General features: G+C 39.8%; 3 protein-coding genes across 4 annotated transcripts in view; 2 read left to right on the top strand and 1 right to left on the bottom strand.

The window, feature by feature from the left end:
• LOC148350297 (uncharacterized) overlaps positions 1 to 14,972 on the bottom strand; it is a 93,817-nt gene extending 78,845 nt beyond the window's left edge. Inside the window, exons 1-2 of the mRNA XM_088320115.1 lie at positions 14,765 to 14,972; positions 747 to 776 (exon numbers count right to left, since the gene is read on the bottom strand). Of these exons, the coding sequence (XP_088176241.1) occupies positions 747 to 776; positions 14,765 to 14,786 (52 nt within the window). The 5' untranslated portion in view covers positions 14,787 to 14,972. The remainder of the gene's footprint in view (positions 1 to 746; positions 777 to 14,764) is intronic.
• A 514-nt stretch (positions 14,973 to 15,486) lies between these two features.
• stoml2 (stomatin (EPB72)-like 2) lies at positions 15,487 to 28,109 on the top strand. Its single transcript, XM_088356005.1, has 10 exons — positions 15,487 to 15,655; positions 19,090 to 19,245; positions 20,310 to 20,409; positions 20,478 to 20,536; positions 21,801 to 21,902; positions 21,981 to 22,115; positions 23,761 to 23,905; positions 23,983 to 24,062; positions 25,867 to 25,995; positions 27,663 to 28,109. Exons 1-10 carry the CDS (start codon positions 15,611 to 15,613, stop codon positions 27,747 to 27,749), a joined length of 1,038 nt encoding a protein of 345 aa, XP_088212131.1. The 5' UTR covers positions 15,487 to 15,610; the 3' UTR covers positions 27,750 to 28,109.
• A 1,450-nt stretch (positions 28,110 to 29,559) lies between these two features.
• On the top strand, positions 29,560 to 50,892 carry pigo (phosphatidylinositol glycan anchor biosynthesis, class O). 2 transcript variants are annotated; one of them, XM_088319821.1, is made up of 11 exons: positions 29,560 to 29,718; positions 31,421 to 31,899; positions 33,287 to 33,430; positions 34,362 to 34,485; positions 34,554 to 34,713; positions 36,219 to 36,401; positions 37,560 to 39,057; positions 40,677 to 40,880; positions 42,736 to 42,914; positions 45,154 to 45,224; positions 45,399 to 49,516. In XM_088319821.1, exons 2-11 carry the CDS (start codon positions 31,422 to 31,424, stop codon positions 45,526 to 45,528), a joined length of 3,171 nt encoding a protein of 1,056 aa, XP_088175947.1. In that variant the 5' UTR covers positions 29,560 to 29,718; position 31,421; the 3' UTR covers positions 45,529 to 49,516. The 2 variants fall into 2 exon arrangements, with proteins under 2 accessions (XP_088175947.1, XP_088175948.1); XM_088319822.1 differs by lacking the exons at positions 45,154 to 45,224; positions 45,399 to 49,516 and adding an exon at positions 50,576 to 50,892.
• Positions 50,893 to 71,771: the final 20,879 nt, after the last annotated feature.

The raw sequence follows: 71,771 nt of genomic DNA, 5'->3' as shown, positions 1-71,771 counted from the left end.
AAAAAGTAACTGAGTTAGTAACTGAATTACTCTATAGTAAAATTCAATAGTTACCAGATAAATTTTCTATTTTTGTTACTTTAAAAAGAAGTTGTATTTTAAAGAATTGGAAATTTCCCGAGCAAATATGTAACCCTGCAGTGATGTCTTAGATCAGAGATTTGGAATTCTGACTATTTTAGAGGACCGGCTCTTTCGGTTTGGCGTGCCAAAAGGCTCTTCAGGTTGTTTTTGTTGCTTTAATCCCTGCATTACTAATTATTATATAACAAAATGCACAAAATAAAGACAATGGAAAAAACAAAAGAAATAACACAATACAAAAGGAAAATAAGAGATAAAAGAAGAAAAAAAGGATAACCTTTATATTGTTATATAAAACACATTAACACTAAAAAACACAGGAAGAATAATTAAAATATTTATAAATCTACAATAAAATATTAAATGCAAAACAATTTAAACAAATGTCAAGTCAAGAACACAGAATCCCCCAAGTGTACATTACAATTACACCATCCCCCGGTCCTTAACCAACCAGAGAAAAGAGAAAAATGGCATCTCGAAAGGGAATCAGCTGGTGATTGGTCAGGAGCCGGCTCCCTTCGTTTACTTTCAAGAGCCGGCTCTTAAAGACGTTTCGTTCGCAAAGTATAACAAAAAATCTACGCTAATCTTGCTAACTAGGACGCAAAGCCGCTAGCAAACAAAAAGTTTAAGCTGAAAAACAAACAGGAAAAACTCACCAGAAGGTCCGTGGAGCTTGGCTTTTTTCACTGAAAATAAATAAAAACACAAATTTCAGTTAAGACCTTTAATTATTGACTTTATTTTACCTTGGAAAGTCCTAATAATAGTCCTCTGATTAAGACTAATTACACATGATCAGAGTGGCACTTTGACTCAATTGTTATTATGATCATGCAGACAAAAGACAGAAAAATACAATTGAAAAAAAGCCCGGGTTGTCATCGGCCATCGACAAAAATAGAATGAGGATTTAATAATTATATGTGGGAGGCGAGGTAGTTTTGGAGAGGATGCCAAGTGAATTAGAGCAAAGGTGATTTCCATGACAGAGAAGCGCTAGCTTTTATTATTAAACTCTTAACTTCCTGATAGCAAAGTTATTTTTAGAAAAAAAATGATGGTTAAAAAAGCTGGATGTAAACAGGTCCTTGCTAAATTAAACTTTAAATGTCCGATGTTTCAGCGGTCAGATTTTAGTCCCTGTGGGATTGAAAACGTCGTTGAATGAGCTGCCAAACATTGAAAATCACACGTAGTCTTTCTAGGTTTATAGTCTATACCAGGGGTGTCAAACTCATTTTAACTCGGGGGCCACACGATAGAACAAACATTCTGTCGGGGGCCGGACTAGTAGATTACAGAGAAAGAAAAAGAGAGATAAAGAAATAAGAGAAAGAGGGAGGGAAAAGGAGAGAGGGCGGGACAAAGAAAGAAAAAGAGAGCGAGGGAGAGAGCGTGAGAAACAAAAGATAAAAAGTCGTGAGAGAGGGGGAAAAGAAAGTGAGAGGAAGAAAGAAATCCAAAGAGAAATGGAAAGACAGAAGGAGAAAAAGGAGAAAAGAAAGTGCGAAGGGTATGAAGAGAGAAAGAGAAAAGACAGAAAAGAAAAAAAGGAAGTTAGAGCAAAAGAGGTTAAAAGACACAGAGAGAAAGAGAAACAAAGGAAGAGAAAAAGAGAGACACAGAGAGTGAAAGAGACAGAGACAGAGTGGGGGAAAAGGGGTGGAAAAGAAAGAGAGAGAAAGAGAAATAAATACAAGTACAGTGTCTTTGCGAGAGGCGCCTGGCTTTGGCAACATCAAGTTGACATATTTCAACCTGCGGCTTGTTTTTCTCTTGCACTTCTCTGAGTGTTGTCTCGCGGGCCGGATTCAATCCCTTAGCGGGCCTGATTTGGCCCGTGGGCTGCCTGTTTGGCACCTGTGGTCTATACTAAGGACTATAAATGTTCGTATGTGGCTTAAAGGCTTTGAAACGAATGAGCCGATTTTCGTGAAAATGTACACAGTTGTACTGTAAGCCACTGGGAGTGTCTTGCTAGGTTTTGTGTCAAAGCAATCCCAATAAATACCCACAAAATCTATAAACACCTGCTTTACAAGCGGCTCTGGTGCTGCATGCGGTCATACTGCTCCTTAGCACTCCCTAGTGGCTTGCTGTTGCTTTTTCAACAAACCACAGCCCCAACAACCTCGTCCATATAGAATGCCCAGCAACGGCAGGCCATTATGCTTGTTCCAGAGTATGCAGTGTTCTGGTTTGCCCGCGTCCCTGCGTCCTAGACGCATCATTTTTGCTGGGGACGCATAGTCTCAAATCAACGTGCGTTCCCGGGACGCAACTTTTTTGACACAAAATTGTCATTATTACCCGTTTACATTTTTTTTAAACAAAGATTTACCGCACTTCAAACTTTTCGTCAGGCAGATCCGGCAGATGTTGTTTTGGTCTCGCGGTTCGAGTTTTCGTCTGCACGCCGATCTCGAGTTGTGTGGTGAAAAGTCCGTCTCTTTTTAGAAAACCGGCTTTTTCGGCTCAACTCATTCAAGAGAGCGGGCTCTCAAACGGCTCACTTGCTTTGATGCATTATATTACAAATTATTATGTTGTATAAAGAAGTTAAGAAAAAAAGGAAGTATAAAAGGAGAAAATGAAAAAAAAAGACAGGTTTGCGGTTATCCCTTTAATCGGTATATTACCAACAATCATTTGATGCAGAAAATGAATTAATAATTTGATGATTAAAACTGAATGAATATATAGGTTTTTATTATATATTTGTCACCGATTTACAATTTCAACCTCGATAACACTACATTTTGGGGACCCATAGATCTCTGTTGGGACCCATAGATTTTTGAACATGCGAGTCCCCGGGACCCATCACTTTTCACAGGTAAAATGAACACAGGTATGGATAAAGACATTTTTCAGATTTAGATGTTCTTTCTAGTCCCTCTTAAGAACTCATTTTTTAGTGTCAAAGTGATTCTTAGGCAAAGTTATCAATTATAAGAAGGGCAGGGGCGGTTTAGGAGAAGGAAAGAAAAGAAAAAAAGGAAAATGGAGGGAAAGTGAAGAAAAAAAAAAGATAAATAAGGAAAAAGAGGGGAAAGGGTTAAAGGAAAAGTGTAGGGGGGACGGAGAGAAAAAAAAGAAGGAAATAAGAAGGGTAAAAAAGAATATGAGACAGTAATGAAGAAAAAGGGACAAATAAGGGAAAGAGAATGGGGAGAAGACAGAAATAGAAAAAAATGATACATTGGCGGAAGGGGGAAACGAAAAAGAAAAAACAATGGAAAAAAGGATGTAAAAAGGAAACATTAAGGGGGTTAGAGGAGAACAAAAAAGAAAAAGAAAAAGGGAAGGAGGAAAGGGAAATAAGAAAAGGAGAAGGGAAAAATGAGTGGGAATGACAAAAGAAAAAAGAAAAGGGTTTAAAGGAAAAAAATGTAAAAAAGGGGGAAAGAGAAGAAATAAAATAAAGAAGAAAAAAGGGAGGACAAATATAAGAAAAAGAATAAGGGAGAAAGAAAAGAGAATAATATGATTAAGGGCTATATAAACAAACATGACTTAAGGGAAAGAAACAAAGAAGAATGGGAAAAATATGGGGGGAAGGAGAAAAGGTGAAAAAATATAAAGGGAAAAAGAGGAAAAATGTAAAACAAAGGGGAAGGAATAGCAAAAGGAAAGAAAAAAAAAAGAAAAAGAAAAAAGAGAGAAAAAAAGAAAATAATAAGGGAAAGGAGGGAAGGTTGAGGAAAAGGGAAAAAGAAAAGAAATATGATGGGGGATTGGATGGGGAAAGAGAAAGGGTAAAACATAAGAAAAGAAAATAGGGGGGGAAATGAAGATGTATATGAAGAAAAAAAGAAAAAGGAGAAAAATGAAGGGTAACAAGGTGGAGAGAAGGAAATTAAAAGGTAAAAAGGACGGGGAAAATAATTGAAAGAAAATGAATAAAAAAGGGGGAAAAGAAAAAAACTGCAATCAAGAAAGTATTCATTATTTTAACTGTTTGACATTTGTAACAATCAACATTTTAACACAAAAAGAAACAGTTTATAGTTTGATTAAAAAAAATATTCAGTCATTTGCTATAAAACGGCCTCGTTAACTATCTTTGGGTTCATAATGAATGGCTGAGAAACTGTAAAGATATTAAAAAACGTATTAAGGAAAACAATTAAAAAAAATCAAAGCTGTCCATATTTGATTTGTGGCGGACATGTTTTGCGGGATTGAACGGCTTTAGATGGGATTAGCCGCCGATTGCTAAAGGCGCTCAAAAAGCATACAACGCCATAAAGCTTCCCTGACAGATGGCATGAAAAAAAAAAGAATCGACAGCGATGGATTGAGGGCTGAGAATCGTTTGGATACCATGCAGAAAAAGCCCAATACGAAAAATGAGACATTTATTCCTTTTCTTTCATTTTACAATAGATTCACAGTGTTCATTTGACCTGTGAAAAGTGATGGGTCCCGGGGACTCGCATGCTCAAAAATCTATGGGTCCCAACAAAGATCTATGGGTCCCCAAAATTTAGTGTTATCGAGGTTGAAATCGTAAATCGCAACAAATATATAATATAAATCTATATATTCATTCCGTTTTAATCATCACAGTTTATTGGTAATACAAATCAGTTATCACGTCAAGATTTTTCAGTTCACGACAATATTGGACATTATACCAAATAATATTGCTGAAATAATTATATTACCGTAAATTCCGGACTATAGAGCGCACCTGATTATAAGCCGCACCCACCACATTTTAAGAGGTAAACCGATTTTGTGCATACACAAGCCGCACCTGTATATAAGCCGCATGCGCCCACATTTTAACATGTAACACAAACACAAAATGAACCCAAACCCGACTTCAAGTCCCGCGATTGAAACTAAATGTCCTTCATTAAAGTACACAGTCCAAAAATCACAACCGGCAAAATGAATGGAAAATGATACCGGTACTTAAGGTTTGATGCAGACCTGCAGAGTCCGGGTCCCGTTGAAAGTAATCCAAGGAAAAAAGTGTATATTTCCAAAGGTAAGGGTGGGAAAAATATATCAGATGAACACATTTACTGACGCAACTCCTTTTTCTTCAACTTTTTACCCCCTCTTCTTTCCTTGTCTGTCCCTCACCTTTAGCGGTCCCCACTTAAACTCGGCACCCCGCGTTTGTTCCGCCCCTCCTTTTTCGTTCACACGTGCAAAACATATCAGAATAAGTGTCTAAAATAAATACAAATAAATACATTACAAAAATATACAGTTGCAAATACATATTATACATGGGTTGCACATATCTACAAAGAAAGACGGTACACCGAGAGAGTTTTCAAAGCTTTAATAGAAATAATATAGCTTTGACAGGGCAGTTAATGGTAGCAACACTCGAGCGCTGCTGGCGGCCGTTAGAAAAATTACATAAATTGGCCGCATCACTGAATAAGCCGCAGGGTCGAAAGTTAGGGAAAAAGTAGCGGCTTATAGTCCGGAAATTACGGTAATCTATATTTACATTCAGTTTTAATCATCACAGGATATTGGTAATACAAAGCAGTTATCACTTGAGATTTTTTGGTTTACAATATTGTACATTATACAAAATACTGAAAATACTGCCATCCACTTAAATATTTTTAGCAGTGAAAGCATGGCCAAGTTTTCTTTTGGATGTCGTATCCGTTCATACTTGCCTCTCTCTTCTTGCAGCAACGGAATTTCCATAGCTAATTTGTGGTTTTCATTGTCATTGTGCCAATCCAATGTGCTTTTCTGAAAGTTCGTATTGTGAAATGATTTATGCAATCCAGTTTTTTTTTTGTCACAATGGGGACACGCATCACAGAACATGTAGCCTCCATTATCATCCTCCTCATAGCGTAACCAGGAATATAATTTAGTCCATTTTGGCAGAGAAGTCCTTTTCTTTCTCGGAGTATTCTTTTGTTTATTTTCTTTTGTCGAATCGTTCGCTTCAACACGCGTGTTTTCCTTGCCTTTGCGATCTTTCGAAGAATTTCTCCGCCTTTTTTTCGTGCCGGAATTATTGCTGTTGCTATCACTTTCTGCATTATGTTTCGACTTATTTCTGACACTGAAGAAATGACCAATTTTGTGTTGATTTTCACCTTCCCTCGACGACAACCACCACAAAAATGACGTAATCTCGTAGCAACGAGATCTCGTTTGCCAAGATCGGCGTGCAGACGAAAACTCGAACCGCGAGACCAAAACAACAACAATGGCTGATCTGCCTGATGAAAAGTTTGTAGTGCGATAAATCTTGAAAAAAAGTAATCGGGTAATAATGACAATTTTGTGTCGAAAAAGTTGCGTCCCGGGGACGCACCTTGTTTTGACACTATGCGTCCCCAGCAAAAATGATGCGTCTAGGACGCAGGGACGCGGGCAAACGAGAAAACTGGATTCACAATGCTGCGAAATGAACCTATTAGTGAGTTGGGCCACCTTTGGCAGCGATAACAGAAATCAAATTTTTTAAATAATTGTTAACGAATCTTTCACAACACTTGGAGGAATTGTGTCCCATGATTTTTTCAAATCTGCCATATTGGAGGGTTTTCTAGCCAGAACTTTAAGGTCACACAAAGATCCAGAGAAATTCCAGAAGAAACTAGAAAAAGTGATTGAGATCTATCAGTCTGTAAAAGGTCACAAAGCCATTTTCAAGGCTGTAAGGCTCCAACGAACCACTGTCAGAGCCATTATCCACAAATAGAGAAAAGTCGGAGATGTCAACCGACTGAGATTACTCCAAGAGTGCAACAACGGCTCATCCAGGAGGTAACAAAACAACCTCCAAAAACATCCTAGGAACTGCAGGACTTCCCGGACTTCACTATAAGAAAGACAATGGCCAAAAATGGCGTCCATGAGAGAGTTCACAGACAAAAAACACTGCTGTCACAAAAGAACCTCACATTTGCCATAAAGCATCTTGACTATCCTTAAGACCTTTATAGAAACATTCTGGGGACTGACGACCCATAAATTGGACTTTTTGGAAGATCTTACATCTGGCATAAAAATGGCACAGCATTTGAAAAAAGGAGTATGATGCCAACAGTAAATCATGGTGGTGGTAGCGTGATGGGTCTGGGGGTGCTTTGCTGCCTCAGGACCAGGAAAAAATAATCTGGTTGATGGAATCATAAATTCTGGTGTTCACCAGAAGATCATGAAGGAGACTGGCCATCAGTTTGTACTTGCAAACTCAAGCGCTCTTGGATCATGTAGCAGCGCAATGATCCGAAACACGCCAGCAAGTCCAACTCTGAATGGCTCCACGAAAAAACAAAAAGAAGATTCTGGAGTGGCCAAGTCAAAAATCGGGATTTAAATACAATTGAGATGCTGTGGTGTGACCTTAAATGGGCAGTCCATGCAAGAAACTCTCCAATATGAAAGATTTAGAACCATTTTGCAAAGAAGAGTGGGTCAAAATTCATCCACAGCATTGAGAAAGACTCGTTATCAATTATCATAAACATTTGAGAGGGCAATTCATTTCACATGGGTTTTGATTTTTTGTGCCTTATTAAAATTGAGTCAAGATTTCAAAACTGCATTTTGTATTTCCTTGGATTGTCTCTGAGAAATTAAATTTTGATGGATGATATGAAACCTTCGTGATATGCAAAAAAAAAAATGAAATCGAAAAAAACACTGTAAATTGTCTTTACTGTCAATAACAGCATAGTGAAGAGACTATCATAAAGAGAAGAATAATAGCATATTAGCATTAGCATAAATATTAAATAATGTCAACAACTACCAGGGTTGGGTAGGGTTACTTTAACTTGATTACTTTTGAATTACTCCAATAGCAAATATGCTAATAAAAGACAAAATAAACTAAATATTAATAAAATGACTAAATTTTGTGCAGGCTTGGGGAGTAACGGAATACATGGAACGGCAAAAATGATGTTGGCAAGCTATTTGGATTTATTTTCATTTGGTTTCTGTCGCATTTTATATTAGTTTTGCCGGAGATCAAAGAGATCAAAGCAGGAGAGAAAGCTTACCACGTGTTGTGAGTCATCATTTTATTCATATTTAGTTTATTTTGTCTTTTAATAGCATATTTGGTATTGGAGTAATCCAAAAGTAATCAACTTAAAGTAACCCTACCCAACCCTGACAACTACAGTACATTAAGAAAAACTCAAGCTAGTAATGAGATCATATTTCCAACCTGTAAAACGATTTGTCAGTAAGTGTCTAGAAATTGGCAACATTTCAAAATAAAGTCTTGAAAAATGCACGAAAGTCCCTAAGACTTTAGAAGCAGCCTAGCTAAAATGGATCTTTGACAGGCATAGCTGTCAATGACAGACTAGCTAGAATGGATCTTTGACCTCCATAGCTATCAATGACAACCTAGCTAGAATGGATTGTTGATGTTTAAAGCTGTTAATGGCAGCCTTGCTCAAATAGATCTTCACCGTCAATAATAGTCCATGGCAGCCTAGCTAGAATGGAGTATTGACATTTATAGTTGTCAATGGCAGCCTAGACAAGACGTGTCTTCGACAAATAACTTTTTTAGCCAGCCTCGCTAAAAAAGATCTTTAACATCTTTAGTCGTCAAAAGCAGCTTAGCTCAAATGGATCTTTGACATTTATAAATGTCGATGGCAGTCTAGCTAAAATCTCTCTTGCTCCTCTCTCCCTCTCTCTTTCTCCCACCTCTCTCCCTTATTTATTCAATATTTCTTTGTCCTTCTCATTATTTTCCCTCTCTTCCTTCACCTGTTTCTATGTCCCTCCCTCTTTCTTTCAAGTTCTTGTTCTCCTCTCTTTCTCCTATTCCCTCCCTCACTTTCACTCCATCTATCTATCTCCCTCACACCCTTTTACTCTCTCCCTTTTTCCTCCTTCCCTCCCTTTCCTTTTCTCTAAATATACCTCCCTCCAGTGTTCCCTCTAAGCTGCGCGCGTGCGCAATTGCGCACTGCTCGCACATTCTCTGCGCACAAGAAAATCTAGCCAGCGCACATAAATGAGGACTCAAAATTACTCATTAAGAAGCGACTTAAGTCAAAGTTACAGTGCATGAAGGTAAAAATACACAGCTTCCCCTGACGTTGTGTCCTAAATGCGGTATTTTGAAGTCGAGTCGAAGTAGAACGAAGTTGAGTAAAGTTAGTAGAGTTTGTCGAGAACCGGCTTCTTCGGCTCGGCTCACTAAAAGGAACCGGCTCTTTCGGGTCCTAAACGGCTCTTCAGGTTGTTTTTGCTTCTTTAATCCCAACATGACCAAATATTATGTAAAATTATGCACAAAATGACTCAAAGGAATGGGGGAATAGAATAAAAAAGAAAAAGTACCAAAATGAAAAAGGAGTGAAAAGCTGAGAAAAAAAGAAACAAAAGGAAGAAAAAAAAAAGAATTAAAAATTTAGAAAAAAAGAAAGAAAAAAAGAAAAATGTAGGAAAAAAGTAAATAGAGAACAAAGTAACAGCTCGGAAAAAATAAGCACAATGAGACTTTTTTTTAAAGGAATTTTATAAAAAAGTAGTAAAAAAACACGGAAAAAAGAAGAAAAAGTTTCTGTTGCATTCAAATAATTTCCAATTATATCAAGTCAATCTTGTTGCCAACATTGTACTTCCACTAAAAAATGTGATTAAGTAGAGTTCTGTATCTTACAACCGACGAAATAATAATATAATATAATAATAATAATAATTATGCGACAAAATATGTCAGGAAATAAAAAGAAATGGATATCTTGAGAAAGAATTGTAAGAACAAATGACGTTTGTAGGCGGTACAACCTTTGCAATAGTACATGAGTCAATTCATCCAAAAGTGAAAAATAATTTTGCATTGCCAGAAACTCAGCAAAATGTAAGGTGATGTCAAGTTTTGGACATGTTTAATGACTTAGTTGCCACACTTGGGATTGCTGTTGCTCACTGTTGTTTCAAGCGTTGCTCACCGACTTTGTGTGAACGCTCAGACCCGTGGAAAATTACAGGGAACATTGCCTCCCTCCCTCTCTCCCACTTTTCTTTCTATCTCCCTCACTACTTTTTCTCTTCCTCTCTACCTCTCTTTCTCTATCTCTCGTTCCCTCTATCCTTTCCTCTCTTTGTTTATTTCTCTTTTGGTCTCTGTCTCTCTTTCCTATTATCTCCTTTTACCGCTCCCCTCTACTTTTCCCCACTTCTTTTTCCTTCCTTCCATCCATCCGAGAATAAAAAGAGGAGAGATAAAAGCTGCTGAGTGTGCACTATTTTCGGAAAAAGTGGAACAGGAAGTGATGTCACGCACGGACGAGCGAGAGAGCAAGCGATAGAGCAACAGATGGCCAGCAGATTACATCAGCAATGGCTAAAGCGCTCCTGCTAGCATAATTCCACAATTAGCGTGCACTCGCATTTGCCACATCGCTGTAGGGTAGAAAATAGCACTTATTTTTAAGTGTTTCAGCTCCGCGTCTTCCCCTCAAATCAAAATTTTAATTTGACACTTTTTTATGACAATTCTTTCAACCCCTCAGCACATTTTTCTTTCTTGTTTTACTAAAACGAAAATCTTTCTGAACAGTTTCATTTAAATACCGCCATGTTATGCAAATCAAAATTTGCACAGTATTTTCTGTTTTTTATCCTTATATGAAATGAAATGATCTGCATTTATATAGCGCTTTTCAAGTCAATGACTTCCCAAAGCGCTTTACAATGTGCTCCACATTTCCCAATAGCGGCCTTGCAGCCATGTAAGGCACGAACCTGCTTATTGGGGGTATTAGGGGTTCAGTGTCTTATCCAAGGACACTTTGACATGTAACACGGACGAGCCAGGATTCGAACTGGAACGAATCCTGGCTCTACCTCCTGAGCTACTGCCGCCCTTGTAGTCTTGTGTTGTTTTTCTTTCTAAAGTCTTTATTACATGTTTACCCTGGAGTGCTATGTCCAATCTCTTTGCATACAGTGTTATCAGTACCAATGACCGTAAAGACAATTCTATTCAATTCAATTAACGCAAAAACTTGAGCGGTTAGTGGCTGTGTCCTACTATTCACCTGCTAGCGATAATATTGGCTAAATACAGGCCAGAAACTACCCAAAAATTGATCCAACCATCTTTAAATATGGGGGGGATTAAAATATGATCTTATGATGTCCTTCACGATCTAAAATCATCATATTACACACCAAACCGGTGCATACAATACCTTTTTTAATCTACTAAAATTGATCACAGTTGCTAAAGCGAAGGTAGCCACCTAAACAATGATTTTTGGTAATGCAGGTTTTGGTCTATGTTAGCAAAATATGGCCAAAATCCAGGACAGAAACTGTACCAGAACTGTTAAGACCAACTTTCTATATCTGAATCTTATCATGATAATAGAATAGAATAAAATAGAATAGAATAGAATATGCTTTATTGTCATTGATACCAATGTTGTGAAACGTAACTAGACATGGCACACCAGGGTAAAATGTGTAATAAATACTTTAAAGAGAAACAAGAGAAAAGACTAAAGACTATCAGGATAAATAGGCAAAAAAGAAAATAATTACAAAGTAGTTCTGAGAAAAACTGGCATAAGTTGTCATAATAATGCTATGGGAAAAAAAAAAAAAAAGAGTACTGCATAGTTAAAATAGTGCAATCAAAATAATCAACAATCTACAAATCATCATATTTTTATCATTTACATCACCCACCACTCACCTGTACCCAGACAGGAAACAGACCACATTGATCGCATTTTTGGTTTTTAATTAAAACATTGTCATTTTTTTGAATTCTTGAAAATATTTTTGACGGGGGTTGGGGGGATCGATTCAGAACAATTCTGAGCGTCGTTCCTCAGCACCAGGCGTGAACATTTGGACAATTGATCAACTCAAAAGAAATACATATAATTTAAAGATCATTTTTAAAAAAAACAGTTTCTGGTTAAATTTATAATTAATTAGTATTTGCACCTAAAAAACTAAAAACTCAGAAAATCACATTACCGTATTTTCCGCACTATAGGGCGCACCGGGTTATAGGGCGCACCCCCAAAAAATCGTTTTTGGTCCTATATCTTCCATACATAAGGCGCAGCGGATTATAAGGCGCTACAATGGGAACGTGGACAAAACAGTCAGATAGTTCAGTCAAACTTATTATTGTTTTGCCCCTTTAGCCTATGCGAGCCTGTAAATGATAAAAAGGATCCGCCCCCTTTACCTCCGAATAACTTTAGCCAATAGTGATCGATTCAACTGATGATTGACACATCTTTTTCGGCCAATTGCAGGCTTTGTTTTGCCCCTTTGGCCAATGCGAGCCTGTAAATGGTAAAAAGGATCCGCCCCCTTTACCTCCGAATAACTTTAGCCAATAGTGATCGATTCAAATGATGATTGACACATTGGTTAGCCAATGAAACGGCGATATATAAATCCCAGCATACACCGCGGGCTACTTGGCGTTCGGGGGAAAATCTAGTCGGCGGCTGCTTGCCTTAGTTGCAAGACTTTGCGACTTAATATTGATCCATATATAAGGCGCACTGTATTATAAGGCGCATGGTCAGCATTTGAAAAAAATTAAGACTTTTAGGTGCGCCTTATAATGCGGAAAATAGGGTATATTTAATTTGAAAGACCCCCTTTTAGAATATACATTTATTGCCCAATTTGAAAATAAATGGTAAAATATGGTGGTAAAAATCACAATTTGATTTTTGGGGATTTGGATTACACTTCCAGTACTTGCGATAGTACTTATGACAAAATCAGTTGCCGAATAACTTGATGATTAATCATTGGCCATTATTAAACTAGTTGCTACATCTGCAGCTCGTATTACTGGGAACATGACAATTCTAATAATAGCGGTTATTTTTCGATATACAAATATCTTTCAACAAAAAAAATTCAAACAGCTTTATTAAAACTTAATTTTCTTCTCTTTAGATACAGATGAGACATTTGTATTTTGCTGGAATTAGAATCGGAATGATTTAATTTTACCAATTACCGTATAGTCGTGACTATAAGACGCACCTAAAAGCCTTTTTTTTTTTTTTTTTTTTTTTTCAAAAACTGACCATCCGCCTCGTAATACTTACGCCTGATGTATGGATCAATATTGAGTCGCAAGGTCTCGCGATTACGGAAAGCAGCCGCCGACTAGTTTTTCCCCCGAAGGTGAAGTAGACCGAGGTGTATGCTGGGATATATATATATATATACACCGGCGTTTTATTTCCTAACCAATGTGTCAATCATCATTTGCATCATATTGGCTAAAGTTATTCGGAGGTAAAGGAGGCGGGTCCTTTTAAGCGTTTACAGGATCGAGGTAAAACAAAGCCTGCAATTGGTCAAAAAAGATGCGAATCACAAGTTAGGTTGCTCTACTGCCTGGGGAAAACATTTTTTACTAGTCTGTATTTGTAAACAGGAATTATGGGGCTAAACAGACAGCTAGCAACAAGCAACGTCTATCGATGCAGAGATGCTTCTCGGCGGATTTTGTGTTTTATTTGTCGGCATTGCGTGTTTGAGTGTGTAAATGTTTTACATGGTTGGATTTACTACACTCAAGGATGTAAGAGGACCATGGTTGCGTATTATTATTGAACGTGATGGCTGCAAGACAACTTTGGTGAGCTACCCCGGCTTTATGTTTCCCCAGTATCTTGATTCAGACTGATCTTGATGTTTCTGTCATGAGTCTATTTCTAAATTAAATTCAATTCAATTCAAAGTGTTTATTGTCATATGCGCAGGAAAGAACCATGTTTTCCTGAACAATGAAAGTCTTACTTTGCTGTCCACTCAGTTGCCAGCGAAAGAGAAAATAGAAACTAAAAAAATGCTTGGCATTTCTTGAATCCCAAGAGTTTAACCTTCCTAATGATGTGGAATGACGCATTTGAGTGATTGGTGACATTGTACAGACACTGTGTCTGTACTACCGTCGGAATGTTAAGGGGTTAATGAGTTTGACTAAACTATCTGACTCTTTTGTTGACGTTCCCACTGTAGCGCCTTATAGTCCGGTGCGCCTCATGTAGGGAAAATATAGAACATAAAACTATTTTTGGGGGGGTGCACCTTAGAGTCGTTAAAATACGGTAATTTAAGATCATAGAACTTTTTCGATTCCACGTTATTCTTAGGAAAACGATATTATAATAATAATAATATTTTTCCCCCTAATGTATATTAATCTTCCACTGAAAAAATAAATGTAAAAGAATATTGAGGGAAGATGACAACTTCTTTTTTCCCTTTTTATATGCAATCAACTATAAGTGGAATAACTGAAAAAAGTACTTTTATTTTTTTTTAATTGTTGCAGGCTTAATGAAAACCACATAATTGAATCAAAACTGGTTTAAACCCCAATTAAAAAACATTTCAATAGAAAAGTACATTCGAAGTCATGCATAAACAGTTTATTTAAAGAGCAACAGGTTGCTAAAATCACGATGTTACCTAATTAACTTTTTGAGGGTTTTAATGACAGTAATCTATTGAAATTAAACGATAAAACATATATATTAGTGAAAGCCACACATTAAATGGACTGGATCGCTTTAAATAAAACAAAGCGTTTTTCATGAGCTTTCCCAGGTGAACTCCACCGAAGCGTAGTTCCTTTTTGAGACACGAAACCGAATTGAAAGCGATTTCAATGTGGAATAAAACAAATAGAACTTACCTCGGACGCAAAGTAACGACATTACAACCTGCTTCCGACGACAATCTAGCACTTTCACTCACTTTGGATCCCAAAAATATTTCCCAGGCGCGCTGACATGGTTCTCAGTTTTTAACTCAATCGTGATAATCTATTAAAATAAATAAGATAAGAGACATTTTGCGTTAACGATAAAAGAAAAAAGAAAAGTGATTAAAAGCAAAGCGGCCGATGTCAATTTGAGCAAACAGTGGGCGGGGAGAGGAGAATCACATCAACTGATTGCCGTCTGCTTCAGCCAATGGCGGATCCCTATTTGTCAAAAAGGCGTGACCCATTTCTCTAAAACTGACCAATGAGGAGAGGGACGATCTCGGGAAGGAACAGGTGACGCAGGCCTAACACACAAACATAATCTGGCCCTTCAAACCTTCTTTTCATAAATAAATATTTCAGAAAACACATTTAAAAACAAATTAAACAAAAAAATAATTAAAGATAACCCCACAATTTTTTTTTCAGGAAGTTAGAATTATCATGCGTATCTTGTTATGTATTATCAAACCAATCAAATGTATTCGTGAAAAAAACGTTCATACATGAAATAATCACCGCAAATTCCTGCATATAATAAATACTACATTTTTTGTTGTCGTGGTTGTATAATATTAGATTTTTCTTTGACTTGGTAATAGGTAAAGGAACTAAATTCGATTGCCGTTGCGGCGAGCTTTTTTCAGCGTTACACCCCTAGCGTCACTTCCGCGTTAGGTCACGTAATGAGTAGCGAGTTTCACTGAATGGACTTGACTTTTTTTCTGTAATAATCCGAATTAACTTTTATTTTTTTCTTGTTTCTATCACAAAATGATAAGAACACTTGTCCGGAGCGGCGGCTCTCTTCTTGTTCAGGTATTTTTCAAAGACCAGTTCTTAACGTCTTTTGGACGTTGTATTTTGGTTACAAATATGCTCCAGAAAATGCTTAAATCTTATAATAAACGTGGAAAATTGCCTTGTTTATCCCAATCAACGAGGACCAAATTGAATGCCAACCTATCTGTTGTTGTGTGGATTTAGTTGAAATGTAGGCTCAATCTGGTCCACAAGATTTTAAATATGGTTTAGTCCTAAAATAAAAATCGGAAGTGTGTTTTTTCTTAGCCCAATCAACGTTGATCAAACTAAGTCCCAAAAATAGTAAGAATCATCTATGCCAGTAGATGGCAGCAGATGAAAAGACGTTTTTCCTACTTTCACCTCTTTAACCATTTAAAGACGTCTTTGGGATGTTAGATTTTAGGCTCAATCTGGTCCAGGGAATTTTAAACATATTTTAGTCCTAAAAAAGACATCAGACATTTGTTTTTTCTTAACACAATCAACGTTGATCAAACTAAGTTCCAAAAATAGTAATTATCATCTATGCCAGTAGATGGCAGCAGATGACCAAATGTAGTCCCTTAATAAACTGCTTTTCTACTTCATTGAAAATACGTTTTTCCTACTTTCACCTTTTCAACCATTTAAAGACGTCTTGGATGTTGGATTTTAGGCTTAATCTAGTCCAGAAGATTTCAATCATGGTTTAGTCCTAAAATATACATCAGAAATGTGGTTGTTCTTAACCCAATCAACGTTGACCCAACTAAGTCCCAGAAATAGTAAGTATCATCTATGCCAGTAGATGGCAGCAGATGACCAAATGTAGTCCCTAAATAAACTACCTGTCTATGTCGTAGAAAAGACGGTTTTCCTACTTTCACCTTTTTAACCATTTAAAGACGTCTTTGGGATGTTGGATTTTAGGTTCAATCTTGTCCAGGGAATTTTAAACATGGTTTAGTCCTAGAATAAAAATCAGAAATGTCTTAGCCCAATCAACGTTGATCAAACTAAGTCCTAAAAATTGTAAGCATCATCTATGCCAGTAGATGGCAGCAGATGACCAAATGTAGTCCCTAAATAAACTTATTTTCTACGTTGTAGAAAAGACGTTTTTTTTTTTTTTTCGATTTCCTCATTTTTGCCCCCAACAATTGGAGTTGGATTTTAGGCTCAATCTGGCCCAGAAGATTTCAAACATGGTTTAATCCTAAAATAGACATCAGAAATGTGGTTTTCCTCAACCCAATAAACGTTGATCAAACCAAGTCCCAGAAATAGTAATTATCATCTATGCCAGTAGATGGCAGCAGATGACCAACTGTAGTCCCTAAATACACTAAGTGTCTACCCTGTTGAAAAGAGTTTTTTTTTTAATTTAATCATTTTTGACCCAAAAACATTTGGGGTGGGGGGGATGATGGATTTTAGGTTCAATATGGTCCAGAATATTTTAGACATATTTTAGTCCTAAAATAGACATAAGAAATTTGTTTTTTCTTAACCCAATCAACGTTGATCAAACTAAGTTCCAAAAATAGTAATTATCATCTATGCCAGTAGATGGCAGCAGATGACCAAATGTAGTCCCTTAATAAACTGCTTTTGTACTTCGTTAAAAAGACGTTTTTCCTACTTTCACCTTTTCAACATTTTAAAGGTGTCTTTTGGACGTTGGATTCTAGGCTTAATCTAGTCCAGAAGATTTCTATCATGGTATAGTCCTAAAATAGACATCAGAAATGTGTTTTTTCTTAACCCAATCAACGTTGATCAAACTAAGTCCCAAAAATAGTAAGTATCTTCTATGTCAGTAGATGGCAGCAGATGACCAAATGTAATCCCTTAATAAACTACTTGACTACATCGTTTAAAATACTTTTTTTCCTACTATCACCTTTTCAACAATTTAAAGATGTGGTTTGGACATTGGATTTTAGGATCAATCTGGTCCAGAAGATTTTAAACCAGGATTAGGCCTAAAATAAACATCAGAATTGTGGTTGTTCTTAGCCCAATCAACGTTAATCAAACTAAGTCCTAAAAATAGTAAGTATCATCTATGCCAGTAGATAGCAGCAGATGACCAAATGTAGTCCCTAAATAAACTACTTTTCTACGTCGTTGAAAAAACTTTTTTTTTTTCGATCATTTTTGACCCCAACAATTTTTGGGGGGACGTTGGATTTTAGGCTCAATCTGGTCCAGAAGATTTTAAACATGGTTTAGTCCCAAAATAGACATCGATATTTCAATTTTTTGTGAATAATATATTCATTTATTTTTTTATTATATGTATTTTATGGAACTATTTCCACAGAAACTTAACTATTTAATAAACCCATTTTATTTAATTATTTATTTGTGTATTGATGCCACTAATTTTAATGTTTTTTTTTTAGGGATCTATTTCATCTCTATCTATCAAATTATTTATTTAGATACGTAAAGTCAAGTCATGTTTATTTGTGGCGCCCTTAATCCCAAGGAGTCTCAAAGGGCTGCACAGACCACAGATTATTGCAAACCACAGGCTATTATGACACCATCCCCTGATCTCAAACCTACACGAGGGCAAGGAAAAACTCAAAACCTCAGTCAAGCCAAGTCTTGTTTATTCGTGACCCCCCTAATCACAATGAGTCTCAAAGGGCTGCACAGACCACAGATTATTGCAAACCACAGATTATTATGACACCATACCCTGATCTCAAACCAACATGAGGGCAAGGGAAAACTCAAAAACTTTAACATAAGAAAAATGAAGAAACCATAAAAAGTAGTCTTTGCAGCCCTTTGAGACTTTTTGTGATTAAGGGCTATACAAATAACCATGACTTGACTTAACTTTGTTTTTATTCCAAACAACCCGGACCGAATCAAATTCCAAAATAGTCGTCTTTGTGTTTGTTCATCCGGGAGCGGTCCAAATGTAGCCCCCTAAACGTTGTTTTTTGAACGTTTTGCAAATATTTATTTTCATCTCATCTCATCAGCTGTACCGCTTATCCTTATTAGGGTCGCGAGGGGGGCTGGAGCCCATCCCAGCCATCTCCGGGCAGGGGACACCCTGAACTGGTTGCCAGCTAATCGCAGGGCTATTTATTTTCAACTTCTTTAAATAATTTAAGACCTTTGCATCTATTTAATTTCATTTGTTATGGTCCCTTTGAGAAATTCCTTTTCACTGGCTACTAGCCGGGGGGTGGGCAATACAGTCAGTGGTGTTGCAGCAGAGGGTCGGCCAAATGACCGACTAACAGCACAAGCGGTCTCCCATCCGAATAATAACCAGGCCTGACCCAGCTTAGCTTCCCGAGATCGGGCGTTCTCACTGTGGTATGGCTGTAATGTAGTTAAAACGTGTTTCTGTTTATGTGTAGTATTACAACTCCAGACCTCTGCCTCATTTTAAGGTCTTGTCAACATACTTTTTACTTTCTTTTGTTTTGTTTTTGTAGCACGGCCGGCGAACGGGTCCAAAGTTGTGGGTTTCGCCATCGGTGAATGAGCGCTACGCCTCCACTCTTCCCATGAACACGGTGGTCCTCTTCGTACCCCAGCAGGAGGCCTGGGTGGTGGAGAGGATGGGACGCTTCCATCGCATCCTAGAACCGGTACCATACGTTGAATTTTTTTTTTTTCCTAAACCCGTTTTAGTAGGACTGATACGTTTATAGTTGAGTACACTTTCAAAATAAGGACAGAAAACATTGATTTATTTAGATGTACAATAACTGGCTCAAAGTTCATAGATTCCCAGACTCTCAAAACAAGGAGAGAAGACATCAATGTATTTCGAGCTTGCTAGGAGAACAGAAAAAGACTACAAAACCTATCATGATTACTGATGTGAATCAGCTGTGCCCGCTCCTTTGGCGCCAACTGCCTCGGACTCTGATTGGCTCCCTGTCACTATTTAAACCCACGTCTTTCTGTCACCTGTTGTGAGTCCGTCTGCGAACCTCAGATTACTGTAGGAAAGCCTTTTTCTACCCTGATTCCCACCTGTTTTTCCTCCCGTCTGTTCCTCGGCTTCGACCCGTTTTTTTTATCCTGACCACGGCTACTCTCCTCTCCTGGTTTTCGACTCGTTTCTGATCCCGACCACGTTTTTTTTCCTCCCCTGCCCCGGCTACTGGCCTGTTTTTTCCGTTCCCGACACCGCCATCGCTCCCCACGGAAGTCCCACTTCCGCGTTCAGAGCGACCTGCTTCCCTCGCCCAGTGATCACTGGATCGTGGGTGCAACCCTTTCCTTTTTTCCAATAAAACTGAGAGAAACGTAGCGCAAGTGTCCTGTCTCCGTTCTGGTCCTGACAAAACCATCTAGATGCAATCATCCAACTTGTTCTAAAGGTCCTCCCCTGAGCCCTTTTTATTGAATCCCCTAGGTTAGAAGAAAGAGATCAAGCTTAAAGGAAACAAAATAACTGCAACATAATTGGCCATTAATGACAATGATGTAAAAAGTGTGCAACCCAATCCTAGCATTATAAGCAACCTTCTTTGCAAGTGTTCAATAGCCCATAAAGAAACACCCTGGCTTTAGAAGTATTCTTCATTGCAAGCAAGCACATTTAAAACAAATATAAGACTTATTAGGAATAAGAATTAAATACAGCTATTGATTGTTATTGTAGTTGATTCTAATCTGAAACATTATGATGTAACTTTTGCAGGGTTTAAATTTCCTGATCCCAGTACTGGACCGAATCCGCTACGTGCAAAGCCTGAAAGAAATCGTCATCGATGTCCCCGAGCAGTCCGCTGTGTCTTTAGGTGACTTGCTTTTGATAAAATCTCCATTCTTCCAGATTTAAATCTCTATTCAATTTTCTGCTTTGCAGATAACGTAACGCTACAGATCGACGGAGTTCTGTATTTGAGGATCCTGGACCCTTACAGAGTAAGAGAGAAAAAAATTATATTTTAGTACACACAAGGGTCATCCATTAAAACGGGATTTTTTTTTCTTTCATTGATTACATCTCGGTGCATATTGTTAACAAAGGGATTAGATGTGACACTTCATGTTAAAGATGTTACAAAAGACTTGAAAGAAATAAAATAAGGAGTATTAGGAAAGATGGGTAATATTTCCAAGGTAGTGCTTGTAGACTGGCAAAATTTGTAATCATCACAACAATAGTGCAATGACATTTGCAGCATTTCCAATATAAAAGTCAAGAAATAAAACATAAATCACATTTTCTATGCACCGACAAGATATCGTTTTTCACAGTCTAGTGGCACGTGGTGCTGGCCCTGGAGAAGAAAGTGTGTTTTTTTTTTCCTTTTTGATCATTTGTTCTCTCTTTCTTCCCTTCTTTTATTTTTTCCTTTTTCTGTATGATTTATTTTTTCCTGTTTTTCTGTCTTATTTTCTATATCTATTTCTTTTTTCCCCTTTTATTATAATTTTCTTATTCGTCTACTATTTTCTTTTTTAAATTTTCCCTTTTTTTCCATTTCTTCTTTCTTAGTTTTAATGTATTTCTTCTTTCAGAAAATGTCTCTAAACCTGTTTGTCCTTGTTTTATGGGACCTGTAGCACCTGCCAGTAAAAAACGCCAAACAGGTGGCCAGGGTATAAGGAGTCCTTAATAATGGCGTCACCAATGTCCTCTCGACTGAGCAGAGAGCAGCCCATAATTTTCTGGGCTGTGTTTATGACTCCCCATGTTTCAAAGATGCGGCCAGCATACCAGACAATATGGCATTGGTAGAGGTAATATCGGGCCTAAAAAAAATTAGGCCAAAACCAGCCCAAGCCCGACAGATTAACTTGATTTGAGTGACCGAGCCCTGAATTTTCTCGTTTTATTGGGAAAGAAAGGTGATTTTGGCTGATTCTGACAACGAAAAGCCTGGCTCGTAGGTGCACAGCATGAACGCTACCCTGACGACCCTGCAAAAGGGATATTTGCCGTTTCCGATAAGGGACAGCTTGTCCAAGATAGCAAAAATCACCCCCTCCGAGTGAATCCTTTTAAAAAAAAAAACAGCGAGAGAAAAGCCGGGCCCGGCCTAATGGTTGATGTCTGCAATATTGTTGTCCATATATGGTAGCGGGCAGCAGCCCATGATTTTCTGGGCTGTGTTGATGACTCTTTAAGGTTTTCCTGTTTGCATACGTGTGACGCCGTACTCTTGTTTTTTTCCCTTCCTAGGCAAGTTACGGCGTGGAGGATCCTGAATACGCCGTCACGCAGCTCGCACAGACCACCATGCGATCGGAACTGGGAAAACTCACGTTGGACAAAGTCTTTAGGGTAAGGAAAAACGGTACGTTATTTTGTGTCTTCTCAAAAAAGATGTAAGATGTATACGTGTCGTCGTTACCCGTCCAGGAAAGAGAGTCCCTGAACTCCAACATCGTCCACTCCATCAACCAAGCTTCAGACGACTGGGGAATCCGATGCCTGCGTTATGAAATCAAAGATATCCACGTTCCGCCCAGGGTCAAAGAATCCATGCAGATGCAGGTCAGGCCATAAACTTTAGTGTACTGACAACAAAAAAGGTAAATTGTGTTGTTTTGGCGTTTTAATGGGTCAATAAATCATTTTGCTGAATAATCAAGTTAATTCGTTGAGGCTAATTTTAAGTTTGACTCACCTTTCGGAGCATCACAGCAGATTTAGATATTCAAACAAGCTGGCAAACCTCATATCTCAATCTCATATTCTTAAGTGCGGCTACATGCACAATTGAATCGAAATTTTTACGCGGCAAATTTCTGTTTATTTTAATCAAAACGCAAATATTTATGGTAATTATTTGACGACAAATCGACCGAAGAAATTGAATAAAATGAAAAAACAAATCTGGCACATCGTTTTGCTGATTTTAATTATTGTTTTCTTATTTTACTCAAGAAAATTTAGGACATAGTGAGATATTTTTTGCTCACTTTAAGTATTAATTGTATGGTAAAACAAGTTACAGTTGGTTAAAAATATGGCAATACTAGATACAAAATTACAGCAAATTCTATTGACCAAATTTAATACAGACGCTGCCCTACTTATGAACAAGAGAATCGTTTGTAGGTTGAATTTGTTAGTAAGTTGCTTCAGTGCTATATTCTGTATGTTTAAGGTTTATATAAGAGTGTTTAAGGCTTGCAGAAGTAACCCGTATTGTTTTGTACTAAAAAATAAACATTTCATCAAATAATACGCTCTATAAAGAGAATTAAAGTTAAGTTCAACTTACTTTTGGAAGATGAGCTTCAAGAGATAGGCGACTTCCTCCTCCGTGGTAGAAACTGGCCAAAAAAAAGCCTTCCAACCATTTTCTCAACCGCATCAAGCTTTCTTATTCCACTTTCATTTCAAAAGAAACGACTCGCCTCTTATTTACACTTCACACCAACCATATAGATGCACGAGATATTAAACAAAAAAAGTTATTCGCATGCTGGACATACATTATAGAATGTTTACACACGAACTAGGAAGAGGAAGTGGATTCCTTCTTTGGGGTGGATGCTTGTGACCTCTCACAGCGCCACCACACGCCAGTAGCAGCGGAAAGAAGCACTACAGTAATGTCCTGTACTCGGAAAAAGGTCCACACATTACAAAATCTAACTTGCAGCAATGTCCGGATATTTTTCGACATCCCGAAAAAAATGTTCATATCTACCGTTTTGCCCAAGTCGAATGGTCGTAAGTAGGGGAGCGTCTGTACTGTAACATTCATCTATGTCAGTAGATGGCAGCAGAAGACCTTTTTTTCCGTTTTACATACTCTTGGTCTGCTCGTGAGGTAATAATAACTAAGTTTGAGCTGTTTAAGATTGCACTGCAAAAAAATGATGGAGTTCAAATTTTGCACACCATTTTGCTGTTTTTGGTTATTACTTATTTTATTAAAGAAAATGGAAACATTTCAAAACGTAGTAATTTTTTTGCTCACCTCAATTAGTATCTTTTGGAAAAACAATACAAAACATGATAGAAATATGATAATGGAAGTTATCAGCGATAGTGATCTGGTTACAATCTCACCCAACGAAGGAAAAAGGGAGACAGTTGATGGATACAATTTTGAAGGCAAATATTTTGACATCATTTTGATGTCCAAACAGAGCAAAGCTATAAAAATGTGGCCTTCATATTTCAGGTGGAGGCGGAACGCAAGAAAAGAGCCACGGTTCTGGAGTCTGAAGGAACGCGGGAGTCGGCCATCAACGTGGCGGAAGGACACAAACAAGCTCAGATTTTGGCCTCGGAAGGAGAAAAAGCCGAACAGATCAACAAAGCGGCCGGTGGGCGAGCCTGATTCAGCGACGGCAGAGACATTTTGATACTAAGTGTTTGTAACTGGAAATATTTCACCCCCCAGGTGAGGCGCAAGCCATTTTGGCCAAAGCTCAGGCAAAAGCCAAGGCCATCCATCTGCTGTCTAATGCCCTGGCTGAGCAGGTGAGTGGGGGCGGACGGGGTCCTTTCAAACGAGTGGTGGGCAGACTCGTGGCCATGGGCCACACGCAGCCCTTTTCGGCCTTTTAAATCCGGTCCGGTTGTATTAGTGCAATATGCGGTGGTGCAAAATAGGCAACATTGTGCAAAGTGAGCATAGAAATGTCTACAATTTTACATCTGTATGAGGTAGTGTGTTTGCAAGTGTTTCAGTTTTTTGTGCGGTGTGTGTTAGGGTGGTAATGGCTCTGGGGAAGAAACTGTCTCAGGTTCGTTTGTTTTTGCTTGTGCGACCTATAGCGTCTGCCGGAAGGCAGCAGGTCAAAGAGGTGGTGGCCGGGGCGAGAAAAGTCCTTGATGATGTTTTCTGCTCTGCTGAGGTAGCGAGAGTAGGCAATGTCCTCCAGACTTGGTAGAGAGCAACCAATGATTCTCTGGTCTGTGTTGATGATGCAGATAAACAGCGTTTCAGTAACATATCTGCATTGTAGTAACATTGTAATAACATAGTAATAACGGCTTTTTTTTAAATTATCACAATGCCCCTTAGCAATTCAAATCTGGCTCGCCAAATGAAAATGGTCAAAATATCATGATAATATATTTATATGCTAATTACTTAAGTCCATAGCTCACTTATTTGAGGCTGAATAATGACTTTGCCCATAGAAAGCTGCACTATCAGTGCCCAGGTCGGTCAACCAATGAAATCGCAGGTAACTAACAACATTTCTGGCTAATGATCTTGACTTACACAATGAGGTTTTAGTGGTTGACTGAGCCGGCATTAAATTACTTTGAATTGTTCCATAATAATGTAGTTACAGCATGCTAAAATAATTATTTCTGAAGTGTGTATAACACTGGTAGCCCTTGGCGGTAATCAGTTACAAAACAAGTAGAATTCATCGTGATGTTAACAAAAAACATAGGTCACCATTTTTTATTTATCTTATTTTTTTCCTAATAAACTGGCTTGGTGGCCTAGGGGTAGGGCGCCCACCCAGAGACTAGGAGGTCGCCGGTTCAAGCCTCGGCCGAGTCACACCCAAGACTTTAACATTGCCATTACCTCCCTGCTTGGGTCTTGGGATTATTCATTCATTATCTGCACCGCTTATCCTCAGTAGGGTCGCAGGCGGGGGTGCTGGAGCACATCCCAGCTATTTTCGGGCAGTGGGCAGGGGACACCCTAAACTGGTTGCCAGCCAATCGCAGGGCACACAGACAGACAACTCACTCATTCATTCACACCTAGGGACAATTTGAACCGGCCAATTAACCTGACATGCGTGTTTTTGGAATGTGGGAGGAAACCGGAGTGCCCGGAGTAAACCCCACGCAAGCATGGTGAGAACATGCAAACTCTGCCCTGGAAGGTTCGTCCTCGTGCCGCACACGCGCTAACCACTTTGCTGCCCGGCATGGTCACTGAATGACTCTGAATGTCAGGGGTTGCTACACATCAGTTGTGCACATTTGTATGAATGTGTATGGTAGCCCATGGTTAGTCGGGGATAAGACGAGGAAAACAAAGAACTAAACTCACCTTTTTGGGACACATTGATATTTTTACCTCAATCGATGGTTGACCAACTTGTGCAATCATATTGCAGATAACAAAACAACATTTTTGTCTTGGATCTAGACATTTTCTTTCCTGAAAATGGGTTAGGCAATCATGCTATTGTTGTATATGATCCCCCCCCAAAAAAATTGAACCCGATGCAGCCTGCCACTCAAAAACCTTGTCCACCCATCCCCGCTTTTAATGGATGACCCCGATGTGTAACTTTTTTTCTTTCAGAACGGAAACGCGGCGGCTTCGCTGAGCGTGGCTGAGCAGTACGTGGCGGCCTTTTCCAATCTGGCCAAAGAGACCAACACGCTCCTTCTCCCCTCCAATGCCGGCGACATTAGTAGTATGGTTTCGCAGGTACTCACTGTTTAAACAAGTATTTTCTAAGGCACTGTTTCTCAAGCAGGTGGGCACTATCCAGCCACTCCCCCCAAGTTGGCTCCCTCTAAGGGAACGATGTGCCAGTCCCTGACAAAAATCATTTTGCTAATTTTATTTGATATTTTCTTATATTCCCCCCCAAAAATAATATTTTTTTCCATAAAAACTACATGTAAATATAGTTTAAAAAATGTTTCAAAAATAGTCAAAGCCTAAATAACTGGAAAATAATTTTGATAAATTAATAACTTGTATTGTTTTCTTAGCCAAGACAAATTTCGGTGCAGGTTTGTGCTATCCAGCCAAAGATCTTTCACATAATTCTGCTGGATTCAGTTATTATCGTTGTAGAAAAGCAAGATCTAGATATAGCGAAAGAGGTTTCAAAAATACCGTAAATTCCGGACTATAAGCCGCTACTTTTTTCCCAAATGTTCAGCCCTGCGGCTTATTCAGTGAAGCGGCCAATTTATGTAATTTTTCTAACGGCCACCCGCGGCGCTTGAGTACAAAAAGTAAGGTTTAGACCGGTGGAATAAGTGCGCCGAGGTAGACGGCATCCTCTTAGTTTGCGTACGTCTGACAAAGGTTCTTTCCGATAACGAGGAAGTCGCCCTTGATGGCGACAGTTATGAGGAGAAAGACGAGGACGGTTAACCGTGAATTTCGCAATTGCGGTAAGGCTTTTTTTAACAGACACGCATGATGCGTTGCGAGTGTGTTATTAGTAGCGCGTTGGTACCTTTCACAGGCACGGTTTGGGATGAAAATTATATTATTATTATTAAAGCTTTGAAAACTCTCGGTGTACCGTCTTTTGTAAATACGTGTGACCATGTATAATATGTATTTGCAACTGTATATATTTGTAATGTATTTATTTTAGAGACTTTTTGTGATATGTTTTCTACGAGCGAATCAAAAAGAAGGGGCGGAGCAAACACGGGCTGACAGGAAGTGGGGTGAAGCTGAGTTAAATCTGTTTGTTGTTGCAGCGGACAATAGTGGATACCGGTATATATTTTTCCCACCCTTATCTTTGGAAATATACATTTTTTTCATTGGATTACTTTTAACGGGACCCGGACTTTGAAGGTTATGCATTAAATTCTAATTACAGGTATCATTTTCCGTTCATGTTGCCGATTGTGGTGTTTGGATTGTATACTATATTTATAGTTACGATCGCGGCACCTAGTCAAATTTGGGATAAGCTTTTGACTTTGCTACATGTTTTAATGTGGGCGCATGCGGCTTATATACAGGTGCGGCTTGTGTAAGGACAAAACCAATAATGCCCATAAAATGTAGTGCGTGCGGCTTATAATCAGGTGCGCTCTATAGCCCGGATTTTACGGTAGTCAAATTCAAAATAACAGCAAAATTATACACTAAAATCAATTAGTTGTGTTATTGTCTCTGCCACTGTGAACACGGATGATAAGCAAAATTTGTTCTATTTAAGCGTGATTATTTAAGCTAAAAGAAACGTGTGCCGGGAATTTATTTTTAAACATTTTAAGCGGACAATGTGCCTTAAGATGTTTTAAGAGATAAAAGGGTTCAAGTCACATTTATTTCAACACTGTTTTGAAGTAATACTTCTACTTGCCTCATGTTTTTCTTTTTGTATCCACCTGCAGGCCATGGCTGTTTATGGCACATTAGCCAAGCCAAATCCAAAAGCGGATAAAAGTGAAGACCGTTTGGAGGAAGAGGAAATAAAATAGCACAGGAAACTTGAAGAATGAGCAGAGAAGTAGGAGAGGAATCAAAGAAATATGTTTCGGCTGGGGAATCTTATTTGCAAAGCAGGTGACAAACTATTTATTTGGATGTCCTGTGTTGCAGAAGGGATTTTTTTGGGTTGCAGTTTTTTGTTTTCCATGAGTTATTAATTATACTTCTTTTTTCATTTTACACCATTGTTTTCATTTTTGGAGTCCATGTATAAAGCAGTTATTAAACCCCAATTTTTCAATCTCCATGTTAAGTAAAAGTCAGATATATTTTCATGTTCTTGTCATTTTTTTTGGAATACACACGCGAAACAAAAGCTGTGGAATAAATGTGTGCGTGAGTGAAAACAATCTTGTTTTGACTGCATTTTTTAACATGTTTCAGGTAACTTCTAGTAAATTACTAATTTAATTCTTCAAATAACAGGTCTGGATAATAGTTTTGCATTTTGCATTTATGCTATGAATGTTCACATCTTTACTTGCTGAACTTGGATTTTTGTTTTCTTAAGCTGCCAAATTGGTTATTAAAAGGCAAATTAGAAACCAATGCAATAATATTGCAATGTGTTAAAAGTTTAAACAACTCAAACTATGTTTTAACGTCAGATATAGTCAGGTTTATACATGCATATCAAGCTCATCCAATGGCTCCCCTTAATAGTGATTGCAATTCCCATAAAAATATATATGTATGTATATGTGAGTACACAATTGGAAAATCTGGGGATAATAATAATGGGGGTATTTAAAGACAAAATACAAACAATTGCAAGAACAGTAATAGTGTGCAAAGCATCAAGAAATTATGTTTTAAAACCCCTGTGGGTGATATTTGACCACTAGATGGCGCTGTAATGTCTAATGCAAACAAAAACCAGTGGCACAGCGTAGCAGCAAGATGCCAGACAAACATGATGGCGACTTCTCGGTAGGCATCGCACTTAGTAAAAGGAAAACAAATTTCATAACCTATGATTTTTTTTAATAAAATATTAAAATAAGTATGGTTAGCGCATGTGCGGAACAGTTCATGTCATGGGAACCTCCTGCGTGGGTTCAAATCCAGCTCCAGACTTCCTGTGCGGAGTTTGTATGTTCTCCCCGTGCTTGTGTGGGTTTCCTCCGGGCACTCTGGTTTCCTCCCACATTCCAAAGACATGCATTTCAGGTGAATTGGCCGGTCCAAATTGTCCCTAGGTGTGAATGAGCGAGTGAGTTGTCTGTCCCCGTGTGCTCTGAGATTGGCTGGCAACCAGTTCAGGGTGTCCCCTGCCCACTGCCCGATGATTGCTGGGATGGGCTCCAGCACCCCCGCGACCCTACTGAGGATAAGCGGTGCAGCTAATGATATGAGGTTATAGTTTGCATATTTCCCCCTAGTATTCAATCATTATTTTAATAAATGAATGCTTTTTTTTATACCACGAATAGATACAAATATTACACATTGTCCTTTTAAGATTTCGATTTCTAATAGAAAGTTTTCTATTTAAAAGCGTCCACGCCGTCCTTTCGAAATAGTTTTTCCCTACTTTAAGGCGCAGGCACGTATAAATTTCTTTTCAGTAGGTATGTGTGAAGACTTTCCAAAAAATACCAAAAATAAATTGGATTAGCATTCAAAACAATTTTTATTTCTTTAAAACATTTTTAATAATGACCTGCATTTTAGATTTCGACAGGATTAAACCCTGTAAGGAAAAATGAAGGGTTTCCGCAAAATATTGAGTCCGACGCAATAAAATGTCCGTCCGCAACTTCCGCGTAGGCTTCTGTTGCAAAGTTCCTACTCGGTGTCTTGGTTTCCCGAACCGGGACGCCGGAGTCCAAATGACGCTTGGATCACTTTTAGGTTCTACCTGAACGAACGCCGAACCTCCAGTACTATTCGGTACCACCCTGACGGCCAACAAGACCGCCACCGGTCCGAAAAACGGGACTGGGCGACTTCCACAAGGTCAGCAAAATGTAAAGTACATTATGTGACGTCACGTCCAACATGCCCACCCAAGAACCTGTTTTAAAGACATTCAAAAAAGACCACGTTCCGTCCAAAAGACGTTTTTATTCGCTTCAAAAGCCGCAATTAAAGGTATTTTTGAGTGTTCCTATAGACTTCTTTCTTACTACTTTTAGACCCAGATAATACTAATAATAAATATACATTGCGTTTAAGGCGCTTCGAAATGCAATCTGATTTAAACATCTATTTTGGGTCTCAATTGGACCAAACTTGGGTCCTAAAGACGTCTTTATTCGGTTAAAAAATTGACATAAAGACAACTTTTAGGGGGATACTTTTTGACGTAGTCATTACGATTTGGCACTCTATTTGGTTCATGTTAGATGGATATACACAAGCTGATATAAAAATACTTTTAGGGTCTATAATGAACCAGAACACGAGGCTAAAAGACGCATTTATTCAGTTAAAAAGGGGTCTTTTACAAGACATTGAAAAGACAACTTTGAGAGGGGCGAATTTGACAAGGTTAAATTGGACAAGGTTATCACAACGATGACTACTTATAGACTCAATTTGGTCTGCTTTGGATAGGTTTAACACAATGCCTTTTTCCAAATATCCATCCATTATCCGCCCCGCTTATCCTCAATAGGGTCGCGGGGGTGCTGGAGCCAATCTCAGCTGTCTTCAGGCAGTGGGCAGGGGACACCCTGAACTGGTTGCCAGCCAGTCGCAGGTCACACAGGGACAGACAATTCGCTTGCTCATTAACACCCTGAGACAATTTGGACCGGCTGATTAACCTGACATGCATGTTTTGTGGAATGTGGGAGGCAACCGGAGTGCCTGGAGGAAACCCGCGCAAGCACGAGGAGAACATGCAGACTCCACACAGGAGGTTTGATCTCATGACATCATAACTGTGGCGCACACTCGCTAACCACTGCGTCGCAGTGCTGCCCCACAACCCCTTTTGAGATGTCTATTTTGGGTCTGAAATACAGCGTATTGCATCTCTAAACTATATTACCAATAATAATATTTAATTTCCCCCTATGGTTCTGTCTGGAGACTTGGCTCTGAAAATGCTTGTTTACTTGTGATCCCAAGAGCCAGGAAGAAATCTGCAGGTTGGAGAGTGTTCTCAATTCAGGTCCCAGTGCTCTGGAATGTTCTCCTCTGAGATTTGACCTGCAATCTTTGTGGAACTGTTTAAATCCAGGCATAAAACACACTTCTATTCTATGGCTTATGAATGACTTGTATTTCATGATGACAATATCTGTGTATTGTTTGTTAATGCTACATCCATTGCAACCAGGTCATCCCTTTTATTTTTATGTTATATTATACTTTATTTATTTTGTATTTTAATTGTAATTTTTGTTAATGCAACATCCATTGCAGCCTGGTCATCCTAGAAGGGGATTACCTCATGTGCGGTCTATTCTCAAGGTTTCTTCATTTTCCTCATGTTGAGGTTTTTAAGTTTTTCCTTGCCCTCATGTAGGTTTTAGATCAGGGGATGGTGCAATAATAGTCTGAAGTTTGCAATAGTCTGTGGTCTGTGCAGCCCTTTGAGACTCCTTGTGATTAAGGACTATACAAAAAAAACATGGCTTGGCTGAAAATAAGTCAGTTGCCTGGTAAAAAAAACCTAAAGCCTTGTGACCTGAAACTGTTGTGTTCCTAGGATGAAGCGTCTCCCGGTCCTGGCCCTGGTGATCTGGGTCTGTGCCATCTACCTGGTGGGTCTTCACCTGTTCCTGAGCGGCTTTCTGCTAGTCCGCCTGGAAGTCAACCGGACCAGCACCTGCCAGGACGTGCTAGAACCCGCTGGAGAGTCTTCAGACTTTTGCCGGACTAGTCCACGTTTTCGCCGGGCCGTCCTGGTCCTCATCGATGCCCTGAAGTTCGATTTTTCCCGTTTTGACGAAAACATTTCGTCGCCCCGGCATTTCCAGAACAAGATCACAGTCTTCGATGAGACAGTCCGGTCCAGACCGACCCAGGCCCGGTTGTATCCGTTTAGGGCCGACCCCCCCACCACCACCATGCAGAGGATCAAAGGCTTGACCACCGGATCTTTGCCCACTTTCGTAGATGTCGGCAACAACTTTGCGTCCAGCGCCATCTTGGAGGACAATCTCGTACAGCAGTTGGGAAGAGTGGGTGAGTTTGAACTCCTGATGGACACACGCGACAAGGCTATTCCTATCCCTTTTAGACATTAAACATGTCTAAAATTGGCAAAATGTAGTCCAAAAATTGAGATAAATTTGGTCCAAACTTTGGATGTTGGGCCAAATTAGATACATTTTAGATGTGATATCTGTCTAAAATTGGCTTTGTTTTGCCCAAACATGTTTGATCCAAAAATTGTTATCGTTAACATGGTCCAAATTAAGTGTCCAAATAGTTGTCCAGAAAAGGACGACCCATATTAGGTCCCAATTTGGGCTAATGTTTTTTCCAAAATTGGAAGAGATAACAAAAGAACAATTCATTTGGAATGTGAAATGCTCTTCCCCCTGAGATTCGATCTGCAACCTTAGTGGAAATGTTTAAATCTAAGCTTAAACCACACTCCTATTCTATAGCATATGAATAACCTATATTATGTTGATTACGTGTATTATTTGCCCTCCTTTAGGTTTTAAATGAGGGGATGGTGTCCTAATAGTCTGTAGTTTGCAACAGTCTTTGATCTGTATAACCCTTTTGAGACTCTTTGTGATTAAGGGCTATACAAATAAACATGACTTGACTTGACTTGACATTGTATGTGCTAAATGGTACCGAATTTGTGCACCCAGTTTTGGTCGAATTTGAGTCCAAAGCTGACCAGACTACATTTGTCAAAAAGTATCGCCAAAACCCATCATCTTTTCGACTTTTTGGAAAAGATGACCCAATTTTAGGACAATATTGGGTTAAACCTGGCCCTAATTGAGTGAATTATGAACAACGAGGACTTTCTGGACTTGATATGGTCCACAATGTACATGCTCTATACAACTTAATTTTAGGTCAAGATTTAGCTAAATTTGGTCCTCATTGGACACACACAAAATTGATGGACATTGCATGTTGGGCCAAATCTGATCATGTTCATAATTGGTTAAATGTGATCCAATAACAGTTGTCATTCTATTGACATTGTCGTCTGTTAAACCCCAAAAAGACAACAATTTTTTGGCCAAGATTTGGGCTAAATTTGCTACGAATTGGACACACACACAAGACGTCTTTTGGACATCGGTTTTAGACATCATCCTAAAATTGGCTGTGTTTAGCCCTTATTAGGTCCAAAAATAGTTGTTCATTTTACTTGTCCAAATGTATCCCCAAAAGGGTGTCTTTTCAAAATGACCCCATTTCAGGGCATAGTTTTGGCTAAACTTGGTCCAAATTGGACGAGTAAAACACAAAAATGACTATTTTTGGACTTTATTTGGTCCACATTGGATGTGCTGAACACAATAAATTTTTGGTCTTAAAGCGACCAGATTGGGCTGTAATTTCACCCTCTTTGACATTCACGTTCTTTTTTTTCCAGGCAAGCGAGTGGTGTTCATGGGTGACGACACTTGGGAGAATCTTTTTCCTGGCAAATTCCACCGATCGCTTCCTTTCTCCTCTTTTAACGTCCACGACCTCCACTTAGTGGATGATGGCATCTTGGAAAATCTTATACCCACAAGTACTGCATTTTCAGCACTATAAGATGCACAGGAATATAGGGCACACCCACACAAAATAGTCTTCAGACATAACATTTTTAATACTCACGGTGCACCGGACTATAAGGTGCATGAAATTGAGACTACATTAAGAGCTACTGTGTTTATTCTCTCTAACTGTTGCATCTTTTTTACACGTACGGCATATACGATGTAATCATTCCATAAGTATCGCTGATTAAAATCGCAACAAATTGTTTGCTACAGGAATGGAACCTGGATCGTGACGGTGAGAGCGCCATTAATTTACCACACGACTTGCAGTGGTACAGATGACGTACAAAAAGGCATTACAGCTTATCTCATTATCACACTATTTTACTCACGGTGCCACAACTCTGATTTGTATAGTGCATTGTAATAGTTTAATCTTTGTTGCGGTGTGATATGTATATGTTCGTCAACTTTTTTTCTAGTATTTTGTTGAAAGTCTTTCAGCTTCTGTCTTTCACAACATTTTTGACTCACAGGAGAAGATGTGCAGAAACTTTTTAACCTATAAGAATGCACTATGCAGACTCGTGTTTCTGGCACCCTGAATAAAATTAGTGTGATAACGAAGATAGATCAATAACCCTTAAACACCCCCCCCCCCCCTTTACTACCACGACCAGGGTTCGAACTCTGTTACATACAGTGTATTGTCATTAGGCTCACTGATTATTGACAATGGATTAATTGTTGCTCAAATATGCTATTATTCTATAAATATTTAAATGAAGTATGCATTTCCAATTTTATCCACCGTATTCTGCAATATGTAAGGGTTGTAGGGTGCACTTTAAAACTTTGGGCCATTTTGGGGTCTTTAGTCTTATAGTCCAGAAAACAAGTTGTATGACACAATTTACGGGAAGTGGACGTGATCCGAGTCTTGTGTTTGACTGACAGTGTCTGGTGACCAATGGGACGTCGTGATCGCTCATTTCCTGGGAGTAGACCACTGTGGCCACCGCTTTGGTCCCGACCACCCGGCCATGGCCGACAAGCTAACTCAAATGGACGGTGTCATCAGGTAACAAAATGGCCGCTGCCGTTGTTGTGTTGTTATGGCCCGCCTATATCGCGGCTTGTGATTGGCAGATCGGTGATGGAGAAAATAGAAGACGACACGCTTTTGGTGGTGATGGGCGATCACGGCATGACCGATTCCGGAGATCACGGGGGAGAAAGTCAAAAGGAGACTGACGCCACCCTCTTCCTCTTTAGCCCCGCCCACATTTTTCCTGATTCGCCGTGGCAGGTTCGTAAAAAAGTTTGTACAAAAATCAGGCGAACGACAACATGTTACTCTGATTTTAAGGAAATTATTTAAACAAAAATGAAAATAAAAAAGGAAATTACAAGAAGTATTGTGAGCTGTACAGTCCTTTTGAGACATTTTGTGATTATGGGTGATTGATCATGTGACAACACCATGACGGACGGCAGTAAACCGTAGTAAACAGTGGGGGAGGTCAGTAAACAGTAGACAACAACAAGAAAAAACTCTATACTATTCAACACTATTGGCAATGACTAGTCAAACAAATATTGTCAAGCTGTCAGATGAAGTCAGAAACCACAAAAAGCGTTATTTAGAGGAATTTAGGACAGACCCATTCCTTCTTCCTCCTGATATATTTACACATCTAACCAAATCGTCCTGACTTCATTCAGTCCCCAAGATCTGCGCCATTGTATTATAAATGGAGTATCCCCATACACCAATGCTGATCTTAAACTCATAAAAGTCTTAACAGTTCTTCGTCGCTGGTAAACATTGCTGCGCTTTGTTAGAATATATGAATAGAATATATAGAATTTCTAAATATATTGAATCTGCCTTTTATTTTTCATACTTTATGAATGACAATTTGAGATTTTATTGTGAAATCAGAAAATAATCCAATAGGATATGAAAAATAAAGTCTGAAAAGATAATAAAGTAAAAACTGACAAATGCATAAAATAGAATATAAAATGGAAATGAAATTTGAAAATTACTAAAATAATTAAAAATCCTATGTGAAAAAATATACAAAAACGATTAAAGATCAAAGAAAATTTGAAAACATTTTGATTGAGACTAATTTAAAAATAATATTATAAAATAAAAACTAAAAACTAAAAAATAAACAAAATGTAAAAAAATCATAATTTGAAAATTTAAATAAAATTTGAAAAAAATAAATGAAATAATACAAATAAAATAAGAACAAACATAAATACAATTGAAATAGTATGTGAAAACAATCTCTATACTTTTATAAAAGTAAAAGGTGAAAAGGGGAATCAATGAAAATATTGAAATAATAAAGTAAATCATATAAAATGTAAAAAAATAAAACGTGGAGAGAAAAAAAAATCAAATTTGGAAAATGAGAACATCAAAATATGAAAATACAATAAAATAAAACCTGAGAAATATAAATATTGTTACAAAAATTCAAAAATAATCCTCAATTATAATTGTGGCAAACAAAGCAGTGTTATTCTTCTGCACATCTTGAAAAACAAAATAAATTCATGATGATGTTTTTAAAATGGACGCTGGTCGGTTGTCTTTGTACAAAGTGTTAAATGGCGGCGATTGATTGCTTTTTTTAAATGGAGCATCACCTCCTGGGAAAGTAACTAGACTTATTAAACACGTGACAACCTCAAGAGAATCAATAGGAAATAGTCAAACACCATTTGTAATCTTTTGCATTCATCAGGAATCTGCTTTGTCATATCAATTTTCTCTGCTCCTATCCTAACCTGCAGGCGGAACCTGAGGTGGTGCCCCAGATCAATCTGGTTCCCACGCTGGCGCTGCTCCTCGGGGTGCCCATCCCATACAGCAGCATTGGACAGGTTCTCTTGCCTATGTTTGCGCCTCTTAGTCCTACTACGGGTGCAGCTGCGGGACTCGACCAGCTGGAGGCGCTCTGGATCAATGCCAAACAGGTCGACACATACTACTACACCCGGGCTGTCAAGCTCACTCTGCAAAATAAATATAAAAGATTAGGAAAAATTAACAACAGATGCGTAAAAGTATGAAGAAAAAACTACAGAAATTAGTGAAAAGTCCTTTAAAGTATGGAAAAGTAAAAAATAATAACAAAAACAACAGGAAAGAAGGAAAAAGGGCAAAAGTATAAAACTTAAATGTATTTAAGAGTCCTGTACTGAAAACCATGAAAAAACTGAAATGTATGATTAAGTACTAAATGGAATGAAAAATCACTACCAAGTATAAAAATAATACAAAAAGGACTGAATAGAATGGAAAAAGTTGGAAGAATCTTAAATAATGAGAAGAAATGCATCATACTAGATAGATAGGTAGATAGATACTTTATTCATCCCCGTAGGGAAATTCACACTTCCAACAGTATCCTTTTGTTGTTTATTAACAGGATGGCCTCGGGGTGCTGTGTTGTAGTTTAGCAACTAATATCCTTTTTTTTAAATGTAGGTACAGAAATAGGAATTTTATATCATTGGCCATCTTGCTGCTACAGGTACCCAAAAACCTCTAAAAGGTTGGGCAAAAATAGTAATGAAATGAAATGATCTTCATTTATATAGCGCTTTTCAAGTCAAGACTTCCCAAAGCGCTTTACATACTGCTTCACATTTCCCAATAGCGGCCGTGCAGCCATGTAAGGCGCTAACCTGCTTATTGGGGGTATTTGGGGTTCAGTGTCTTACCCAAGGACACTCTACATGTAACACGGAGGAGCCGGGATTCGAACTGCGATCTCTTGATCCCAAGACGAGTGCTCTACCTCCTGAGCCACTGCCGCCGTACATTAGTGCACGTTTGTCACTTTGAGTCCAACATGCACGAGACTTGACTTGATTTTAGGTCTCACTAGCTTTGCTGAGCACAACATTAGCAACCAGCATTAGCACCTTCTTTCATTTTTAACAATTTTTCAGTCTGGCCTTCAGCTTGTAGTAAAATCTTTCGTTTGGCCTTCTGTCCTTTTGACTTTGACATCTAGTTTTCAAATAATACACACTGTCCCGTTAAATCCATTGGTGGGCCTTATGTTTGAGTGAAAGTGATGTAAGAAAAAGTAGAGTTGCCAAGTAAATAATTTCTTGTTTCCGCAGGTCAATCGTTTCCTGACCACGTACTCGTCCCTGACCAAAGACATCCCACCCGAACTTCTGTCCCCCCTCCAGGACCAGTTCTCCCGCCTGTCCTCGGACTACCTCCGTCTTCGAGGTCGCCCGTCCTCCCCGGTTCTTTCGGCAGCTATCCAAACCTACCTGACCTCGGTCCAGGATGTGTGCCGGGCCACCTGGGCCCGATTCCATCCTTTCAAAATGGCCGCCGGTGCCGTCCTCCTGGCGCTAGCTTGCTTGACGTGTTTAGTCATATCGACAAGGTCGGAGAAGATTTTACGGGGGAACGGATTTTGTCGGGAAGCAACAATGGCGGCGGTTATCGGGGTCAGTACGACTCTGTGCCAAGTTCTTTTACGAGGTTACGTGGAGTGGGCGTGGTCATTGGCGGCTGCTGCTTTCACTTCCGAGTTGGTTTTCCTTAGCATCGTGGTGAAAAACGAAGCTAATATGGTTAACTGGAGGACGTTACGAGATTTGGTGTCGCCGCCTCTGGTTGTAACCTCCCTCCGATTAGTGTCTTTGCTCTCAAACAGCTACGTGTTAGCCGAGGGGAGGGTTGTTACCTTTTTAGGACTGTCCTTAGCGTTTTGGGTCCTGGTCCACCTCAACTGGGACGGCGTCCTCCAAGATCCAAACAAGATCGTCATGCCGTCCCCAATGGCGCGTAAGGAAATCGGCGGACTTTTGAGCTCCTTGGCGCTGTTGGTGGCGACATCCTACCTATCGCTTTTTTTCCACGGCTGTCGAGAAGGACAACAACCGTGCCAACCGTCGCCATTCCTTGCCCCTCTAGCAAGGATCAAAGACAACCAAACCAAGAATGTGTTCTATGTTCTTTCGGTTTTGTCCCTGGTGGCTTGGAATTACCTGCTTAAAAGACATCTGCGCCACTACGGTAATCTCAATGGTTCCGGCGGCGCAGTCTTCACAGCCCGCTGGCTCCTCCCCCTTTTTTCCGTGTGTTCGGGCCTCCATTGGGCGGTCAGCGCATCCCCCGAGGATAGTTTTCGCAATTTATCAGAACTGGTCAAACTGTCCCAAGTGGTCGTCCCCAGGATGGGGTTTTGCGTCCTGGGACTCAGCCTGATTTTAATATGTCTTGATCCGCTGATGGTGTTCGCCAAGACCAGGTCAAGCAGTGTGGAAACGCCAGCACCGCGCTACCGGGCCAGCACCGGCATCAGCCCCCAGGCCGAGCTTCGCCACCTGATCCCGCAAATCTACCAGCGAATGAGGCGCTCCCTGGACGGCCAACGGACCAATGAGGCGGAGGAAGGGCCGGCCGTGGAGGCTTACGGTCTGGGGACGGTCTACTCGGCGCCGCTGGTTCTGTTGTGGGGACTGCTTGGTTTGGGTCTGATGCAGTTGCACCCGGAGGGCATGGCCTTGGCGTTCCTGTTGCTCTTGTTGCAGATGGGGGCGCTGTTGCACATTCATGCCGCAAGCACAACTCTCTGGGACACGCAAGGACTCCATTCTGGTGAGTTTTACTTTGTTGTGGGCTCTGGAGCGAATTTAGGGGTCAAAAAATGTTTTTAATAAATTGATGAATTAAACTGAATAGGTAGGTCTGATCTCTTAAACTCGTCTCGCCTTCTAGGAGTCCCACACTCGTTTTTAGATCACTTTAAAAGGAAAATGGATGAAAAACTATCATAGGTGGGCTACACAACAATTCAATGAATTATTTGTCACAGTTTTAGGAAGTTCAGCCTACGAGTTCTTTAATCAAGACCAGTAACGTTGTTATAAATAATGCCTTTGCGCAACGGCATTTTTTTTTTTCAGAAATCGAACCCATAATTTTTTTCCTCCGTTACTGACGGTCAAAAGCGGTGCGTTACTTTGGATGCAGAACGCCAATGATGGCGGCCCACTGCAAACCTATTTTTGGCGGCGCAATTTTCCGCTTTCCTCAGAGTTGTTTACGTCACGTCTTTTCGGATCATGTCACCATTGAAAATAGCTTTTACTAGTTGGATAGCAAATAAAGCAAAGGCAAATTAGGGCAACCAACTGGTGTCATTCGCGAATGAAATGTCTCTATGAGCCTGCTCCACACCAATCAACAGCTGGTTCCCTCCAAGACACAGTTTTTTTCTTATGATTAATCAATATGCATTTTGGGAGGATTTCTGTGTTGTTGACTTTAAATTTGTTGAGCATAAAAAGGTTAAAATTGTTTTGTATTTTATCTTTTTTTGTAGATTCATACATTTTTAAATTTGATTTAGTGTTAATCTCCCTTTTTTCCTTTTTGTTTTTCCTTTTCTTTTGTTTACTTTATTTTATTGTTTACTGTTTACATTTGTTGCACTTCAAGTGTAGGATAAATCAGTTGCTAGTCAGGTACAATGAATAGTACAAGGTTCTATAAAACAACTACCTGTCTGTTCTTATCTACTCAACTGACTTTAATACTGATCAGAAACTTTCAAAGTCTTTGACATACAACATCTTATTTTTAAAGTAACGGAAATAGTTACTCTATAGTAAAAGTACCTTACGAGGGAAACTATTATAATTTCTATCTCAATTGCTTTTTGTAAGAAGTAGTGAGTAACTATAACTAATTCGATTTTTAGTGTTACGTTCAAGACACACACACACAGAGGCCGGTTCTTAGGGTCCGGGCAGGAGACTGCAGTCCTGAATCCTCAAATCCAAAGTCCTGGTTGGGACTAGAATCACAGTCTTGTCCGGGATACGTAGCTTTCGGCAGGTTACTTTGTTGTCCTGGCGGGATGTTTTCTGCCAGAATAGGTTAGAATCCCCAGGCTATCTTTCGGCCCAACTAGGAAAGATCGTGCAGGTTACTTTTTTTGGTCGCTAGCTCAATCGGTTGGAGAATAAGGATAAGTCAAGCTCACACCTTTTTTGCCGGCATCCTGGGTCGTTTGCAAGCTCCACAACGTCCTTTGTTTCAAAGACTGGAGATAAGATCTGAGCAACCTTTTTTCCAGTTGCTAACCTAATACAATTCAATTACTATATATAATTAAAATCAAGCCATCGTATGATTTATTCATGTTTCCTCCCCCCACAAAACGGAATGCTGTTTACTTTAAAAATCTCTCATGACATGTCCTTTTTCTTTAGGCAATTTTAAGGTGCCGTGGACTCCAGTGGTTATGTGGTCCCTGGCTGCCACGCAGTATTTCCACACTACGGGGCACTTGCCTACTTTCCCTTCCATCCAGTGGGGGGCAGCCTTTGTGGGGTTCCCGGATGGGCACACGGGCACCGTATTGCCCGCCTCCTTGGTTACCCTCAACACCTTCGCCTCGCACATCTTGTTTGCAGGTAAAAAAAAAAACAAAAAAAACAGTAACTTCTATTGGTAAATACTGTAGACTACAGACTAGAAACCGCTACGTTTGTTGCATTATAATCACTACGGCTTTTAATACGATGCAGCCAATTAAAAAAAAAAAAAAGGTTTTCCCGGCGACACCGAGGAAAATGGCGAGCTGCTCTTTTCCACAACGTGTGCACTCTGAATACCAAACACTGCAGTGACTTCTAGAAACATTTATGGCACCATTTGAGAGGAGGGATTAGTTTTTTTTTTTTGCCAACATTAATACATAACGACGGAAAACGGGAGGTTTGACAGGATTTTAGTCAGTATTTTTCAATGTCATTGCAAATATTTTTTCCTAATTAACCTTTAAACAAATACGACAAAAGAACAACCAAAACATGTCCCAAAACATGACCAATAAAGGGTAAAAATAGACAAAAAACACAGCCAATATAAGGCCAAAAACGACTATGCTTAATCTAATTGAAAACAATGTTAACTTTGTTGTTATTAATGACAACAAAGCATCAAGTCACATTTGTTTGTATAGCCCATGATCACAAAATGTCTTAAAGGACAGCACAGGCCACAATGACACCATCCCCTGATCTGAAACCAACATGCAGGCAAGGAAAAATGAAGCCCGGCTGGAGAACCCTCTCGAGCCTGAAGATTTCTTCTTGGCTCTTGGAGTTACCAGTTGACCAAAATTTTCTGAGCTGAGGCTCTGAGCAGGAACATAGGGGGAAATCAAATCGAAGAGATAATGGGAGGCAAGTTAGCTAAGTCTGGAGTTAAATAAGGAATATTCAATCAATTCGATCAAACTACGACTTACAATATTTAAACTTTTTCACCAAATAATTAAATCTTCAATTTCTAAGATCAAGGAATGGTGTCATTGTAACCTGTGCAGTCCTTTGAGACATTTGGTGCTTAAGGGCTATACAGAAACTGTGTCTTGATTTGAATTGACTACATCCAGATTAAACAGCAGTAGAAATCATCTATCAAAAACATTACACCTCTCTTTCATTGGCGTCACTGTCGGGTCGCTCAAGTTTCCTTTAATCCTCGAGGAATGATAACAAGCCAATGGAATTTGGTCCATCCCCACAGCAACCACCAATGACAAAATCACAAGAAATTGGGGCGGCAGTAGCTCAGGAGGTAGAGCGCTCGTCTTGGGATCAAGGGATCCCAGTTCGAATCCCGGCTTGTCCGTGTTACATGTCGAAGTGTCCTTGGGTAAGACACTGAACCCCTAATATCCCCAATAAGCAGGTTAGCGTCTTACATGGCTGCAATACAAGGCCGCTATTGGGAAATGTGAAGCACACTGTAAAGCGCTTATGCAAGTCTCATCTCATTAGCTACACGGCTTATCCTCAGTAGGGTCGCGGGGGTGCTGGAGCCCATCCCAGCAATCATCGGACACCCTGAACTGGTTGCCAGCCAATCGCAGGGCTTTGGGAAGTCATTGACTTGAAAAGCGCTATATAAATGCAGATCATTTCATTTCAATACACATCTGTGTTGCATTCTGACACTATTATCCACAAAATGGTTGCCCTGGCACTCTCGTCTAGACATATAGGGCTCACTTTTAATGCCACGCAGCCCTCATTGAGATCCTCGTCTTTGTAATCGCTATCTTAAATGGTCACATGATCTCAAAACATGTGACGTAAACAACTTGGAGCAGAGCTGAAAACGGCGCCATGTGTTTCGGGGCAGGGCACCCTCGGCACTAGGGGGCTCTGTTGGGCCCACTGCTTGAAAAAAATACTCTACAATAACGGACTTTAGTTTTTATGAATGAAAAAGTGACATTGGGAACTTGGTTGTCCCCAGTGGGCTGTCCCTTGCTGCTGTTGTGGCCCCTGGTCAGAGAAGTCAGAGGAAGCAAATCCGGCAAAGCCAACGGAAGAGAAGACGGCGTGATGGAGATGAGGCTGAGGGAGAAACCTCAGCATTTTAGCGCCGCTCTACTGCAACTAGCCACTCGATACCTCTTTATTTTGGGATTGCAGGTATGTCAAATCGTTTCCCGAACACATCGGATATTTTCTGGAAATGTAAACCAGTGTAGGTGACATGGCTACAATCATAACCCGAGTTTTGGTTTGATAATAAAATAGCAAATTAGCTAGATGGCTTGCTAGATAGCTAAAAATGTAGCTTGATAGTTAGCTAGAAAGGTAAATGGGTAAAAAAACTGGTTTGGGCCTCCAATGGACAATAGACAATAGAATGTTAACTAGGGATAGCTTTAGGTAGCAGTCTTGATTGGAGATGAGATTTTCCTTCCTCTCATCCCTCTATCCATACATCATTTTTTCCTTCCTCTTCTTCCGTTCTCTCATACTTTCTCAATTCCTCATTGTGTCTTTATTCCTCTCAACCATCCAGAATTTTTCCTTCCTTCTGTCATCCCTCCTTTCTCTCACTTTTCCATCCTTCCTTCTTTCTCTCATCCCTCTATCCATCTTTCATTTTTCCATGCTTCTCCTCTTCCATGGTTTCTTTCTTCCATCTTACCACAATTCCCTCCTTTCTTATTTACTTACTTTTCATCCTTCCTATCCCTCCTTCTTCCTTTCTTTTCTTTGTTTTGCTTTTTCTTCTCATTCATACAAAATTTTTTCCTTCCTCTTCTTCCTTTCTCTAATCCTTACTTTCTCTCAATTTCTCATTGTACTATTATTCCTCTCAACCATCCAGAATTTTTCCTTCCTTCTGTCATCCCTCCTTTCTCTCACTTTTCCATCCTTCCTTCTATCTCATCCCTCTATCCATCCTTCATTTTTCCATGCTTCTCCTCTTCCATTATTTCTTTCTTCCGTCTTACCACAATTTCCTCCTTTCTTATTTTTCTTTCTTCTCATCCTTCCTTCCTCTCCTCCTTCCTTTCATTTCTTCCTTTTGCTTCTTCTCATTTATACATCCTTTTTTCCTTCCGTTCTTTCTTCCTTTCTCTAATCCTTACTTTCTCTCTTTTGTTTCTTTTGCTTCTTCTCTTCCATACATCATTATTTCCTTCCTCTTGTTCTTCTCATCATTCCTTTATTCATCTTAACCATCCAGCATTTTTCCTTCCTTCTCTCAACCCTCCTTTCTCTTGATTTATCATCCTCCCTTTCTCTTATCCACTCATCATTCTTTCCTAGGTCTCATACATCCTTTCGTCCTTCCTTCCTCTCTCGTCCACTCTTTTTCCCTCTCATGCATCATTCCTTCCTTCCTGCCTTATTTTCTCTCCTTACTACCTTACTTTCTCATCCATCCTTTCTTCCTCATCTCCATCCTTTCGCCCTTCCTTCCTTTGTTCTTTCCTTAAAGTGTCTGTAGAGTACAGGTGTCAAACAGGCGGCCCGCGGGCCAGATCAGGCCTGCTAAGGGATTGAATCTGGCCCGCGAGACAACACTCAGAGAAGCGCAAGAAAAAAACAAGCTGCAGGTTGAAATATGTCAACTTGATGTTGCCAAAGCCAAAATACACTGTACTTTTATTTATTTATTTTTCTCTCTCTCTCTCTTTCTTTTCCACCCCTTTTCTCCCACTCTGTCTCTGTCCCTTTTTCTCTTCCTTTGTTGCTCTTTGTCTCTTTTGCTCTCTGTGTCTTTAACTCCTTTGGCTCTAACTTCCTTTTTTCCTTTTCTCTCTTTTCTCTTCCTCTCTTCATACCCTTGGCGCTTTCTTTTCTCTTTTCTCTCCATCTGTCTTTCTTCCTCTCCCTTTCTTTTTCCCCTCTCACGACTTTTTATCTCTTTTGTTTCTCACGCTCTCTCTCTCCCTCACTCTCTTTCTTTCTTTGTCCTCTCTCCTTTTCCCTCCCTCTCTTATTTTTTATGTCTCTTTTTCTTTCTCTTTAATCTACTAGTCCGGCCCCCGACAAAATTTTGTTCTATCGTGTGGCCCCAGAGTTAAAATGAGTTTGACACCCCTGCTGTAGAGTATCAATGGCCCCTGCTGAACAATCCTAATGGCCCTCGTGTAATTACAATCAACCAGTAGAGTTATCATTGTTCAAGGAGAATCAAGACGGAATCAGGAGCCCTAACTGTAGAATATTGACTTTGCGGGACTAGTTTTTGGTAGCAAAGTCTTGGGAGTGTAGATAGGATTCAGCTGCTTGGTCCCGCCCTCACACTTTCCACTGTAGACATTTTTTCCCCTTTTTTTCCATTTAGAGAGTTGAATATGCTATAAGGCTATATTGTAGATTGAAAACGTTTCTGTGTTTGTTGCTGCCCCCCTCTTTGTGCCAGGTTTTGTTTTCAGTGTTGTGCGCCGCCATCCTCAGGAGACACCTAATGGTGTGGTGCGTCTTCGCACCCAAGTAAGTGCAATTTCCCCTTTATTTAAATTGCTTTTGGCCACTTAGGCCGACGCTTTCCACTCGCATTACTACGCTCACCTTTCGCCGTAATGGAGAAAATAGTTACCCGTGTCTAAACGGCTAAGTGCTCTTACTTCCAAAAGCCATTTAGGGTTTTTTTTGTTTTTTTTTCAGGTTGCTGTTCGAGGCCTCGGGCTTCGTGGTTAGCTGCTGTTCTTTGCTGCTAACGCTTTTGTTCGTTCTGAGGACAGATCTAGCCGTGGAACGCTGGTTCAAGAAGCTCGTCCCGGATTCCGTCTCGTGAACAAGTTTTACGGCCAAACGTTACTCGCGTGCAGGCATGGGGAGTAACTGAGTTCATGTAGCTGCGTTACGTAATCAAAATACAAAAAGAAACGGGATTGTATTCCGTTCCAGGAAACAAAGACGTAATCAAGTAACAGGTATATTTTGTAAGAATAAGGATTCACTTTATTCAAAAGTATATTTGTGTTGCACAATTCAGGGGAAAATATTGAAGCCCGGTGTGCGCTAGTTTTATCACTTTTTAGTCTTTTCCACGAATCTCACATTTACATACACTTAATGCGCTGGTGGACAAATTGCGTCTATTATAATTTCAATCACTGACACTAGAGAGACAGAGAGAGAGGACAATATGTCCTAGAGTGTGTTGGAGATTTAGAAAGTGAACTCTTGGTGTGTTTAAAACAATATTGGGTTCTTGATGTGCTTTTAATGTGAGCTAAAACAACAGATTTCATCCGCCATGGTGAAGATGATTATCATTTTACAGACGCTGCCCTACTTACGAACGAGATAGAATCCAGACGATCCTTCGTAAGTTGAATTAGTTTGTAAGTTGCTTCAAAGCTTCATTTTATATGTTTAAGGTTGATATAAGTATATTTAAGGCTTGTATAAGTAACCTGTATTGTTGTGTACTAAGAAATACATATTTAATAACATAATATGCTCTATAAATATAAATAAAGTCGAGTTTAACTTACTTATGGAAGATAAGCTACAAGAGTTAGGCGACTTCCTCCTCCGTGTTAGAGAGTGGCCGAAAAAAAGCGATCCAACCGTTTTCTCAACCACACCAATCTTATACCACTTTCGTTTTAAAAGAAACGGCTCGCCTCTTCTTTACACTTCACACCAACCATATTGAATGGATGCATGAGATATCAAACAATAAAAATTTCAAAGTTTTTAGCGTGCTAGAGATACAGTGCAGTGTGTATACACACAAACCATGAAGTAGAAGCTCAAGGGGCGGCAGTAGCTCAGGAGGTAGAGCGATATTCTTAGGATCAAGGGATCCCAGTTCGAATCCCGGCTTGTCCGTGTTACATATCGAAGTGTCCTTGGGTAAGACACTGAACCCCCAATAAGCAGGTTAGCGCCTTACATAGCTGCACAGATCACGGCCGCTATTGGGAAATGTGAAGCACAATGTAAAGCGCTTTGGGAAGTCATTGACTTGAAAAGCGCTATATAAATGCAGATCATTTCATTTCAATTTCTTCTTCGGGGTGGATGCTGGGTGATCTCTCACAGCGCCACATGCCGGTAGTGGCAGAAAGATGCACTACAGTACTGTCCTCTACTCAGAAAAAGGTGCACACAATAGAAAATGTAACTTACAGTAATGTCCAGATATCCCGAAAAAAAAATTCCGCATCATCCGTTTTTCGTAAGTCGAATGGTCGCAAGTAAGGGAGCGTCTGTATTTTGCTCAATACACTATTACGTGGTTAAAACTACAAGCAACTACCTGATGTTGGTTTCCTCTATTTCTTATTCAAGGTTACATCGTCCATTTATTTTAAACAAAATTTTGTAATTTTATTTACATTTAGGCTATTTTGGCTTTTATTAGCATATTGGACTAATCCAAAAGTAATTAAAAGTTACTGTAACATGAAAGTATTCGGATTATGTTACTGATTACATTTTTCAACAGGTAACTAGTAACTGTATCGGATTACATTTTTAAAGTAATCCTCCCAACCCTGCCCTCGTGCCATAAAAGCTACTGAGCTTCAAGATCAAACTCCCGGAGTTGTTTCTATTTCCTTTTCTACAGGTATGATGATTTTTTTTTAGTTGGTCGCGCTGTTTTAAGTGGCATCAGCTCACAATTTTTTGCTGTTATTGTGGGAAATATAACACTGCAAATTATTTTATCCTACTCGTATAAGAGCAAACTGCAGAGAAAACCTATTTAATTTGGTCTCATTAGCAGGTTAGTTTTTCGGTAAGTTTTTTTTTTTTTTTTAACTCTCGTGGTATGCAAGTACATATTGTGTACATTTTCATGTTTTTTTTTAATCAAAGGGAAAACATTTAAAAGTAAACACTTAGGAACTCAAAATTTTCCTCTGTTGTGGGACCATGTAGATGCTAAAAATGGTTTTGAGCTGTGATTTATTTCTTATTGTATTTGGGAGCCAACGACATACTATACACAAAACATGCTATGTACATTATTTGGACGTACAGATATCTTTGTTATCACTTAGAACTGTTGTATTTCAATGCATTTTTCTGGATTTTGGTATTTTTCTCTTCACTGCCATGGAGTCGTAAGTAATGTTTTTGATAAGTGTTCACACCTTTATACCAGCTGGTGGCACCAAAGCCGAAATAATAGCAGTTTTTAGGCAAAGCTAACGTGCAAGGTTTTTGGGGGCATGTATTGAAAACATTGTTGTCACCACTTTAGGCCTTATGAAATACTCTCCTATAAATGTTATGTGTATACAATTCAGTTAGTATTCTTTATAGGCACTTTTATAACTTGTACTTTAAAGTAAAATACTATATGTATAGGTCAAGTCATGTTTATTTGTATAGCCTTTAATGACAGAGTCTCAAAGGGCTGCACAGACCGCAGATTATTGCAAACCACAGACTATTATTACACCATCCCCTGATCTAAAACCTACATGAGGGCAAGGAAAAACTCAAAAACCTCAACATGAGGAAAATGAAGAAACCTTGAGAAGGGACCGCACATGAGGTGATCCCCTTTCCAGGATGACCAGGCTGCAATGGATGGTGCAATAACAAATAATACACAGATATTGTCAACATAAAATCTAGGTTATTCATATGCTATAGAATAGAAGTGTGTTTTACGCCTAGATTTAAACAGTTCCACTGAGGGTGCATATCGAATCTCAGGGCGGAGAGCATTCCACAGTCCCAATGGAGAAAGTTCTTAAAACTGCGGATTTCTTCTTGGCTCTTGGGATCACTAGTTGACCAGCATTTTCAGAGCGAAGGCTCCGGACCGGAACATAAGGCGAAATTAAATCTGAAAGATAGGAGGGAGCAAGTCCATGCTTGATTTTTGTATAATGGCAACAGAACCTTAAAATCACATCTTAAGCTAACAGGGAGCCAATGCAGGTTAGCTAAAATCAGGGTCATGTGATCAAACTTTCTCGTCTTCGTTAAAAGTCTCCCTGCAGACATTTTGTCCCAGTTGCAGGCTCTTGATTTTGGACTTAGGGAGACCGGAGAGTGGTGCGCTGCAGTAATCGAGACGGGAGGTTACAAACCCATGAATTATAATCTCCGCATCCGACTGAAACAGCATAGGGCAAATTTTAGCAATGTTGCGAAGATGGTAAAAAGCTGTTCTATTAATATTCACTGGAAATTTTGAGTGGTTGGAAGTAAAAAAAAAACATAAATGATTAAGTTATCACACTTTCAAGTTTCGTCCAAATAATGTACACTGTGTCACGAAACGCATGCCACGAGGGTTTTGACAGTACTTCTAAAATACTAAGAGTAAACTTGATACTTGAGGGGATTGTTTGTCTTGCACACACTGTCTTTTTGATCTCATATCCAGATTTGGTCTTGCCTTTTTTGTTAAAATACAAAGAAACCTAGTATGTATCTGGATTTTTTTTTTTCTACTTTTGCGCATAAAATTGATTTTCTTAACTGTGATGGATTCGAGCGCCCTGTTTCTAGCTTATCTCGAGAGAACAAGCCAACATTATTATTTTTTCCCCCTAGATATTTACAGTTTTTGGGAGTTTTTCTGTATTTATTCAGTTTCTTTACTGAATACTGCTTGTAAATTTTCTCTTCTAATGATTTGCTGTTTTACTAATCAATCATCGTGTTTTGTTAATTTAAAAAAGACATGTTTTCTACTGATTTTGTCCAAGCTTGCACAACGTTTTGCATAAGCAAAGGCGAAATACGGAACATTTTGTGCTGAGGTGCAAAAGGACTGCAGAGTAATAAAGGTTTCTAGAGAACAATTCACTCTCAGCTTTGCTATTTATACAGAGGGGGGAGAAAAAAGCTTTATTGATCCACGGAAGATTGACGGCGCATCCGTGCTTCAATGGGATTCTTTTGATTTTTTTTATTTTTTATTATTCACCAGGGACTTGGACATTTTCATTTCCATCACTCGGATGCAGTAGCTCAAAACGCCGTAGGGACAGAGGCCATCCTTTATGATCAATAACGGATGATGGATTCAATTAGGAGCCTTAGTATTTTAAAAATGAGCAATTCCAACCTTCCTCTAATGCAGGGGGTGTGCAACTCGTTTTGACTCGGGGGCCACACGATAGAACAAACATTCTGTCGGGGGCCGGACTAGTAGATTAAAGAGAAAGGAAAAGAGAGAAAGAAATAAGAGAAAGACAGAGGGAAAAGGAGAGAGGCCGGGGAAAAAAGGGAGAGAGGGAGAGAGCGTGAGAAACCAAAGATAAAAAGTCGTGAGAAAGGGGGAAAAGAAAGGGAGAGGAAGAAAGAAATCCAAAGAGAAATAGAAAAACTGAGAAAAAAGAAAAGAAAGCGTGAAGGGTAGGAAGAGAGAAAGAGAAAAGGAAGTTAGAGCAAAAGAGGTTGAAAGACAGAGAGAAAGAGAGACACAGAGAGTGAAAGAGACAGAGAGGGAGAAAAGGGATGGAAAAGAAAGAAAGAGCGAGAGAGAGAGAAAGAAATACAAGTACAGTGTCTTTGTTCGAGGCACCTGGCTTTGGCAACATCAAGTTGACATATTTCAACCTGCAGCTTGTTTTTCTCTTGGGCTTCTCTGAGTGTTGTCTCGCGGGCCGGATTCAATCCCTTAGCGGGCCTGATCTGGCCCGCGGGCCGCCTGATTGACACCTGTGCTCTAATGGTTGGGTCCATAAATCTAACTATACAAGCTGTGTCACCCTTTCCTCTTTTTCAGTTGATAGGTTTTTAATATTGGACACCTGCAAAGGCGATTGTATAGGATGCCAGTTTGTTATTTTGACTGTTATGCACTGTTTACATTATTATTTACATTATTATTATTCTTTGAATCCCACACCCTTTAGGCAACATGCGTCAAACAGGCGGCCAGCGGGCCAGATCAGGCGCACCAATGGTTTAAATCCGGCCCGCAAGACAACAGTGAGTGAAGCGCAAGAGGAAAATGAGCTGTCGTTTTAAATATTTCCACCGGATGTCACCAAAGCCAGTTAACACTTGCCAAACAATTGTGGTAGTATTTCTCCATTTCTCTCTGACTCACTTCTTTTTTATTTATTTCTCCCTCTTTCTTTCTCATGTTCACTCTTTCTCTTTTCTCTATTTCACTCTCACTCTCTAACTCTTTCTTTTTCTCTTTCTTGCTCTCTTTCTATTTTCTCTCTAATTTACACTTTAATTCTCTTTCTTTCTATTTTTCTCATTCTCACCCTCTTTCTTTCCCTTTTTCGACCTCTCTCTCACTCACCCCACTTTGTCTCTTTTTCTCCAGCTGACTCTTTTTCTTTTTTCACTTTCTTTTTCTCTATATATTCATTTCCCCCTTCTTCTCCATTCATATCTCTATTCTGCTCTCTTTTTTTCTCACTGTTACTCTGTCTCCCTTGTTCTCCCTATCTGTTTATTGCTCTCTCTTTCCCTCCCTCTCTTTCTCTGTGTTTTTTTTCTCCCTCTCTCTTTCTCTTAAACTTACTAGTCCGGCCCCCGTGAGATTTTTTTATAGCATTTGTGGCCCCCAGCTAAAACCAGTTTGACACCCCTGCTTTAGGCAATATGCTTTTGTAGATTTCATTAAAAGAAAGGGCTCAGGGGAGGACCTTAATAACAGGTTAGATTTTTTTGCATCTTGAGGGTTTTTTTGTACAGTCCTCTCCTGTTTTTGCAAGCTCAAAATTCATTATTGTGTCCGTTGAAGTATAAACTCAAAAATTGGTCTTTTGAGCTGGATATTGTACATCTTGAGGATCATATACAGTCCTCTCCTGTTCTCCTTGCAAGTTCAAGGGACTAAATCGAGCCCCAACCTTAAATTGATGTCCTCTCTCCTTATTTTGATTGTTTGTTAAACTATAAATGCAACAATTTGTCCTTGGAACTGGAAATTTTACATTTTGTTGGGTTTGTAAGAGTCCTCTCCTGTTCTCGTTCACTCGAAATTCAGGGTCTTCATTCCTTATTTTGAGTGTCTGTTTAACTATAAACTTAACAATTGGCTGGATATTGTATAGCCTGACAATTTTATACAGATTGCTCCTATTCTCCTTGCTAGTTCAAAATTGACTAATGTATTTTCTCCTTATTTTGAGTGTTTTCTGAATTATAAACTAAACAATTTGTTCCTTGAGATGGATATTGTAAATCTTGAGGGCTTTTGCAGTTCTCCTGTTATCATAAGTTAAAAAATGATGTCTTCTCTTCTTATTTCAAGTGTCTACTAAACTAAATTCATCAGATTAGATAGGGATACTTCAGGAGGAACATCAAAGAAAGAGAAAACAATATAAGCAATTCAGATTGGTAATAATTGAAGGTGATGCCTCTAGGGGGTGATATATTTGAGGTTTAGAGAAAGATGGAGGAGATAAGATCCTTCCAAAATACGTCTGCATTTTGCATCATTGAGCCGCTTTAGAGCGCCTCGTTATTTCAAGTATTTATTTCAGTGACTTGGAGGTAAACACAACCGATGGAGCAGATGATGTTACCGCGATAACTCGATTGGAAATCTTTTCAAGTGTAAATCGAACGTCTGTGGACACCGCTGTTAGCCGCTAGCTTCATTTGCGCCAGATGTCTCACTCCAACTTTAAGTCATCTCCTCATTTTGCTCCCATAAAGTTCAATACATTTTCAAGTCAAATTTTGAGCAAATGTATATGAAACACAGTAATAAGGGCTGTTTTGTAAAAAAAAAATTTAACATGCACAACCTGAACACATAATAATAATAATAATTTCCTTGTATTGTCATTCTGTGTAACAATGTACACAGAACGAAATGTCGATTGCATCTGACCCGATGCAGCCGCAGCCAAGAGAGGGCGCCGCCGACCACTTTTTAAGTCTTAGGAATGACTCGGCCGGGGCGCGAACCCGAACCTCTCAGTCTCAAAGCGGGCGCCTTACCATCTAGGCTACATCATGTTAGGGAAAAAAAAACTATATTTACAAATTGTTCGAATTAGTTATCTGACTCCATTAACCAAACACAAACTTTATTCTCCTAACAATGCATGCTCTTTTTTTAATTTATGGAAACATATTGACAAGAGACAGGCTTTTCCACACGGGGGCAGATTTATTTTCTTAAGTCATTAAGTGAATTCCATCAAATTTTGCCGAACTATTGTCGAATTAGTCTAATTAGTTTTCGTCGAGCCTTGCTCCTGTTTGTCTCTGCTCCTGTCTGTCTGTCTTGTCTCTTCCGTGTTCGAATTAGTTATCTGACTCCATTAACCAAACACAAACTTTATCCTCCCAATAAATGCATGCTCTTTTCTTAATTTAGGGAAACATATTGACAAGAGACAGGCATTTTCACACGGGGGCAGATTTATTTCCTTCAATTATTTCTTAAGTGAATTCCATCGAATTTTGCCGACATATTGTCGAATTAGTCTAATTAGTCTTTGTATTGCCTTGTTCCTGTTTGTCTCTGCTCCTGTCTGTCTGTCTTGTCTCTTCCGTGTTCTGTCCTTTGGACGCGTCGGGGCATTGGCCACTCCCCCTGGGCGTACTGACCGGTGCGACACGAAGGGCCCCTCCCCCATGGGGCGGGTCAGGTGCCAACTTCACGTCCTCCTCGCCGGAAGACGCCGCCACCTCTAGATCGGTCAAAACATTCCAGCGCGCTTCCACGTCATCAGGACTCCGTTCTCCAAACATCGCCTACCACCTGCATCAAAAACTCTGTTATCAACAAAACTAAACAAAACATTCGCATTCGGGACAGCGCGAACCGACCTTTTGTGAAAAATCCCCACTGCATTCAACAAAATCTAATTTGTATTATATTAAATCCCTTATAGGCAATTAAATAAAATAAATCCTTCAAGATGTATTTCCCTGTACTAACCCACGAGCATATAATTTGTATATGAAATGAAATATAATTTGGTAATCTACTGCAAACCCAGGTATGTTCGATCGTGTTCTGCAGGAGCTGGATTAGTAACTTGACTTAGGCCGGGAATATTATTTTTGGATGCTTGAAATCTTTGCAATTGCTTGAATTTTAATGATCTGTTTTCAAGGTTTGAAAAGTGCTTGAATTTTGGACAAGGTGGTTGTGAATGCTGGAAATTGTTGCCGTGTTTCATAGGTTAAGTGTTTGAATGAGGGTTTTAAACTTATTTTATGGTTGCAAAATAGGATTGGGGCTAGAATAGAAGGTTTGGGTATTAAACTGAATTTAGGGTTAGTGTTACAGCTAGAGATGGGTTTAGGGCACGGGTGTTAAACAGGCGGCCCGCGGGCCTGATGTGGCCCGCGAGACAACACTCAGAGAAGCGCAAGAGAAAAACAAGCTGCAGGTTGAAATATGTCAACTTGATGTTGCCAAAGCCAGGTGTCTCTCACAAAGAGACTGTACTTGTATTTATTTCTCTCTCTCTCTTTCTCTCTCTTTTCCACCCCTTTTCTCCCACTCTGTCTCTGTCCCTTTCACTCTCTGTGTCTCTTTTTCTCTTCCATTGTTGCTCTTTGTCTTTTTGTCTCTCTGTGTCTTTTAACCTCTTTTGCTCTAACTTCCTTTTTTTCCTTTTCTCTCTTTTCTCTTTCTCCCTTCATACCCTTTGCATTTTCTTTTCTCTCCATCTGTCTTTCTATTTCTCTTTGGATTTTTCTTCCTCTCCCTTTTTTTCCCCCTCTCTCACGACTTTTTATCTTTTGTTTCTCGCACTCCCTCCCTCTCTCTCTTTTTCTTTCTTTGTCCCGCCCTCTCTCCTTTTTCCTCCCTCTTTCTCTTATTTCTTTATCTCTCTTTTTCTTTCTCTTTAATCTACTAGTCCGGCCCCCGACGGAATGTTCTATCGTGTGGCCCCCCGAGTTAAAATGAGTTTGACACCCCTGGTTTAGGGTTAGGAACTGGAGTTTGAGCTCCATATTAGACTGAATGCATTGTTGCAAACTAGGTTTAGAGCTAGGGTTATGGTTTGAAACCGGGTTAAGGGTACGGTAACAGTGAGGGTTTGGTGTAGATCTTGGGTTAGGAAATAAGATTTGGGCTGTAAATTAGGATTTTAAACCAATTTTGGGTTCCAAAATAAGGTTGGGGCTAAAGTTAGGGTTTGAAACTAAGGTTTAGGCTCCTGTTCTTATAATCAACACTGGATATCTTCTTTTAATGGTACCAGAAAAATCGGAAAATTGGCTTTAAAATGCCTTGAAAAGTGCTTGAATTTGGCCATAAAAAGATGTCAAGTTTGGAGTTTTTCTTGACTAGGTGTGAGATTCATTGATTCATTCTTGAGCACTGAGTTGGAGACGAATTCATGCCATCGTAGTTGTTGTTGCATGAGAGTGCAAAATAATAAGTGTGTGGGGGGGGGTGCAATCATGGCCTATTCAATCAATAATGTTAGTGAGCTCTAAAGAGCCGAGATAAGAAAGACATTTGCCGGTGAAGGAATGTTCTTTCCTTTTTTTAGTTTCAGGTCTTTCAGATTCAGATCTACTTTATTGTCATTCTAGTACACGTGTATACAGAACAAAATGTCGATACATCTGACCCGCACAGTTTCCTTGAATGTACAGATATAAATAAAATGTTGTATTGAGTTGGAGTATTGAGTACTAATAATATACTAAATAATTATGGCTATGTATAGTATTTTACAGTAGTGCAAAGAGTGCAAGAGGAGCAGCTAACCAGATGTGCAAAATGGGCAGTCAGGTAAACAAGTCAGGTAAACAGTAACAATAACACTGTAGTACGATAGTGCAGAGGAGAACAAATGTGCAAGGAGGGGCTAGCTATAAAGAACTGCCAGTAGTGCAAAAAAAGTCAAACAAAGCCAACACATGTACAGATTAGCAGCAGTTTAGATTTACTATGTGTTTGATTGACCATTTATCAGTCTAATGGCCAGGGGGACAAGACTATTGTGGAACCTGGTGGTCCTGCACCGCACACTGCAGTACCTCTTCCCAGAGGCTAGCAGAGTGAACTGTCCATGATGGGGGTGGGAGGGGTCCCTGATAATGTTCTTGGCTTGGGATAGGCAGCGCTTCTGGCCAATGTCTGAATGGAGGGGAGAGAAGTCCCGATGATTTTCTCTGCTGTCCTCGTCACCCTCCTCACACTACCCCAGTCGGAAGCGCTGCATCCTCCACACCACACAGAGATACAGCTGGTCAGGATACTCTCTATGGTGCCCCTGTAGAATGTGATGAGGGAGGGTGGGGGCAGGTGGGCTCTCCTCGTCCTCTGCAGGAAGTACAGGCGCTGCTGTGCCCTCTTCACCAGTGATGCAGTGTTCACGGACCAGGTGAGTTTGTTTGTGATGTGCACCCCTAGGAACTTGATGCTGCTGACAACCTCCACAGCCTTGTTGTTGATGAGAAGTGGGGCATGGTTGGGCTGCTTTTTCCTGAAGTCGATAATGATCTCACCTTGCCTTAATGAATAGTGTTTCATTTACATTTTTAATACTTGAAAATGCATTTTGGGGGTTTTACACTTAAGGAAAAAAAACATGATCTTAATTGTAAAAGTCTTTGACTCCATGTTGAATTTGAAAAAAAAATATTAAATAGTGCAATATCTCTTTATAGTCACGATGCCCAGTTGATACCATTATTGAAAAGCAGTGTCAGGAAGCGGACCGGGAAGCAGGAAGTCGGAACTCATATGCGTAGACGATCTGTCACTTTAATTAGGAAAGAAAAGTTGTCCAACACACAAACGGACCAAAGACAAAACAAAACAGGTTTAAAGGCGATCAAAATGACAAACTAGGCATTACTCAGGACAAACAGGCATGAACAGGTCTTCAACAAGGTAAAGCAATGGTCTGGCAACAGGCAGTCCCAAAAGGAGCGTTTAAGTACTCCAAAAGCAATCAGTCCAATGCGTCTCAGCCGGTGTCAAGGGGCGGGGCCAGCTGGGCGCCATGACAACCGTGCAGGACATGAAAAGCTGTGGTGTGCCGTAAATTTTGCACTTGAGTCTTCACTCCAGTCTGAACGAATCTTTGCTTCTGACTTCAATTTTTGTTGAGTATAAAAAGATTAAAACAATTTCTTATTTTAATTTTGGTTTCCTGGGTTTTTAATTTAATATGTTTCACTTAACACATGTAAAGTTTATTGTAGTTTATTTGTTTTTGCAACGCATAGTCAATATTTCTAATTCACATGTTTTTTGATATCATTTGTATAAAAAAACTTTTAAATGAGTTACACAACTAAGATACATCTTGTTGTAGAGTGAAACAATAAATGCTACTATAATTTAGTACAATAATAGATTTTTTTCTAAATTATTATTCATTTTGTGCGTAGTGTTACAATATAAATGGACCCCCCAAAACGTGTTTTTTTTCTTCCAGTTTTCTTTGTTTTTCTCTTTATTTCTTTTATATTTCTCATGTGATTTTGCAAGAAAACTATCCAAACCAGGAAACAAAAAACAAACCTCGAAAACTGGAAAAAGGTAATGGTTAGGGTTAGGGTATGAAATGTGGAAAATGACCTGAAAACGGGTGCTGTCCAAAATATCCTTATGAAAGGACAGGCTAATTAGGGAGAGGTGTGGGGTGATTAGACACACTTGTACCAATTATTGACCAATTTGGCGCCCTCTGGTGGAGGGTGGAGCGCCATACCTGAACAAAAACCTCTCAAAAATTGATTGACAGACCCCTGAAAATTAGATGAAGACAAAAAAGTACTATCGTTGCATTTTGGTTATTATTATAATTTTTTTTTTTTTTATCATTGGTTAAAATTTAACAAGCGTGTTTGTACAATTTATATTTCAACCTCAAGGGCACTCAAAGACCATTCTGTTTCTCAAAGGTAGAACAGTTACCGTAAGCAGTATTATTAAAATCTAACCATGCATTTCCAATTGTATCTACTGTATTTTCCAGTACATAAGGCACAACAGATTATAAGGCAAACTTTGGTCCAATTTGTGATTCTTTAGGTGCGACTTGTAGTCCAAAAATGTGGCACATTCAAATGCCATCATTTGCTGTTACAGAGGCAAAAAAGTCAAGTGAAGTCACATTTATTTGTATAGATTTTAATCACAAAATGACTCCAAAGACTGCATCGGTTACAATGACACCGTCTCCTGATCTTAAACCAACAGGCGGGCAAGGAAAAACTCAAAAACCTCAACATAAGAAACCTTGAGAAGTGATAATACCTTTTCAGTATGACCAGGGTGCGGTAGATTTAGCATTGGGTAAGAGTACACGAAACATAGTGAACATTGAAGAATTTTATATATTTGACTATAAAAGATTTTATACGATTGAATACAAGTTACATTTATTGAGTCCAATGAAGATTTTCACTGAGTAGGCTTAAGTTCAATGAGCATCTAGACGCGGAGGGGCCCTGATGACGGAAGACGGCAGGCATTGTTTTGATAAACGTTCTGCTGTTTTGAGTTTTTCCAGACATCGAGGCGAGGGGGTGGACCCCACGTGGGGGCTTCCCTGGCACGCCCATGGGAGGAGCCGGCACACCAGCTTGCGGAAAAAACGTGGGCCGAGAGAGAGAAGGCAGAAGATCGAGAGAGGAGGCTTGACAGAGACTCCGACGACACTAATTCGGCTGATTTCGATGGAGTTCACTTGGTTAAATTATTTAAGAAATTAAATCTGCTCTCTTGTTCATTTTTCCATCAAGAAATGAGCGTGCATTGTTAGGTGAATGTAAGTTGTGTTTGGTTAATGGAGTCAGATAACTTATTCGAACAATTTGGTAAACGAAACATTTTAATATTTAATTCCCAACTACATCAATAAGAAAAACAAGTCAAATGTAAAATTTGTCCCCAGAAAGTGCAGGACAGCAACGTCACCTCAAGTCTGTAAAATGACTTGGGTGTTTCTTTAATCGCAGAGCAAAATTCAAAGTAGAGACTAAAATCAATTGTTCTCAAATGGTGGCAGCATGGCGGCGCAGTGGTTAGCGCGTGTGCGGCACAGTTCTAAGGTCTCAGGAACCTCCTGTGTGGGTTCAAATCCAGCTACCGGAATTCCTGTGCGGAGTTTGCATTTCAGGTGGATTGGCCGGTCCAAATTGTCCCTAGGTGTGAATGAGCGAGCGAGTTGTCTGTCCCTGTGTGCCCTGCGATTGGCTGGCGACCAGTTCAGGGTGTCCCCTGCCCACTGCCCGATGATTGCTGGGATGGGCTCCAGCACCCCCGCGATCCTACTGAGGATAAGCGGTGCGGCTAATGAGATGAGATGAGACGGTGGCGTCCCATTTCTAAAAACGATTCTGAGAGCGACCAATCACGCTCAAAAAGGAGCCCTCCATCACAGCCGCATTTGCGCTAAGTGCTAGCCCATTTCCTTTGGCATTAGCAAAACGTTTTTTCCCTTTCTGCAAGGCCTCAACTTTTAGCTAACGCTAACATCAGACTTTTTATGATGCAATCACGGCCAGGATGTTTTCGGGCAACACAAAAATTTGCACGGGAGCCGCAATAAATCAGATCCATTATCGCCGATAAAAACATTACGATGTCTTTTGCGGTAGAAATTGTAGACTTCGGTCCGGAGTGTCTTTCTTTTGAATACAAACACATTAGAAAATCTCAGAGGACAACAACCAAAAATCCACTTGAAATTTTTGAAATCCTTCTTTCTTTTCATCCTTCTTTTTACTCATCTCATCTCATTAGCCGTACCGCTTATCCTCATTAGGGTCGCAAGGGGGCTGGAGCCCATCCCAGCCATCTCCAGGCAGTGGGCAGGGGACACCCTGAACTGGTTGCCAGCCAATCGCAGGGCACACAGGGACAGACAACTTACTCGCTCATTCGCACCTAGGGACAATTTGGACCGGCCAATTCACCAGAAATGCATGTTTTTGGAACGTGGGAGGAAACCGGAGTGCCCGGAGGAAACCCACGCAAGCACAGGGAGAACATACAAACTCCACACAGGAAGTCTGGAGCTGGATTTGAACCCACGCAGGAGGTTCCCATGACATGAACTGTGCCGCACAAGCGCTAACCACTGCGCCGCCGTGCTGCCCCTCCTTTTTACTCCTTGTTTTTAAATTCTTTTTGTAGTTAAATAAGGAAATCATTCAATATTGTATTGTTTTGAACAAGTATATGGCCAAAATAGTTTATATTTAAAAAAAATGGTATTTTACTTATTTATGCAATTTTGACAATTTTGATTTTTTCCATGGGCAGCACGGCAGCGCAGGGGTTAGTGTGCGTGCGGCACAGTTCTGAGGTCATTAGATCGAACCTTCCTGTGTGGAGTTTGCATGTTCTCCCCGTGCTTGCGTGGGTTCCCTTCGGGCACTCCGGTTTCCTCCTACATTCGAAAAACATGCATGTCCAAAATTGTCCCTTGGTGTGAATGAGCGAGTTGGTCGTCTGTCTCTTGTGTCCCCTGGAATGGCTTGGATGGGCTCCAGCACCCCCGTGACCCTACTGAGGATAAGCGGTGCAAGTAATGGATGGTTTTTCTCCATGTTTTTAGCGTTTTTTTTCTTTAATTGTTAAATGAGAAAGAATGGAATCAAAATGGGTACAATGATTTATAAGCTGCAAATTTTAATGGATCTTTTCTGAAATTTAGATTGATATTTCTCTTATTTTTTCACATTTTTAACGTGTTTCTTTTGTAATAAAACAAGAAGAATTGAACTAAAATAGGTCAAATGTTTTATTCAAATGCTTTGAAATGTATCGAAAAATATATTTTATATCACATTTTTTAAAGTTTTTTTATTGATGCAAATTTTCTTTGGATAATTAAGCTTTTTTCATGTTTCTGATGTGTTTTTAAAAACTAAAATGAGAAGACTGCCATATCAGAATATTTTAGACATGTGTATTTTCCATTCAAAACAATATATTAAGCTTAATGCGAATTTTAATAGATCTTCTCTTGAATTTAGATTGATACTTTTCTTATTTTTCCACATTTTTAACGTGTCTTTTTTATAATAATGTGAGAAGAATAGAATTAAAGTGGGTAAAATGTATCGAAAAAAATATTTTATATTAAAAAAATGGTAGTTTTTTTATTGATGCAAATTGTAAGAGATCATTGTGACAATTTTGAATTTTCCATGTTTTTAATGTGTGTTTTTTTTTATTCTAAAATGAGGATAAATTAGAAATGGGCACAACTATTAATTAGCTGCTATATCGGAATGTTTTAGACACATATATTTTGTATTTAAAAAGAAATATAGATTATTAAACCTAATGCAAATTTTGATAGATTTTTTTTTAAATTTAGATGGATATTTTTCTCATTTTTCCACATTTTTATCGTGTTTCTATTGTAACGAATCAAGCAGAATAGAATTAAAATGGGTCAACTGTTTTATTCAAATGCTTTCAAATGTATCCAAAATATTTTATATTACAATACTTTTTCCCCCAAATCTTAGTTTTTGTTGATGCAAATGATGATACATGAGTTTCAATTTTAATCAATACTTTTCTTAATTTCCCCACATTTGTAACGTGTTTTTTGGTAATGAAATGAGAAGAATATAATTAAAATGAAACAATTTTAGATTGGTGAAATATTTTGTTGAACTGAAATAAATTGCCGGGATTTTTTTAATAGATGCTAAATTTAGTAGCTGATTATTGAGCTTATTTGTATTCTTAATTTTCCATTTTTTTCCTTATGTTTTACTGTTTTTTGTTGTAAAATGAGAAAAATAGAAATTAATTGGTTACAAACATGTATTAGCTCGCTTGTAAATGTATGATTTTGTTTTTGTTGATCCAAACGAAATTGCTAATGTTTATCATTGATGCGAGTTATAATAGCTAATTTTAATTTTAATTTTTCCGTTTTTAACACGTTTTTGTCTTTTTTAAACTGTAAATTAAGTTAATTGAATACAATTGAGCTTATTACTTTGTCAGCTTGATGTTGTGTTTTCAAATTTCACAAAATAAGTGTTGAGTATTTACGAGCGTAGCATTTGTGCTAGCAATAAGCTAAGTGTCGAGGTTTTTCAGAATAAATTTTATCTCATCTCATCTCATTAGCTGCACCGCTTATCCTCAGTAGGGTCGCGGGGTGCTGGAGCCCATCCCAGCAATCATCGAAGTCGTTTGACACAAAATGGCGTCATTTGTTTTTGTACTTTAGTGCGTCAAAAACGCTGATTAGAATTCTCCTGGCCTTTTATTTATGATGCCGTTATCTGTATGTGAATCACCTGTGCCCGCTCTTTTGGGGCCAACTGCCTCGGACTCTGATTGGTTCTCTGTCCCTATTTAAACCCACTCCTATCTGTCCCCTGTTGTCAGTCCGTCTGCAAACTTCAGTTTACACTAGGCAAGCCTATTTTCGACCCTGACTCCCACCTGTTTTTTGCTCCTGTTCGTCCCCCGGCTTCGAACCGTTTTTGATCCTGACCACTTCTACTCTCCCGTCCCGGCTTTCGACCTCTTTTGTCCTCGACTGTGTCTACTCTCCTTTCCTGGCTTCCGACTCGCTTCCGACCCCGACCACGTTTTTGCTCTCCCGTCCCGGCTACTGACCCGTTTTTCCGTTCCCGACACCGCCACCAATCTCCACGGAAGATCCACGTCCGCGTTCAGAGCAACCTGCTTCCCGCGTCCAGCAATCCTTTCCCTTTCTTCTAACAAAACTTGTGAGAAACTCAACGCAAGTGGGTCCTGTCTCCGTTCTGATCCTGACCGTTATCTCAAGATGACGAAAGCTCCTTTAAACGTTCCTCCGTCAATATCTTTTGCACGATTTTGCAGATAATACAAAAGTTGGTGCGAATTCATGATTTCTTATCTATTTCACTGGAATTGAGTCATCCAGATAAGCTTTTTTTTTAAACAGGCTTCCGAATTTTATGAATAAATGATTGCTTTTAGTTAAGAATAATCGGTCGTTTCTCACTCTTCTCCTGATAAAACCTTTCTTTTGCTTTTATTCGAGAGAAAGATTTTTAAATGAAGTCATAGCACAGCACAGGGAAAACGTCTTTGGACTATTCTCCTCTTAGAGACTGTTGCTATGCTTTTCGGCTTTCACTTTTATTCTTCTTTTCAGAAAAAAGACAAAGCGCCACCGGAACAAGAATTTCATCTCATAGTATTTATATTTATTCACACAAATGACCTTCCCTCCTTTATGTTCAGAGCTTTTGTACATTTTTCTTTCATTCCAAACTGATTAAAAAAAACAGCACCCCCTAGTTTCTTGTTGCCATGGTAAAGCATCAAATTTGGACACAAATCGGTGTTTTTGGAGCGCTTTACCTGATGATCCAACCAGCTTGAATCCTGCAACCGAAAACGCGGAGTTTGCCAACTCAGAGTAGATCGAATCGGATTCAAGTTCGCCCATATCATTTTTGACACATTTTTTTAGATTTTCTGTTGATAAAGTACGTTTTATTATTTGTGTGGTATCTCGAAAACCTGTGTTGCACTGGGAAAAAAATGGCGGGGATAAATTGGCTGAAATGAAGACTACCATTTGAAAATTGAATACTCGGAGTTTCTTGACTCAGAGTAGATTAAATCAGGGTCAAGCTTTCCCAGCTCAAATGTTTTGGCGTTTTCTTTTGCTGGCGTGCTTGTTATTGTTTGTGGAGTGTCTCAAAAACCAGTGCTCGCCTAATGGAGAACATTGGCTTCCATTTGATCACCGTAAACTCAAAGTTTCCCAACTTAGAGTTGATCAAATTGGGTTCAGGACTTCCCGGCTCATTTTCTTAAATTTTTTTCCTTGTGTACTTAATATCAATTGTGCAGCTGTATTGTCTCAAAAACCTGTGCTTGGCTTTTAGAAAAAAAGGACTATCATTTGAACATTGAAAACTCGGAGTTTCTTGACTCAGAATAGATCAAATTCAGGGTCAAGCCTTCCCAACTCAAATTTGTTGGCGTTTTCCTTTGCTGGAGTACATTTGATTGTTAGTGGAGCATCTCGAAAACCTTTGCCCGCCCAATGGAAAACATTAGCTTCCATTTGATCACCGTAAACCTGAAGTTTCCCAACTTGGAGTTTCCCAACTTAGAGTTAATCAAATTAGGTTTAGGGCTTTCCGGCTCATTTTCTTACGTTTTGTTTTCCATGTTTACATTTTATCAATTGTGTAGCTGTATCATCTCAATAACTTGTGCTTGGCTTTTAAAAAAAAAAAGGACTATCATTTGAACATTGAAAACTCGGAGTTTCTTGACTCAGGGTAGATCAAATCAGGGTCAAGCCTTCCCAACTCAAATTTGTTGGCGTTTTCCTTTGCTGGAGTACATTTGATTGTTAGTGGAGCATCTCGAAAACCTTTGCTCGCCCAATGAAAAATATTGGCTTCCATTTGATCATCCTAAACTCAAAGTTTCCCAACTTAGAGTTGATCAATTTGGGTTTCAGGCTTCCTGTCTCATTTTCTTTTTTTCCTCGCGTACATTTGCTCACTTGTGTAGCTTTAGCATCTCAAAAACCTGTACTTGGCTTTTAGAGAAAGAAAAACGACCATTTGAACATTAAAAACTCGGAGTTTCTTGACTCAGAGTTGATTAAATCAGGGTCAATCTTTCCCAACTCAATTTATTTTATGTGTTTTATTTTGCTAGCGTACAATCTATTGTTTGTGGAGTGTCTCGAAAACTTGACTGACCTAAAGAGGCTTGGTAACCTCCGGTTGACTACTGTCCTGCTACTCAGAGTTATTTAACTACAAGAAAATTCAAAGTGCTGCGAGCCAATTGTTAGCTTCGATGTCTTTTGACGACGATTTGTGAAGGAGCAAGGCGAAGATGCATGACGGAAACTTGGACTTTTTCAACTCTGAGTAGATCAAATCAGATTCAAGGTTTCCTGAATCATTTTATCTTACTTTTTTATTGCTAGCGTACGTTTTATCGTTTTACGTAGTGTCTCGAAAAACCCGTGAAAAATCGGGGCCTGATGGTTTGCCCTTTTTGGTCGGCCCCGCCCCCTGGTGCTTGGGACCTGAATGAACAATAATTGCTCATTTTAAACGTGGACTTGACACTTCCTGTTTGACGTTCCAGCGAATAGCCATCAAACAGGCTACAAAGGAAAAAAATCGTGGTTAGCGTGCACTCGCCTCGTCGTCAATAATGCAAAACGTTAGCTGCCCGCATGTAGCTCGTCATACATAAAGCATTGCATGCGACGGGAGAGGAGGGGGGGAGCGGCAACGATGACCACGCATGCTAACACTACTGTTGAAATCGGAGTCTCGCGTAAAAAGATTGGAGGTATTGTAAAAAACAGTTGAAGGTCCAACTCGTATGTTCTCCTAATGCAGAATTTGTATTGCTATTATTCATTAGAAAATTAGCTGGTCATAAGCTAACGCTAGCATATACAAAATGTTTTATTATTGTTTAACGTTCTAAACTTTTCTTCCATTTTCAATTAAAAATAAATCCATAAAAATATCAATTAAAGGGCATTGATGTGCAATAAAACATTCAAATATGAACTTTTTAGGTTTCGATTGGAAATGATTGACATCTCTGCTTGATTGAGAAAATATTATTATATATTATATTAGTATATTTAGGTTCATTTTTCAGTCATATAACCAGTACCGGATGTATTTTAGACATCAGATTTTGGCTGAATTTGGTCCATTTTGTCACGAAACGGGTCGAGAATGTCATGTCCTACGCGGTTGTCATGGCGCCCAGCTGGCCCCGACCCTTGCCACCGGCTGAGACGCATTGGACTGATTGGACTGTTTTGTTTTGTTTTTGGTCCGTTTGTGTGTTGGACAACTTTTCTTTCCAACATTAAAGTGACAGATCGTCTACGCATATGAGTTCCGACTTCCTGCTTCCCGGTCCGTTTCGTGACACCCTGGGTGTGAATGAGCGAGTTGTCTGTCCCTGTGTGCTCTGCGATTGGCTGGCAACCAGTTCGGGGTGTCCCGTGCCCACTGCCCGATGATTGCTGGGATGGGCTCCAGCACCCCCGCGACCCTACTGAGGATAACCGGTGCAGCTAATGAGATGAGATGAGTAATGAGGTGTTCTGGCCTCATCTCTGCTGCTTTTACCTCACTTATTTTAAGTGATAATTCAGAAGGCAGGGGCGAACGTTGCATTGCTACACTGCAGGCTGGTGTACCCTTTATCACAATGCCCGCAGCGTCCTTTATTAGTTTTCAGTGGGAGATCAGGGTTGGGTAAGGTTACTTTAACTGGATTACTTTCAATTACTTTTGGATGACTCCAATACCAAATATGCTAATAAAAGACAAAATAAACTCAATATGAATAAAATGACTAAATTTTGTGCAGGCTTGGGGAGTAACTGTCAGAGAAACCGGACCAGAACGGAGGAAAGATGAACTCATTCGAGTTAACGATCAGTACTTTTATTTAGCAAAATAAAAGTCGTCCAACACTTAGGGACAAAACAAAACAAAAACAGGCTTTACAGGCAAACAGGAACTCAGACTAAAAATACTCACAAAATAGGTTTTTACTCAAAACGTGCAAACACAGGTTTCCTCAAGACGGACAGAACAGAATAATGCAGAACAGAAAACGCAATGAACCAGCACCCGCAATTACTTTTGGATTACTCCAATACCAAATATGCTAATAAAAGACAAGAGAAACGAAATATGAATAAAATGACTAAATTTTGTGCAGGCTTGGGGAGTAACGGAACACATGGAACGGCAAAAATGATGTTGGCAAGCTGTTTGGATTTATTTTCATTTTGTTTCTGTCGCATTTGATGTTAGTTTTGCCGGAGATCAAAGAGATCAAAGCCAGGAGAGAAAGCTTACCACGTGTTGGGAGTCATCATTTTATTCATATTTAGTTTCTTTTGTCCTTTATTAGCATATTTGGTATTGGAGTAATCCAAAAGTCATTGAAAGTAATCAAGTTAAATGAGCCCTACCCAACCCTGTGGGAGATGTGCCGTCGGGTCCTTGAAGACATCCAATGGTCTACTTATTGGGTTGTCCCCATGGCTTCTTGGAGGGCGTCCCACTCCCATCACTTTGTTATTTTGTCCACCTAATCAGAACATAATTGATGATCAAAAAATACTTCAAAATACAAGTCAAAACTATTACAAACCAAAAAATATGACAAACAAGAGTGCTTTTTTAGCATTCTCATCGTTGTTTATTCCCCTCTTAAAGTCACAGTCACCCTCTCGGATGGCAGGAATTTACCTCCTGCACACTGAAGTGATGACCTCTCTCTGCTAGTGAGATTCTGAAACCGAAGCAGTAAAACGTAAATTAACATACCCACGTAGTCAATGTTCCCTGTAATTTTCCTTACGGGTCTGAGCGTTCACATAAAGTCGGTGAGCAGCGCTTGAAACAACAGTGAGCAACAGCAATCCCAAGTGTGGCAAGATAATTAATGATCAAACATGTCCAAAACTTGACATCAAGTTACATTTTTCTGAGTTTCCGGCAATGCAAAATTATTGGAAATTATTTGAATGCAACACAAACTTTTTCTTCTTTTTTCTGTGTTTTTTTCTACTTTTTTAAAAATTCCTTTAAAAAAAATCTCATTGTGGGGCGGCAGTGGCTCAGGAGGTAGAGCCCTCGTCTTGGGATCAAGAGATCGCCGTTCGAATCCCGGCTCTTCCGTGTTACATGTCGAAGTGTCCTTGGGTAAGACACTGAACCCCTAATGCCCGCAATAAGCAGGTTAGCGCCGTACATGGCTGCATGGCCGCTATTGGGAAATGTGAAGCATACTGTAAAGCGCTTTGGGAAGTCTTGACTTGAAAAGCGCTATATAAATACAGATCATTTCATTTATTTTTTCCGAGCTGTTACTTTTTCCTTTTTGCTCTCTATTTACTTTTTTCCTTTGTGTCTTTTTCTCTTTTTCTGGATTTTTTTCTAAATTTTTCCTTCATTTTTTCCCTTCCTTTTGTTTCTTTATTTCTCAGCTTTTCACTACTTTTTCATTTTGGTATTTTTTCTTTTTTGTTCTATTCCCCCTTCTTTTAAGTCATTTTGTGTATAATTTTACATAATATTTGGTCATGTTGGGATTAAAGAAGCAAAAACAACCTGAAGAGCCGTTTGGGACCCGAAAGAGCCGGTTCCTTTTCGTAAGTCGAGCCGAAGAAGCCGGTTCTCGACAAACTCTACTAACTTTACTCAACTTCGTTCTACTTCGACTCGACTTCAAAATAGCGCATTTAGGACACAACGTCAGGGGAACCCGTGTATTTTTGACCTTCATGCACTGTAACTTTGACTTAAGTCGCTTCTTAATTAGTCATTTTGAGCCCTGATTTTTGTGCGCTGGCTAGATTTTCTTGCGCGCTGAGAACATTGCACGCGCGCAGCTTAGAGGGAACACCGAACGTAGTAATCCTATTTGCACACCCCACTTTCCAACCGTTGCATACATCTTCCCCACCCAGACAATTCAAATGGCACCTCAAAAGCGTTTCACACCGTTGTGTCCTCTACTTTGGACATTTTGACGACCACAAAAAATCAACGATGCCAATAGCAACACTGACATAATAAGCTAAAAATAACATTTGATGAATTTATTTCAAGGAAACTCAATTTGTACATGCTCTAGATTAGGGGTGTCCAACTCATTTGAACTCGGGGGCCACACGATAGAACAAACATTCTGTCGGGGGCCGGACTAATAGATTAAAGAGAAAGAAAAAGAGACATAAAAAATAAGAGGGAGGGAAAAGGAGAGAGGGCAGGACAAAGAAAGAAAGAGTGAGGGAGAGAGCGTGAGAAACAAAAGATAAAAAGTTGTGAGAGAGGGGGAAAAGAAAGGGAGCGGAAGAAAGAAATCCAAAGAGAAATAGAAAGACAGAAGGAGAGAAAAGAGAAAAGAAAGTGCGATGGGTAGGAAGAGAGAAAGAGAAAAAAGAAAAGGAAACAAGGAAGTTAGAGCAAAAGAAATTAAAAAGAGAGAGTAAAAGAGACAGAGACAGAGAATGGGAGAAAAGGGGTGGAAAAGAGGGAGGGAAAAAGTGAGGGAAACAACAGAGATAAAAAGTCGTGAGAGGGGGAAAAGAAAGGGAGAGGAAGAAATAAATCAAAAGAGAAATAGAAAGACAGGAGAAGAGAAAATAAAGAGAAAAGAGAGAAAAGGAAAAAAGGAAGTTAGAGCCAAAGAAGTTAAAAAGACACAGAGAGAGAAAGAAACAAAGAGCAACAAAGGAAGAGCAAAAGAGACAGAGAGTGGGAGAAAAGAGGTGGAAAAGAGAGAGAGAGAGAGAAAGAAAAAGAAATACAAGTACAGTGTTTTTGTTGAAGGCACCTTTCTTTGGCAACATCGAGTTGACATATTTCAACCTGCAACTTGTTTTGCTCTTGCGCTTCTCTGAGTGTTGTCTCGCGGGGCGGATTCAATCCCTTAGCGGGCCTGATCCGGCCCGCGGGCCGCCTGTTTCGCACCTGTGCTCTAGACATTGTCATAATGATATCAAAATACTTAAGGACAGGATCTATCGAAAATGCAAATGTGGTCTTGAGAATAAACAAACATTGAGAGATGTTTGGGGGCTGGTTAGGGTTACGTTGCCGTATGGCAAAGCTGGGCCTTACGAGGTTAATGTCCCAAAATAAGTCATGCTTAATGTCCAATGTGGTCCCGATTTCAAGGTCTTGAACAAAATGTTTTTTTCGAAATAAAATGAAAAAAATGATGGTCGTCGGATTTGGAGCTGAATCCAATCTTTTTTAGACATGTTTTATTCCTAAAAATAGACTTCAGAGAGTTCTACCCGTTAAAACACATTTCTATAGCTTATGAATGACCTACATTTCTTGTTGACAATATTGGTGTAGGCAGCACGGCGGCGCAGTGGTTAGCGCTTGTGCGGCACAGTTCATGTCATGGGTTCAAATCCAGCTCCAGACTTCCTGTGCGGAGTTTGTATGTTCTCCCGGTTTCCTCCCATGTACCAAAAACATGCATTTCAGGTGAATTGGCCGGTCCAAATTGTCCCTAGGTGTGGATGAGCGAGTGAGTTGTCCGTCCCTGTGTGCCCTGCGATTGGCTGGCAACCAGTTCAGGGTGTCCCCTGCCCACTGCCCGGAGATGGCTGGGATGGGCTCCAGCCCCCCCCGCGACCCTAATGAGGATAAGCGCTATGGCTAATGAGATGAATATTGGTGTATTGTTTCTCATCTCATCTCATCTCATTATCCTCAATAGGGTCTCGGGGTGTTGGAGCCCATCTCAGCTGTCTTCAGTGGGCAGGGGATACCTTGAACACGGGGACAGACAACTCGCTCATTCACACCTAACTGCCCTAGGGACAATTTGGACCGGCCAATTCACCTGAAATGCATGTCTTTGGAATGTGGGAGGAAACCGAAGTGCCTGGAGGAAACCCACGCAAGCACGGGGAGAACATACAAACTCCGCACAGGAAGGCCAGTAACTGGATTTGAACCCACACAGGAGGTTCCCATGACCTCAGAACTGTGCCGCACACGCGCTAACCACTGCGCCGCCGTGCTGCCCCGGTGTATTGTTTGTTAATGCAAATTCTGTTGAAACCTGGTCATCTATCCATTTTCTGCACCGCTTATCCTCAGTAGGGTCGCGGGGGTGCTGGAGCCCATCCCCGTCATCTTCGGGCAATGGGCAGGGGACACCTTGAACCGGTTGCCAGCCAGTCGCAGGGCACAGAGAGACAGACAACTCACTCGCTGATTCACACCTAGGGACAATTTGGACCGGACAATTAACCTGACATGCATGTATTTGGAATGAAGAAACAGGAATGTCTGGAAGAAAACTATAGAACATGCAAACTCCGCACAGAAAGGCTGGTAGCTGGATTTGATCCCATGACCTCAGAACTGTGCCGCAAATGTGCTAACCAATCAGCCGCCGTGCTGCCCTACTTTATATTATACTTTAATTATTTTATATTTCCTTTTCAAATGTATTGTTTGTTAATGCAACATCCGTTGAAACCCGGTTAGCCTGGAGAGGGATGAGCGCCACCAGGCTGTACTTGCCCAAGACACACCATACAAAAGGTGGTCCAATTACCCCAGTGGTTAAGGGATCCAACCGAAAGGTCCCTGCTCCAAGACCGGGTAGACATATATGTTGGCCTGGAGAAGGATGGGTGCAACCAGGCTGTACTTGCCCAAGACACACCACAGGAAATCGTGCCTCTACGACCCTAGTGGTTAAGTGATCCAATGGACAGGTCCCCGGTTCAAGACTGGGTGGAAACATGTTAGCCTGGAGAGGGATGAGCGCCACCAGGCTGTACTTGCCCAAGACACACCACAAGAAATGGTGCCCCTACGACCCTAGTGGTTAAGTGATCCAATGGACAGGTCCCCGGTTCAAGACTGGGTGGAAACATGTTAGCCTGGTAGGGATGAGCGCCACCAGGCTGTACTTGCCCAAGACACACCACAGGAAATGGTGCCCCTATGACCCTAGTGGTTACGTGATCCAATGAACAGGTCCCCGGTTCAAGACTGGGTGGAAACATGTTAGCCTGGAGAGGGATGAGCGCCACCAGGCTTTACTTGCCCAAGACACACCATACAAAATGGTGGTCCAATTACCCCAGTGGTTAAGTGATCCAACCGACTGGTCCCTGGTTCAAGATCGGGTGGAAACATGTAGGCCTGGAGAGGGATGAGCGCCACCAGGCTGTACTTGCCCAAGACACACCACAGGAAATGGTGCCCCTATGACCCTAGTGGTTACGTGATCCAATGAACAGGTCCCCGGTTCAAGACTGGGTGGAAATATGTTAGCCTGGTAGGGATGAGCGCCACCAGGCTGTACTTGCCCAAGACACACCACAGGAAATGGTGCCCCTATGACCCTAGTGGTTACGTGATCCAATGAACAGGTCCCCGGTTCAAGAATGGGTGGAAACATGTTAGCCTGGAGTGGGGTTTGCACCACCAGGCTGTACTTGCCCAAGACACACCATACAAAATGGTGGTCCAATTACCCCAGTGGTTAAGGGATCCAACCAAAAGGTCCCTGCTCCAAGACCGGGTGGACATATATGTTGGCATGGAGAGTGATGGGCGCCACCAGGCTGTACTTGCCCACGACACACCACAGGAAATGGT

Source organism: Urocampus carinirostris, chromosome 16, assembly GCF_059441175.1.
Source record: "Urocampus carinirostris isolate Australia breed hairy pipefish chromosome 16, RoL_Ucar_1.0, whole genome shotgun sequence".
Taxonomy (NCBI): domain Eukaryota; kingdom Metazoa; phylum Chordata; class Actinopteri; order Syngnathiformes; family Syngnathidae; genus Urocampus; species Urocampus carinirostris.
This window is presented reverse-complemented; position numbering and strand designations above follow the sequence as displayed.

Bases quoted from the DNA above. Each gene is read 5' to 3' on its own strand.
- pigo (XM_088319821.1), top strand. From the start codon at position 31,422: ATGAAGCGTCTCCCGGTCCTGGCCCTGGTGATCTGGGTCTGTGCCATC. The intron at 34,714-36,218 runs GTTCGTAAAAAA...CCTAACCTGCAG, and splicing joins TTCCTGATTCGCCGTGGCAG to GCGGAACCTGAGGTGGTGCC. The intron at 36,402-37,559 runs GTCGACACATAC...TTGTTTCCGCAG, and splicing joins TCTGGATCAATGCCAAACAG to GTCAATCGTTTCCTGACCAC.
- stoml2 (XM_088356005.1), top strand. From the start codon at position 15,611: ATGATAAGAACACTTGTCCGGAGCGGCGGCTCTCTTCTTGTTCAG. The intron at 15,656-19,089 runs GTATTTTTCAAA...TTGTTTTTGTAG, and splicing joins GCGGCTCTCTTCTTGTTCAG to CACGGCCGGCGAACGGGTCC. The intron at 25,996-27,662 runs GTACTCACTGTT...ATCCACCTGCAG, and splicing joins TTAGTAGTATGGTTTCGCAG to GCCATGGCTGTTTATGGCAC.